Source organism: Zalophus californianus, chromosome 5 (genome assembly GCF_009762305.2).
Source record: "Zalophus californianus isolate mZalCal1 chromosome 5, mZalCal1.pri.v2, whole genome shotgun sequence".
NCBI classification, from domain to species: Eukaryota; Metazoa; Chordata; class Mammalia; order Carnivora; family Otariidae; genus Zalophus; species Zalophus californianus.
Window position 1 is genome coordinate 120,081,449 of NC_045599.1, and position 72,089 is coordinate 120,153,537.

General features: G+C 42.3%; 2 protein-coding genes across 4 annotated transcripts in view; both read left to right on the top strand.

Moving 5' to 3' along the window:
• Positions 1-9,473: 9,473 nt before the first annotated feature.
• Positions 9,474-39,848, top strand: CCL28 (C-C motif chemokine ligand 28). Its single transcript, XM_027606708.2, has 3 exons — positions 9,474-10,769; positions 33,488-33,614; positions 38,727-39,848. The coding sequence occupies exons 1-3, from the start codon at positions 10,706-10,708 to the stop codon at positions 38,992-38,994; spliced, it is 459 nt and encodes a 152-aa protein (XP_027462509.1). The 5' UTR covers positions 9,474-10,705; the 3' UTR covers positions 38,995-39,848.
• A 25,899-nt stretch (positions 39,849-65,747) lies between these two features.
• The window catches only part of HMGCS1 (3-hydroxy-3-methylglutaryl-CoA synthase 1), a 20,002-nt gene continuing 13,660 nt past the window's right edge, over positions 65,748-72,089 (top strand). The window contains exons 1-2 of one of the 3 annotated variants that reach the window (XM_027605617.2): positions 65,748-65,883; positions 71,492-71,552. The gene's annotated coding sequence lies outside the window, so the exon portion shown is untranslated. Of the gene's footprint in view, positions 65,884-66,626; positions 66,803-71,491; positions 71,553-72,089 lie in introns of those variants that run through there. The other 2 variants (XM_027605615.2, XM_027605616.2) reach the window with 2 other exon arrangements.

A 72,089-nucleotide genomic window follows, 5' to 3' on the forward strand; every position in this document is an offset into this window, starting at 1 on the left:
ATTCCAAGATAGGTCATCAAGGGCAATACAGCTTCTCCCTGGCTCACTCACTCATGGGGTGCTCGCCCTTGGAAACCCACCACCATGCTGTGCGGAAGGCAAACTCGTCACACGGAGAGGCCCACGTAAGGAACAACTAAGGTTCCCGACCTACAACCAGAGTCAACTGCTTGTACAGGAGTGAGTGAGCCCCTCCAGATGATTCTAACTTACAGCCTCGAACCATTCAGGGTGATGCTGAGTGGAGCAGGTGTGAGCCGTACCCTGCCTGAAAAGTAGACTCATGAGCAAACCAAGTGCTGCGGTACTTTAAGCTACAAATGTTGGTATATTTGTTGCTTAGTCTCAGGTATTGGAACATTAAACTCTTTTTTATCACTGTCTGTATTTGCCAGATGTATGCAGAGGGTAGCAAGAAACACAGAACCCTGAATATAGACCGCCTGGCTTGCATTGCTAGCGCCATCACTTATAAGCTCTATGACCCTGGGAAACTATTTAAACTTATGCCTCTGTTTCCTTATCTGTAAAAGGGAGGAAGAATTCCAACTTCATAGGATTGTCCTGACCTAATATATGCAAAATGTTTGAAACAGTGCCTACTACAGAATAAGCTCTACTTAAGTATTGGATACTATTGTGGTGCTGATGGTGGTTTTATAGTTGGTCATATTGGTGTGGTAGGCAGAATTCTAAGAAGAGCCTGGGGACTCAGGCTTCCTGGTATCCACACCACTGTACAATACCCTTGACTTGAGTGCAGGTGGGACCTGTGAGTTGCTTCTAACCGATAGAATGTGGCAATGATGAAGGAATTTTGCAGATCTAATTGAAGTCCTTAAAGTTGACTTCAAGTTAATCAAAGATGCGATTATCCTGGGTTGGCCTGATCTAATCAGGTGAGCTCTTTAAAAGAGGATCTGGAGATCAGAGATTCTCCTGCTGACCATGAAGAAGAAGCCACCATGAGTTCAGCTGCAAGGCAATGAATGCCAACTACCCCATGGGCTCGGAAAGGAGCCTGAGCCTCAGATGAGACTGGGGCCCTGGCTGATACTTTGATGGCAGCCTGGTGAGATCCTGGCCAGATGATCCAGTTGGGTCACACTTGACCCCTGACGCATGGAAACTGCGAGCTAATAAAGAAACAGATGTTTTAAGCCACTAAGTTGGTGCTAATTTGTTATTCAGCAATAGAAAACTAATGTACTTAATAAAAATTCAAACAATAAAAAAGTATATAAAATGAAAAGGAGATTTGTCTACCACCTCAGACCTTTACCCTTCACAGGGGCAACTGCTAATAAGAACTTGTGCTTCATCGTTCCAGAAATCTACGTATATACAAGCACGTGCATGCATCTGTGTGTTGTGTGTAGGTATGTAGTGAGACTCTTTTGTCAAAGGGTATCTTCATTTTAAATTGACATATATTGCCAAATTAATGTCCTAAGACTTTGCACCAATTTACACTCCTACTACCTACATATGAGTCAACACTTGCTAACACCATGTAACATGAAACACTTTACTCTTTGCCAGGCTTTGCAGGTGAAAAATGTGTCTCATTTTGTTGTTTTTATGGGTGTTTAAGTAATTTTGAATAATGTCAAGCATTAAGAAAATGTGTATAAGCCTTTTTATTTCTGTGAACTACATGTTCATATCCATAGCCCATTTTCCCATTGGGTCACTGGCCTCTTATTGATATACAAGATCTCTTTATATAATAGCCCTTTGTCTGTTGTCTATTGTCTTACAAATGTCCTCTTTCCCACACGCTAGTGGTTTTTTTTTAACATTTTTGTTTATTTATTCATTTAAGTAATCTCTACACCCAGTGTGGGGCTCAAACTCATGACCCTGGGATCAAGAGTTGCATGCTCTTCTGACTGAGCCAGCCAGGCGCCCCCTCCCACACACAACCTTTTGTCATTTGTCTTTTATTGGGTTTTATTTTTCCATTATGGAATTTCACTTTTTTGTACAAACTTTTCATTCTTTTCTTTTTGGTTTCTGAGTCTTGTTTTATGCTTATAAAGTCCTTCCCTGCCCCAAAACTTGAAAAAAAAATCTGCAATATTTCCTTTGGATACTTTTATATTTTATTTTATTTTACTTTTTAAAGATTTTATTTATTTATTTGACAGAGACACAGCAAGAGAGGGAACACAACCGGGGGAGTGGGAGAGGGAGAAGCAGGCTTCCTGCCAAGCAGGGAGCCCGATGCGGGGCTCGATCCCAGGACCCTGGGATCATGACCTGAGCCGAAGGCAGACGCTTAACGACTGAGCCACCCAGGCGCCCTTGGATACTTTTATATTTTAATTCTTTACATTAGATATTTAATACATCTGAAATTTAAAGCTTCAACTTAATTTTCTTCCACATGGTTAACCAGTAGTTTCAAAACGTTCATTGAATAATCCACAGTTTTCCCTGATGTAAAATGCTAACTTTATTATATATTAAATTCTCACAAGCATTTTATACACACACACACACACACACACACACACACACACACACACACACACACACACACACACACACACACACACACAGTATATTTTAACATCCAGAAAGGCTAGTTACCCACCACTGCTCTCCTTTTTAAGATTTTCCTGGGGGCATTCTTTTTGTTTTTATTAGATTGAGATAGTATTCTGCTCTATGATTCCCAATTTAGTGACTAATCTAGTCAAGTCACCTAACTTCTGTGCCTCAGTATACTATAAAACTGATAACAATGATATTGGAATGAATTGGGATTGTGTACATATCTGGAAAGCATGAATGCTAAAAAAGAAAACAGTTACACGTTCAAGTCTGAAAAGGAAACTAAAATGTTAACCAGGAATAAGAAATTCAGTGCAAGGGAAATTCCCTACTTTGGCTGTAGGTTCAAACTCTGTTCTCACTGATTAGTCCTGCGTTTTTTTCTTCCCTGTTTACTTTGGCATATCTGATGCCCCACCCTATCACACGTTTAACTACAGAGTGTAAATCATGAAACCACAGCCTGGCTTGGCTCTCCTAGAAGCCACCTCGGCTGGAAGATGTTCTATCTTGTTTCTAAAGAAAACAGATTTCTGAAATATCACACATAAACACACACACACACACACACACACTCACTCACTGCCCTTGGTCCTAGTTTCAAGCCTATAAATCTTCTGATGATATATACTTTTATCACTAATCATCCTCCATGCTGTAAGGAAAACTCCTATGTCTAATTTTTTTGTTTTCTATATGGCATAGAAAACAATTCCTTCTGAGAAACGAACATTTAAAATATTATTACGAATTAGGTTATAGATACTCAGAAAAGAACAAAAGTACCAATTGTAGACTTCTGTGGCCACACTGGCAAGATTTTGCCCATATAGTGAAGTCCTGCTTATTTGAATAATCCAATTCCTTATTCATTCAACAAACTAAGCCTCTAGTATTTGTTGAGCACTGAACCAGGTACTGGGCTAGAATGATGAATAAAATACAAGTCCTGCCCTCACTGAGCCCTACTCTGCTGGAGGATAGAGGCACACACATAGGTGTTTACAATACGGTGAGATAACTTGGCAATGTCTATTAAAAAGTGATTTAAATGGGCATACCCGGGGCGCCTGGGTGGCTCAGTCGGTTGAGCAGCTGCCTTCGGCTCAAGTCATGATCTCAGGGTCCTGGGACTGAGCCCCGCGTCAGGCTCCCTGCTTGGCAGGAATCCTGCTTCTCCCTCTCCCTCTGCTGCTCCCCCGCTTGTACTCTCTCGCTCTCTCTCACTCAAATAAATAAATACATCTAAAAAAATAAATGAGCATACCCTTTGAGAAGTTCCATTTCTAAGAATTTCCTTAAAATATGAGATGAATGAACAAAATACATAGGGCCAATTATTATTGCATCTCCATAATAGTAATAAACACCAGAAAGGTACCATAACCAAACTACCTAAATAGCCAGCATTTGGGGAAAATCAAGGAAATAAATTATAGCAAAACCACATGATTGAATACTATTAAACCACTGCAAGAAAAAAAAATTACAGATCTATAAGTATGGCTATAGAGGACTATTCCTGATCTGTTAACTAAAAATAAATCTCACAAAATATGAAGTGTTATATGACTCTATTTTTGTAAGAATAAAATATACTACTTAGAGACCAATGAGAAATATCTAAGAGGACATACATCCAAATGTTAAAGAGTTCATATTTGATGCACTACTTGGTTATGAATGATTTTTATATTTTCATACAATAGATTGTTACATATATAATTATATATTAACATAAATAAAGATATTTTATATCGATATAAGTATTTTACAAAGAACTTTATTTTTTTTAAAGATTTTATTTATTTATTTGACAGAGAGATATAGCGAGAGAGGGAACACAAGCAGGGGGAGTGGGAGAGGGAGAAGCAGGCTTCCTGCCGAGCAGGAAGCCCAACATGGGGCTCGATCCCAGGACCCCAGGATCATGACCCAAGCTGAAGGCAGACGCTTAACAACCGAGCCACCCAGGCCCCAAGAACATTAAGTCAGAACAAAAGTTTATAAAAACATAGGTGTTGAGTACAGTAACAATGATTAAACAGGCATTCTTTCACAAACGTGAGTGAAACTTCTATGTGTCTGGCCTGGAGCTGCACTTGAGGGAGTCAAAGCTAACTGCAACTTTCCTGCTCTCAAGGTGCAGCCTGGAAGACTAGGGGTAAGAAAGCAAACAAGGAGGGCAGGAAGATTCACAGAGTGACATTGGAGCTGTGCCTTAAAGAATGAGGAGTTTTCTAGATGGGATGAAAGAGAATGGGAGAGGATGCTTGTTCCAGGCAAGGGGAACGAGATCAGAGAAGAAACAGGAAAATCAGGGTTGCTGTGGACAGTTGTTCAGTTTGTGCACTGTGGAAGGCAACCTGCTGAGAAAGGACTAGGAGGTGAAAATACAGGGTGTTTGCATGTTTGCTTGCCAAGTCATACACCCTAGTTCCATTTTCCCAGAGGAAGGGGCACACCCTCCCCTTTTTTAATAGAGAAAAGGAGCTTTTTTTTTTTAAGATTTTATTTATTTGAGAGAGGGAGCACAAGTGGGCGGGGGCAGAAGAAGAGAGAGAAGCAGACTCCCCACTGAGTAGGGAGCCTGACATGGGGCTCCATCCCAGGACCCTGAGATCATGACCTGAGCTGAAGGCAGACGCTTAATTGACTGAGCACCCAGGTGCCCTGAGCAACGGAGCTTTTGTTTCTGCAAGTACCTTCTGCTTGTCACGCTGTGGGTCCACCCAGAAAGGGACACCTTTTTCTATTTACACGAGGTGCCCTGACGGGGTCATAGGCCTTGCACAAGAAAGTCTTTAAATCCTGACTTGGGAAAGAGACCAGAGGACAGAAGCGCCCTGCCATGTGATCTCCAGAACCATTTTAAAGCACATAATTTGCTTTATATCATCAGAGCTATCATTGCAGGACACTGGAAAACTGTACAAAGTACTAGAGAAAAACATGTAGGTAAAATTTTCAGCCTCGCCTGAGTATGTATCAAAAGCCTTTCAAATAACTATAGCCTTTAACTATGCAGTCCTGCTTTTCAAAATTTATTCTGAAGAATCAGCATAAAGGTTTGAATTATAGAAGTGATCCGATGAGGAATTATTGATGATAGTGGGGAAAAAATCCACAATCTAAAAGTTCAGTATTAAGAGGTGGGTTCGATAAAATACAATACCCCCGAATCATGAAATACTAAACTATGCAACAGTTAAAAAGACTGGGTGGTTAAGTCGGTTAAGTGTCTGACTCGATCTCAGCTCAGGTCTTGATCTCAGGGTCATGAGTTCAAGCCCTGCCTTGGTCTCCATCCTGGGCATGGAGCCTACTTAAAAAAAAAAAAAAAAAAAAAGCATCTTTTCAAGCTGGTTCATTTCCAGACTGGGTAAAACATCCCTGCTCCGAGTACCCTAAGCACTTGCCTGTATTGGCACTTAGCAGACTATTGTTATGGCTTGCTTAATAATCCGGTCCTCCCTGGGGCACCTGGGTGGCTTAGTCATTGGGCGTCTGCCTTCAGCTCCGGTCATGATCCCAGGGTCCTGGGATCGAACCCCGTGTCGGGCTCCCTGCTCAGCCAGAAGCCTGCTTTTCCCTCTCCCACTCCCCCTGCTTGTGTCCCCTCTCTTGCTCTCTCTTTCTGTCAAATAAATAAAATATTTAAAAAATAAATAAAAAATAAATAATCCGGTCCTCCCTGTGCTAGGGACCATGGCCCCTTTGCCATCTGTCTAACACAACATCTTGCACATAGGAGAGTCCTGGTAAAGGTTTATCCAATGTATGAATGACTAGATCTTCATAGAAAACTGGAAGGATATGCACCAACAGGTTAAGAAAGCTTATTTCTGGATATCTAAGTATTTTTCTTCCTTATACTTTTTTACAAGCTCCAAATTTTCTACAATGGACCTAATATCATTCTGTAGTCAGAAAAGATAGCATGCAATTACTAAACATTGTAACTCAGAGCCTGCCATGAAATACTTGGAGCCCAGTTTTTTGTTTTTAAAGATTTTATTTATTTATTTGACTGAGCCACCCAGGTGCCCCTGGAGCCCAGTTTTTAATATGAGCTCCCTGTTAGGCCCTGCCCTGTTTCATCAAATCCATTATTTGCAAATCAGAACTCAAATAACACATATATTAAAAGGTGATTTTTCTCAACACCAGAAGATTCATGGAAGGGGGTCCATTAAATTGTAAATTCTTCTAAGACATGTTGACATCATTTCCTTTTTTTTTTTTAAGATTTTATTTATTTATTTGACAGAGAGAGAAAATAAGCAGGGGGAGTGGCAGAGGGAGAGGGGGAAGCAGGCTCCCCACTGGGCAGGGAACCCGATGCAGGTCTCCATCCCAGGACCCTGGGATCATGACCTGAGCTGAAGGCAGGCGCTTAACTGGCTGAGCCACCCAGGTGCCCCTGACACCATTTTCAAAATAGTCCATCTATCTACTTATTTTCAAGACAAATCTTCAAGGGAAGTTCACTGGCTTAATTTTATTTTGTGAAAGCTACTGTTTAGAAATCTTCATCCTCCTAATCCACTGGTCATTTTACCTAGAGCATGGATGGTATCAAGTATTTTTATGAAAGTCTGAGGTTTATACTTTCTTTAAGGTGAAATGATTTGCTTTTTCCTGGTAAAATTCAAAAGAGAATTTTTTTTAAGATTTTATTTATTTATTTGAGAGAGAGAGAGAGAGAGAGCATGAGAGGGGAGAGGGTCAGAGGGAGAAGCAGACTCCCCGTTCAGCAGGGAGCCCGATGTGGGACTCGATCCCGGGACTCCAGGATCATGACCTGAGCTGAAGGCAGTCGTTTAACCAAATGAGCCACCCCGGCGCCCTAAAAGATAATTTTTTTAAAGTTTGCATCCTGGCATCCTTAGCCAGGGATGTTTCACAATGGAAAACACAAAACCACAGATAGTTTTAGGTTGTCCTCAAACTGTTTCGTTCTATGGCTCTACCCTCCAACTATCCCCTAGGTACTAAAGGCACACATTTCCCAGGCTTCTCCTCATTTGGTTTTGTAGAAGCTCCAAACCCAGATAAAAATATATGAATAATCAAAGTTGTTCTGATCTCACTCTTTTTTTTAATAGATCTTATTTATTTATTTGAGAGAGAGAGATCGCCCGAGAAAGGGAGACCATGAGCAGGGGGGACGGGCAGAGGGAAGAGGGAGAGGGAGCAGCAGACTCCCCACTGGGGCAGAGGGGAGGGGGAGAGGGAGCAGCAGACTCCCCGCCGAGCAGGGAGTCCAAAGCAGGACTTGATCCCAGGACCCTGGGATCATGGCCTGAACCGAGACAGACGCTAAACTGACTGATCCACCCAGGCGCCCCTGATCTCACTCTTTTGAGGCTCCTTCCTAGTTAATTCTGTTCTGTGTCTGCCTAGTGAACATCCTGTCACACACAGACACACGTACCCCATAACTGTAGCTTGCACCGTGTACTCCCCAGGCAAAAATTCCATCCTTCCATTTGCCCTCACTCCAATCAAACTGATCTGCCCAGCATGCCTCTCATTCTTGTTACATAACAATACAGCATAAGGTTTTCCAGTGGTTTATTGGTTCTTGCTGGTGGGTGTCAGGCTTGCCTTTTAACAGCAGGCTGACATAACAGCCTTGCCCCAAGGCTGTCCTTCTAATAATTGTGGTAATTTCAGGAGTGGTGCCTGTCTGCCATACCACCATCTCATTGCAGTGGCCCCCCCGGGGAAGAAGTGGGAAGGAGAGGGAAAATGCTAACCATCTGAGACAACTCAAGGAGGAGCCCCATTGTTGTCCAAGAGTTTGCATTTCTGTCCCTATGCCTTCTTCCTGGCAGGCCCTTGGTGACATTCTGTATCAGAAGAGCAGGCATGTGGTGAAATGGAAACTGTCCCATCAAATAGAGAAGCAAATAAGAACAAGGGTAAGTACATTGAGCCCAGCCTTCCTGTTGGATTAAAAATCTCTCTGGGTTATCTGATAGTCACCCTTCATTTTATCTGAACAGAGGCTTTTTTCTACTGTGGAGAAGCAGGTCACCTCTGCAGGTTCTCTGTGCTCTATTACCTAGACCTGTGGAAGCGTCCCCTTGTTTGGTGGCAGAGTCTGGAACTGCTGCTTGGCGGGACTGGGTCATTCAGGCCGCCACCTTTGCCTAGACCCATGTACTCCAAAGCTCCCTTTTCCTAGTTTATTATAACTCCAGTCCTTTTTCTTTTTAATTTGCTTCTCTTTCTTTTTAAAAATTTGTATTTATTTTTTAAATTGAAGTATAATTAACCTTCAGTGTTATATTAGTCTCAGGTGTACAGAATGTTTCTCAAGAATTCTGTACATTACTCAGTGCTCATCATGGTAAGTGTGCTCTTAATCCCCATCACCTATTTCACCCATCTCCTTAACCACCACCCCTTTGGTAACCACCAGTTCTCTATATTTTAAGAGTCTGGTTTTTTGTTTGTCTCTTATTTTCTTTGTTTGTTTCATAAATTCTACACCTGAGTGAAATCATATGGTATTTGTCTTTCTCTGACTGATTTATTTCATTTAGCATTATACCCTCTGGATCCATCCATGTTGTTGCAAATGGCAAGATTTCATCCTTTTTTATGGTTGTTCTTGATGGTGAAATTGGAGCTTGTTTAAGTAATCTTGACAGCTGGAGGGACAATTCTGACCTCTAGCTCTTGACCTTACAAAGCAACTGCCCAACGCAAATATAATGTAAGCTACATATGTGACTTAAAATTTTGAGTAGTCATATAAAAAAAGTAAAAAGAAACAAGTGAAGTTAATTTTAATAGTATTTTATTCAACTCAATATATCCAAATACATTTATACCCAATTACATTTCAGCATGTAATCAATATGAAAATTATTTATGAAATATTTTATATTTTTTGTACTAAGTCTTTGAAATCTGGGTGTGTATTTTGTGTTCACAGTGCATCTGAATTTGGACTAGCATATTTCAAATGCCCAGGGGTCACATATGGACAAAGGCTACTGCATGAAACAGGGCAATTATAGAGGAAGTATGGCAGGATTTTGGAGATTGTCCAGCCTGACTCCTTATTTACAGAAAAGTTAAGTACATACTCTGAAGTTATGCAACCAGTTTGTAAAAAAGGCGGGATTAGAAGCCAATTATCCTCACCCTACCCTATAGTCTTATTCTCAAAGCTGATTAGCAGCAAAGCTGGACTAGAACCCGAACCTCCTTAGGCCTGCTCACACCTGCTGTGGACCTCTCTTTTCTACCAGGCAGGCCTAGAGGGAAGAAGCCTTTACACCTGTCTTACTTTCCTCCTAAATAGACTAACAGCTCCACTTGGAAACAATCTGGCTGTAAACCAAGCCCAGAGTGGGGTTGAATTTTTCCATATCTTTCCACCAGATAATGTTTTTTTTATGACTTGTCACCCTTGTCCCCGAAACCAGAAACTCTTAGTTTCACCAAGCTACTTAAAAAACTCTGATTCCGGGCGCCTGGGTGGCTCAGTTGGTTAAACGACTGCCTTCGGCTCGGGTCATGATCCTGGAGTCCCGGGATCGAGTCCCACATCGGGCTCCCTGCTCAGCAGGGAGTCTGCTTCTCCCTCTGACCCTCTTCCGTCTCGTGCTCTCTATCTCTCATTCTCTCTCTCAAATAAATAAATAAAATCTTTAAAAAACAAAACAAAAAACTCTGATTCCTTTAGGCAATGGTTCTCAATAGAGGTGTCCATCAGAATCACCTATGGAGCTTCAAAATGATTCAAATGACTGGTCCCCCGCTCCAAATCCTGATGTATAGGTTTGTGGAAGAAGTCAAGTAGATCACTATTTTTTAATGGTTCCCTAGTGATTCTGATGCACACCCCCAACTCACAATGACCTCACCAACTGCCAAATCCCTGCTGATGTTGCCAGACCCTCAGGTGTCTGACATTGTTGACCTTGCCAGACCAGACAGGTCGGGTCTTAAGAAAGAACCTGGTCTCAAGGAAAGAAACATGAGATAGGTACCCCAGCACCTCCGGGGGCGGGGCTTCCTGCTTCCTTTTCCTCCACACGCTCTGCTCCCAAGGCCACCTCCAGCCTCATTTCCTGATTCTCCAGCCTCAGCTGCAGTGCAGCCCCAGCTGGTGAGGAAGGCAGGAATGTGGCAGACAGGACTCGCTCTCATGGCCTTGGCTGCCTGTGTGGCCCTTCCCTCCTCGGAAGGTGAGTGGGGGCGCTGCCTCCCAAGTTGGAGCTGGAAGGAGTGAGGTGCTGGAGGCAATTTGGGGCAGGAAGTTCGATCTCTTCAGGTAGGAATTTCCAATTATCTACAAGAGAGCGGCATAGGTTTAAGTTCCTGATCTTCTAGAAGGACGGAACCTCATTTGAACATATTAGTAATTTGCCACGTGGAGGATGAGATCCTTCCATACAGCAACTTTAAGCTGTGTTTCCTTTTCTGACAACAGTGTCTTAGAAAACCCCCAGGGAGAGGTTGGAGGAAAGCTCTGTCTCCCCCCTCATCCTAGCCTGCTACACTGGATACAAGTGTGCATGTTCCTACAGGAAAGACAGACTTGACCTTCGGGGTTAGAGGTTTGGTAAGCAACAAAGTCAGCGCTGTGGATGCTGCAAACCAAAACTTCAATCAGACATTGAAAAAGGGATGCAGGAGAGGGGCAGCTGGGTGACTCAGTCGGTTAAGCCTCTGACTCTTGATTTTGGCTCAGGTCATGGTCTTGGGGTCTTGGGGTTGTGTGATTGAGCCCCGCTTGGGTCTCTGTGCTCAGCCGCGCATCTGCTTCTCTCCCTCTCCCTCTGCCCCCTTTCACTGCCTTCTCTCTCTCTCTCTCTCTCTCTCTCTAAAATAAATAAGTGGGTCATGGGGCACCTGGTTGGCTCAATTGGTTAAGCATCTGCGTTCGGCTCAGGTCATGATTCCAGGGTCCTGGGATGGAGCCCCACGTCGGGCTCCCTGCTCAGTGGGGAGCCTGCTTCCCTCTCTCCTCCCTGCTCCTGCTCTCTCGCTATCTCTGTCTCTCTCTCCAATAAATAAATAAAATTTAAAAAATAAAATAAAATAAATAAATGGGCCTTTATAAAAAAAGGGATGCAGGATAGAGGAGATCGAACCATATAAATTATATCAAAGAGAACTTAATTTGTGAATTGCTAGCATATATATGGAGATTATAACTGCATTTGGACCAGAGGCAATGTTTTCTACTGTACTTAGGAAAACCTAAACATAAGGACTTATTACTTGACTGATTTGACTGTTATCCCCTTTATTCTGAATAGATTCTCTAAATCCAGAACAGAGGTGAAATATAAGTTTTGTTTGGTCTGCTTTTGAAAACATTAAGCCAACATTTAAAAACTGACAGATTTCATGTACACATTCTCATACAGACACACAAACTGGATTTTTTAAAGCTTCTCTTGAAAAATCACAGCTGGCCACAAGGGTTCCATGTTCCCTGGCAAAAACTGGCTGGAGCAGAATAGCCTCTGTCCTTCTCTGAAGTTGGCTCTCATCCTATTAACTGCCTGGTTCCTACAGGTATTTGTTTAGGGGCCCCAGTATAGTGCACCAATGTACTGGGTTTTATATGACTGAGCATGGGAAAAAAATCTGGGTGATCTCTTCTTCACTTCTATCAATCTGTCTTATTAAGACAAAGACGCCAGTGTGTCATCTTATATGTTTCTGTAAAATTTTTTCAGAAAAAGTCACCATGTAAGTTTTAGGATTCACTTTCACCGTCTCTCAAAGGTTTACCTGCTAAGGCTTTAGTCCTAGTTTTGGCAGTACAAATTTAATTTTTTTCACAGAAAACTTTTAAATAAAAGTGTATGTTTCTCCCTTCCGCTTCCTGACCTGGTTCCAACTGTCCTCGCAGCAGCCCCCCTCCGGGCGGGGAGGGAGAGAAGAGCGGGGGAGGTGGGGGATGTCCCCGCCGCACCCAGGACCCAGGGCCAAGCTTCGCGGGGGACCCAGTCCTGGCAGAGAGGGCGGGACCGCAAAACACAGAGGGGTTCGAAAAAGGAACGGTCGGTGATGGTAAGAAAGAAAGAGCACCGAGGAGACCCCGGGGTGGCCTTCTGGGCTATTCCCAGGGTTTTTTTTTTTTTCCTAAGGCAGTTTGGGCCACCGGAAAATCACAGTGTCCTCTGCCATTTAAAAATAAGCAATGCCTGAGAGCAGCTGTGGAACCGAGAGGGGCAACCAGCTGCTTTCCAGAAAAGACTTCCGCGGACTACCTCTGTGTCCTGCGCGCCCTGTGGGAGGCTCTAAGGGATTCCGGCCTGGGAGGGGGAGGGGCAGGGAGGCAGGGAGGGAGGCATACTGAGCAGGGCAGGGAAGGAGGAATAGGTAGCTTTGGCAGTCGTCACAGGCTGGGGCTGGGGACCTGGAAGTGGTCTGTGCCCGCTGGAGACTTTGAGAACTACATTTTGTTCTTACAGGCATCAACCGTTCCATTATCTTACTGTTGCCGTAAACGACCATTTTAATGTTAGGGCTCAGTAATTGGCATTCTCAAAGTGTTGTGCATATATCAGGAAGCAGTTGACTTACCTGTAATTAAAAGTCTTGGATTCCACCAAAGGTAGGAGGGCAAGCTCTCTAGCTGCTGACGTGGCTGCTGGCTCCCAGAACTCATTGCTGAGTCCATAAAAATATCTATCATCCGTCCTCAGTGGCCCTGAGCCAGATGATTCAAAGCCGCAATCTGGGGCTTTGTGGGCCTGGAGTTTTTACTCTGTACATGGAGACTAAGGCTCCGCTTGTCTCTGGCAGATGCAAGCTGGCGGATTTTGCTTTAGAACCCAAACGGACTTCTGACAACCTATTTTGTCAGAGTAGGATGGCTCCTCCTTACACAGACTCTTGCTAGGGACTTGCTGCTGGCATCTTTTTTTTTTTTTTTTAAGATTTTATTTATTTATTTGAGAGAGGGAGAGAGAACGAGCAGGGGGGGAGGCAGAGGGAGAGGGAGAAACAGAATCCCCGCTGAGCAGGGAGCCCCGACTGGGGCTCAATCCCAGGACCCCGGGATCATGACCTGAGCCAAAGCCAGGAGTCACCCATTCAACTGACTGAGCCACCTCGGCGCCCCCAGGGGTTTTTTAAATGTCCTGTCTATGTCTGGAAAAGCAGAATGATATAACAGCAGTCTTCTCAAATCTGAGTCGTATATGGGCCCCTTTAAAGGAAAACATTCTTTTTTTACTCTCAATGATGACCTTTATATTATTTTACTATGTTACTTGATATATAAACATGAAACCAATTATGAACACCCAAATAAATTTAAATTTTAAATAAAAACACAGCTACAAAGCCAAGAATATGTCAATGTAATAATATTAATTTAAATTAATAGTTAATGTTTGGCCAAAACTCACATCATCATTCCAAACATGAATATAGCACTGATTCTTAAGATGCAAATTTTGAGTTTTATGTGCATATACTACCGTGTTCAGAATGAGAAGTGCTTTTTCCCCACGACTTTTTTGTTTGAACCACAATGATATAACTGAGTCCTCCCTTAATATGAATGCATTATGAAATTCTAGTCTGTTCTTTTCTGACTGACCTGGGACAATTAAGGTAGGGTCTCACTTGCTAACAACATTAGCATAAACAAGCAAAATTCAAATGTCCTGAAAGTACTCTTTTAAGATGGTCTTCCAGAAGATCCAGAACATGTCTATTTAAAGATTATGAGTGAGATGACATACTAAGATTTAGGAATTGTCTGTAGAGCTCATGAACCCTGAGAACACACCCAGAGGCCCCCTCCTATGAAACCCAGTTTGAGAAACACTGGCAAGACTGAGAAGAGTCACTTTGGACTCCAAAAAGCCAAGTCAAAATTCTAAATACATGAACTTGAGAAATTATTTAATCGCTCTGAGCCCATTTTCTTAATGGTAAAACAGGAATAATAATGCCTCTCTTACCTAGTTATTTTCATGATTAAATGAAGTAACATAAGGAAAGTGTTTGGCATAGAGGACATGCTCAATAATAGTTTCCAGGGCGCCTGGGGTGCTCAGTAGGTTAGGTGTCTGCCTTTGGCTCAGGTCATGATCCCAGGGTCCTGGGATCGAGCCCCGCATCAGGCTCCCCATTCAGCGGGGAGTCCGCTTCTCCCTCTCCCTCTGCTCCTCCCCCTGCTTGTGTGCTCTGTCAAATAAATAAATAAAATATTTAAAAAAATAATGTTTCCTTCCCTTTCCTCTCACCAGGTTCTATCACCAACTTTTTAGATTAAAATTATGAAAAGTCACAAAAATCAAAGAATTTAATTCCTAAAATTATAAAAAGTAACAAATAGTCTAAATTTTTAAAATAGAAAATATAGAATAAAAAATGTGAAAGTCCCCCTTCTCCATTCCTTTCATCCCTCTCCTCTATCCAGAGGTAATAACCCCTCTGGGTTCTCTGTATCCTTCCAGAACTCTCTCTATGCATTTGCAAATATGAACCCACACACATTCACACAGATTTTTGAAAACATAAAAACTATCTACACATTACCTATTTTCATTTAATTTTAAAATTTTATTTTATTGTTATGTTAATCACATTACATCATTAGTTTTTGATGTAGTATTCCATGATTCATTGTTTGCATATAACACCCAGTGCTCCATGCAGTATGTGCCCTCCTTAATACCCATCACCAGGCTAACCCATCCCCCCACCCCCCTCCCTTCTAGAACCCTGTTTGTTTCTCAGAGTCCATCGTCTCTCATGGTTCATCTCCCCCTCCGATTTCCCCCCTTCATTTTTCCCTTCCTACTATCTTTTTTTTTTTAACATATAATGTATTATTTGTTTCAGAGGTACAGGTCTGTGATTCAACAGTTAAAGATTTTTATTTATTCATTTGAGAGGGAGAGAGAGAGAGAGCACAAGCAGGGGGAGCAGCAGAGGGAGAAGGAGAAGCAGACTCCCAGCCGAGCAGGGAGCCCAATGAGGGACTCGATCCCAGGACCCTGGAAACATGACCCGAGCTGAAGGCAGACGCTTAACCACTGAGCCCCCCAGGTGCCCCTCCATTTCATACATCACAGATAAGAGTATAGCTATTTAACACACAGTCATTTTTTAAAAATTTGGATCATTCATCTTATAGGCAACATACAAACTTCTGGGACTAGTTTGGAATATTGAAGTTCCATTTATTCATTATCAGCGAAAGTCTTATTAAGAGACAGAAACCTGACAAAAAAGTTTGAACAGGGTAAGTATATCAAATTAATATATCAAATTATTAACTATAACAAGACATGGGCTACAAGGAGGTAAACAGAACTGTAAGAGTATAGGGATGGGTGGGGCTGACATTGGTAGGGCCGAAGGGGAGTGTTCAAGGGAAGGAATCCTGCCCCCCTTCCCTGCCCAGCTGAGATTCAGACTGTGTTGGAGAGGGCACAGCCGTGGCTCACCGAATGGCCAAGAAATCCCTTGGTCTGCCCTCCGGTGTGCAGGAGGCAAGTTCTTCGCGGGGAGGTGTCCCGCTGGAGACATTCTGCCACCAAACTGCCTGGGCGGGTGCTTGCGAGCTGTCCTGAGCTACCAGAGCAGGGGCCAGAGGAGCTGCAGCCCGGCAGGAGTGGGGCCGGCATGAGCCCCCCGGGCAGGAGCACCTGCAGCCTGGAAGGAGAACCCCTTCTCGCTGCAATGCCATTCCAGTGTCCTCCATGACGGAGCTTAACATCAGGCCAGCTGGTGAAGGAAAGGTTTTTAAAGGGCTCATGTTACGTTCACAGAACTAGCAATTAAGGATGAATGTGAAGCTGAGGGGCAGTAAATGGACAATGGGCACATTTTACAAGCACTTAATATTGACACCTAGATACCTACTATGGGGCAGGCAATGCAGTTTTGTTTCTAATTATTATTATTATTATTTTTAAAGATTTTATTTACTTATTTGACAGAGAGAGTACACAAGCAGGGGGAGCGGCAGGGAGAGGGAGGGGAGAAGCAGGCTCCCTGCTGAGCAAGGAGCCTGATGGGGGCTCGATCCCAGGACCTTGGGATCAGGACCTGAGCCGAAAGCAGACGCTCAACAACTGAGCCACCCAGGCGCCCCTTGTTTCTAATGATTGAGTGTTTACTTGTCACTTTGTTCTAAGCACTTAAGTATATAAAGCCATGCAATCTTCATAACACCCCTCTGAGGTAGGTGATATCACCACCCCCATATTACAGATAAAGAAACAGACAGAATTAAGTAACTCATCCAACATAAGCTAGTAAGTGGTAAAGCCAGGAATTGAATCTGCTTGTTTGTCTCCATATGCTTAACTACTGTGCAGTGATGCCTTTCAGCATGTCCCTCTGGCACAAAATTATCCCCATCCCCTTCAGGACTACCCCCCCCACCACTCCAAGTGTCCATGCTGTGAGAAGTACTAATGACCAGATGTCTTCACATTAAGGTAAAGAAAAAGCCTCATTCACTCTTCATTACCAAACATTATCCCATGGTTCCAAAAAGTATCTGGGAGGATATTAATTGGGCGTAGCAATTTCATGCATCATTGCTTGGTGAGTCCTCCCTGCTTCCTCGATGTTAGCAGTGGACACCTTCATCTGCAGGCCTCCAGTGTGATGTGGCTCCATAAGGTGTGAAGTCCACTAGATCAGGGAACTGTAACCTTAACCAAACACATTCAAAACGTTATCTTTATTTACATACTGGCCTTCTTAAATGGCACTCACAAACCCGAGATGCTGATAGCAGGCAAGTGAATCTTTCTTATTGTTTTTATCTTTACCCTGGGAATCCTTTCTCCAAGAGTAGCACAAACTTTTGCTTTGTTTCTATTTTACTATGTTCTATAAAGTGTTCTTTATACCAGTGTTTTTCAAACTGCACTTCTAATAAGCCCTCAAATGACGCCACTGCTGCAGCTCCGGGAATCACGCTTTGAGTGGCAAGAGGCTATACAGCTAAGTAAGAGAGGAAGCTGGTTCATCACTCTGTAATAACAGGATTATTTCCTTAAAACCCAGAATCTAATTTTTATATCATGAATTTGATGTGCAGTGTTTTAGCATTAATCTTAACAGAACTTGAGCAGGAAATTTTTAAAGCCTTGATACAAAATTGGATCACAGACAGAACCAAATCGGGGACAGACATTCGTGGCAAATGACCCACCCAACTCTCTGACAATACTGGAAATATTACAATAACAAAACCCAAAACCAACAGAATTATTAGCAATAACACTTTAATAACTAATACTTTTACTAGAAATACCAATATCTTTATTATTAAATATAATTATTAAATTATTAATTATATCGGATCATTAAATTATTAATTATATTAAATTATTAAATATAATGGGCAAATGATTTATCATATTGAGTTGACGCCTAAGTACTTGAGTGATGGTGGAGGGATAATGTTTCTGAAAAGCATGTGTAATTTAAGGACATTTGGGACATAAGACCTTGATCAAATATAGGTAATCTTATTTCCTAAAAAAAAAAAAAAGGAAAGTTATTTTAATAGCATTAAAAGCCTTAAAACAAGATACAATGAAATTAAGACAAAAGAGCTTAGTTCAGCTCAAGAGACATTTATTTAGCATTAATACCAGGTACTATGCTATGTGGTGCGGGTACAAATATATACTGAGGGAGCTCACAGTCAAAAGACACAGTCAGAAACTCTTAAATTTTATATATGGTAATGACAGGAAAGCACAGGATGCTGTGGGACCAGAGATTCACATAAGAAAACAGCAAGACTGGGAAAAAGGAGACAATTAATGACATCTTGAACTTGGTCATTAGTTAACAGGGATGAAAAGAGGGGAGACAAATCTGAGAAATGTTAGAGTAAAATATACAGGAGTTTGTGACTGGCTGTGGGGAGTAGAGAAGGAGATTGGAATGACACATGGGTTTCTGGGTAGCAGTAAATGACCATTATGTGAGATGAGAAAAGGAAAGGAACAGATTTTCAGTGGTAAGAAATAATGCCTTCAGTTTGGGATTTATTAAGTTGGGGAGTCTGTGGAATATTCAAGTGTATGTTCAACAGCAGTTGAATATATGTCAGAATTATTGGGGTAGAGGCTAAAGCAGACAAAGATATCTTAAAGTTACTGACACAGGTAGTAATTCAAAGCATGAGAAGATATGAATGGAAAGAAGAGTGGAAGGTCAAGGATAGAACTTTGAGGAATGCTATCGGAGGAGGAGTTCAAGAGCAGAGAACTTAATTTCTCAGTATTAGGAAAATTAGGAGAGATTAGTGTCTTGTCAACCAGGGATACGGAAAATTTCGGAAGGATTGGGTACCAATGTCACATGTGGCAAGGAGGTCCTGAAAGATTAATGTTAGACAAACATCTGCTTTTGGAGGCATCCTGAGGGCGGGTACTTTGACTAATTTTTGTGTATTTAGTGCCTAGAACAATGAAAGACACAAGGTAGGCACTCCACAAATGCTTATGGAATTTTATTGACCTGGTAATCACTTTCATTAGTAAAATAAATTTACTCAAATGATTCAAACTCAAAAACTTTTGTGAGACGGTACTGATATTTTCCCAAGGGAGTTCTTCCTTAACCTAATCCAGGCTAAATTTTCAGTAAAAAAAAAAAATAAAATAAAGGAAACGTAGAAAACTCATCAATCCAATGAAGGAAAGGAGGAAAAAATGATAAAAACACAAAATAAGGCAGGTAAGTAAATTTAACCAAAAGGTTAGTGTCACAGTATTAATATCAGAAAAGTAGAATTTAGGCAGAAACTTGCAATAGGACTAGAGGAGTGTTACAGAAGATTAAAAAGTATTAGTTCAGGGGCGCCTGGGTGGCTCAGTCGTTGAGTGTCTGCCTTCGGCTCAGGGCATGATCCCAGGGTCCTGGGATAGAGTCCCGCATCAGGTTCCCTGCTTGGCGGGAAGTCTGCTTCTCCCTCTCCCACTCCCCCTGCTTGTGTTCCCTCTCTCGCTGTGTCTCCGTCAAATAAATAAAATCTTTAAAAAAATAAAAAATAAAAAAATAAAATTGTGGTAAGGTTGATCCCTGAACATCCCAGGGTTAGGGGCCCCCACCTCACCCTACCCTAATGGAAAATCCCCACATAACTTGACTCCCCCAAAACTTAACTAATAGCCTACCATTGACGGAAAGCCTTACCAGTAACATAAACAGCTGATAAATACATATTTTGTATGCTACATGTATTATATACTATGTTCTTAAAATAAGCTAAAGAAAATGTTAAAATCATGAGGCAAATATATCTAGGTCACTGTATTTATCAAAAAGAAATCCCTTATAGGTGGGCCCACACAGTTTAAACCCATGTTGTTCAAGGGTCAACTGTATTTTATTCATCACAAACTTTTTTGTATAAACTTTTATTTTTAAAAGTATTGCCTAAAAATATTATTTAAACTCAATTACTGAGTTTTTTGGGCACCCATTTAAATTCTGCCCCTGGTGCACCTGGGTGGCTCAGTCCTTCGGCCGTCTGCCTGCCTTCGGCTCCGGTCATGATCCCAGGGTCCTGGGATCGAGCCCCACATCGGGCTCCCTGCTCCGCGGGGAGCCTGCTTCTCCTTCTCCCCCTCCCCCTGCCTGTGTTCCCTCTCTCGCTGTGACTCTCTCTGTCAAACAAACAAACAAAAGAGTATGCCTTCGGTTCAGGTCAGGATCCTGGGGTCCTGGGATCCTGCCAGTGGGCTCCCTGCTCAGTGCGGAGCCGGCTTCTCCCTCTCCCTCTGCCCCTACCTCCTGCTCATGCTCTCTCACGCGCCCTCTATCTCAAATAAATAAAATCTTAAAAAAAAAAAAAAAAATTGCCTGCAAGGCTAGTGCCTCACTCCAATCCCGGGTGTGGACAGAAGGATACTTGTGCGTATCTGAAAATATAACCCCAAGTGATATACTGCAAAATCGTAAGAAAAAAAATCTGACATAATCTCGACAATAGTGTTAAGATTTTTAACATACCCGCATCAGAAACTGATCAATCAAAAAACGACAATTTCCCCGCGGCTCTATGAAGGGCAGGCGGCAGTAGGCCAGGCCGGTGCTGGGCGCTCGGGGTCCGGCCACCTAAACCCGTCCCTAGGCCGCCGGGGCAGAGGCTGGACTCTGGCGAGTTCCCAGGCCACGCCGAGCAGGTGCACGCACTTCTTCCAAGCCTTCCCGGAAGAGACCAGGGCTTGCGGGCGACCATGGCCCCTCCCATGGGCGTATTCCTTATTCTACGTGGGCCGTTTCTTCTTGAAGGTCCTCTCCCTGCGCCGCGCGCACCACCCACGGGCTAACAGAAGTCGCCGGACCGCGCCAGTGGTGCCAAGCCCGTTGCGCACGCGCACAGGCCGGAAGAGCGGCGGGATGTGGCCCCAGTATACGAAGAGGAACACCACCCGCTTCTCGCTGCAGCCGCTCCTTCTTGGGCTCTGGCTCGGGCTCCAGCTTGGGCTACGGTTCCAGCACCAAGTCTCCCGTTCCCAGCCTCTCCTACTCCACGGCCGCCATGACCGCAGGCACGTGGGCGTGACAGCCGTAAAGCGCCCCGACGTCGTGCTTTTGTCTTTCCCCCCATCTTTGGTTTTGGTTTAGTTTCCTCTGATTTTTCTTTTCTAGGTTCTTGAGTAGAACGCTTAGTTCTTTTTCGTGCGTCTGTTTCAAATAAATGCACTTAGGCTGAATTTACATTCCACCCGATATAATAAGTAGTACTTCCACTTTTTGGAGTAAATATTTTGTGATTTTTTTTTTAACCTATGAATCGAATACAGTTTCTAGTTTCAAAACATGATATTTGTAAGTTTATAAATATTTTATATAATATTTAGATCCAAACTTTTAAAAAATATTTTATTTATTTATTAGAGAGAGAGAGGGGGAGAGAGCACAAGCAGGGGGAGCTGCAAGCAGGAGAGGGAGAAGCAGGCTCCCTTAGGAGCAGGGAGCCGGATGTGGGGCTCGATCCCAGGACACCCGGATCATAACCTGAGCCCAAGGCAGCCGCTTCACCGACGGAGCTACCGAGGTGCCCCAAGATCCACTTTTAAACAGATACTTTGCACAGGAACCTCCCCTTCAAATGCTATTAATAATAATAATAATAATAATAAAAAGCCCTAACTGCAGATAATGCTATATAATTTTGTGATGGAGGAAAAAACCTCTTTCCTTCTTCCCTTGTAGGTTCTTGACTGTGGCCCCTGTAACAAAAGACATTAAAAAGGGAAAAGCATACAAATCTATGTAAGTTTTAGTTGACATGGGAGCCTTCATAAGGAAAGGAAGACCCAAAGGAGCAGTTTGAGTCAACGCTTACGAAGTTGGACTGAGTGGTAAATTGTGAAAAAGTAACAAGACAAAGGGACCTGGGCTAGGGCGGTTAATCATGAAAGTGACCGGGAAGATAAGGGTTAGTTTAACCGGGGTTGGTTTGTACAGATTTCTCTTCGCCTCAGCTTGCCCTGCAGTGCAGTAACGCCATCTCACTCCACCCAGAGGAGGGGTGAAGTGTCGCCCTCTGGTGATAAAAAATGTCTTTCTTCCTCCAAGTGCAGGGAGGGCACCTTTTCCTTAGGAGTTTATCTCCTGCTTTTAGGAAGTTAGAATGCGGGGCGCCTGGGTGGTGGCTCAGTCTTGGGCGTCTGCCTTCGCTCCTGTCATGATCCTGGGGTCCTAGGATCGAGCCCCAGATTGGGCTCCCTGCTCAGCGGGAAGCCTGCTTCTCCCTCTCCCACTCCCCCTGCTTGTGTTCCTCATCTTGCTGTGTCTCTGTCAAATAAAATCTTAAAAAAAAAAAAAAAGGAAAGTTAGAATGCCCTTTTTGCATTGCTGTTTTTTTTAAGTTAAGTTTTTAAACTTAAAATCAGTATGCCAGAGTGGCAATTTTTGGGGTGGAGTTTTCTGAATACCTTCAGTGAAAGTAAATTAGAAATTGTAGATGAAATGGACAATTTCTTAGAAAACTAAGATACCAAGATTGACTGGAGAAGATATAGAAAACCCAAAAAAGCATAACTATTAAAGAAATTAAATCAGAGTTGAACATATTTCCGTCAAATAGACACCAGGCCTGGATGGTTTTAGAGGTTTTACCAAGCACTGGAGGAACAGATAGTCCTCATCTTATTACAAACTCTTCAAATAATATAACAGAGAAAGCTACTCAATGCATTGTTGAGATTAATATAACCTTAATACCCAAAACATTCAAGATTCATATCAGAGGATGAGAGTATAGACTAATCTTGTTTATGAAAATAAATGCAAAAATTTAAATAAATAGCAGATCAAACTCAGAATCATATAAAAATTAATACCTTATGACCAAGTATGGTTTATCCCAGGAGGGCAGGGAAGAAAATAGATTAATCCATCATAGTAATTTAAAATTTGTGTGTTGAGTGTACTATGGGCTAAGCACTGTTCTAGGCATCTAGCAAAGTAATGAGTTAAAGGAAAAAAGCCTTGGGATGCCTGGCTATCTCAGTCTGTAGAGCCTATGACTCTTGTTCTTGGAGTTGTGAGTTCAAGACCCACATTGGGTGTAGAGATTACTTAACGTTTTTTTTTTTTAATGAAGAAGAAAAAAAATGAAGGAGAAAAGCCTTTCATTGCTATACAGGAATTGAGAAGGAAGAGATAAAAACATCTGTTTACCTAGAAAACCAACGAATATCAACTCCAAATGATTATACCTAGAAAAAGCTCAGCAAAGTTGCTGGATACAAGATCAACATAAAACAATCCACAGCATTTCTACACATCAAAAATAACTAGAAAGAGTGATTTTTCCAAAGACCACAATAGCATAAAACTTATAAGGTACTTAGGAATATATCTAAGATAAGATATATAACAATATTTTATTATTTTCTTTATAAAGGCCTGGAAGGACATCAAAGAAAACCTGAATAACTAGAGAGATAATTCCACATTTATGGAGGGGAAAACAATATTTTTCAGATGTCTGGTCTCCCAAAATAATAAATAAATTCAGTGTAATTCCAACCAAAATTTCAAATATTTTTGCAGAACTTAGCAAGCAGATTCTAAAATTTTTAGGAATGGTAAAGGGCCAAGAATAGTCAAGACAATTTTGAAGAACAAGTTGGGTAAGGAGACTTAATTGTGTTAGGTATTAGGATTGATTAAAAAGTCATCTTAATTGAGACAGTATGAAGCTGATGCAAAGATAGGTAGATAGAGCAACGAAACAAGAGGAAGCCCAGAAACAGCCCTATGTGTATGTGGGAACATGAAGACTTAAGGGGTGTCTACACATCAGGGAGACTGGGCAGTTCCGCTGTGGAAAGGCAGCGATCTTGCCAACAGAAGATTCCTCTGTCCTGATACAGACAAGAGAACACACTATATTACTGAGTGAGCATTCGCAGATTTACAAGCCTTTTGAAAGTGACTCTGAAGTTAGAACAGAATCGCACACATTTTATACAGGAAACAAGCAAGAATAACTTCTTATCTCCTCAAAAAACAGAGGTTTGCACCTTGTGGCAATCCCCGTACATCCTGTGAGAGACCCTGAGCTAATTCGAGAGGCATGTTTTTACATATCTAGAGGTTCTTTGGCAGTGACCTTAGATATATAGCTATAGATTAACAACTGAAGACTGGGTTTACTATTTAGGGAAATTTGCCTCTGTTGCCAAGGTTAGGGTAAGAACTCAGACTCACTATGTCTCTAAGGAAACACTCTTTAAGAAAGAAGGGAAGGGGAAAATGGTCTCTTTGTCCTTTATAAATGGAGAAAATAATTTTTATTTACCTCTATGGTTCTGAGACACTGGTTATCCTTATGCAAACAATTATTTTTCTGGCTCACAACATACGTAAAATCTGGGTGTAAAAAGCAAAACTCTTTTTTTTCATTAGAAAATATTTACTGAACACTAATTATGTCCTGGACACCAAGGATATGAAAATGGATAAAGCACCATCCTTTCAATCAAGGAGTATAGATTCTAGCAAAGGAAATAGATCCATAAACCAAAAAAATGATGATGAACACTATAAAGAAGTAAACACTCTAAAAGAAGTATAGGGCGCCTGGGGGAAGCCTGTTGAGATTTGATGATGGGATCTGATGTCAGGTCCCAAGTCCTCAACTGGCCACCCTAAGCTACGTTTGTGGGGGAAATTGTCCAGAAGGCTGATTTAGTTAAGGAAAGATTCACACTGGCTGGAACTTTGGCCTCAAGCCAGGTGAGCTGGCCTCTGCGGCTGAGAACTGGCAGGCTCAGTTGCTAAAAAGCAAAGCTTTTAAAACAAAATATTATTTTTATGACCTCCAGCTAGATAAGGATTTGCTAAATATGATATAATGGTGAACTATAAAGAAAAACTTTAAAAATAGTTAAAAGATAAGCTACCAAGTGGGAGAAAATAGTTTCTAATAAAAAAGATCGGAATCCAAGATATTTTAGGAATTCCTTTAAATAAATAAGGGGAGGGAAACAAACTGTAAAAACCAAACAAAAAAAAAAAACTGGTAAATTAGGATTTAGCAATTTAAAGAGGTAATTTAATAGCCAATCATTTCACTCATATGGAAATGGCAAATTTAGGCCACATTGCAATATCATTTCAATCCCACCAGATTGGCAAAATTTTAAAGTGACATTATGAAGTGTTGTGGAGAATGTACAGAAATGCAACTTAAGGGGCGCCTGGGTGGCTCAGTCATTAAACATCTGCCTTCGGCTCAGGTCATGGTCCCAGGGTCCTGGGATCGAGCCCCGCATCGGGCTCCCTGCTCCGCGGGGAGTCTGCTTCTCCCTCTCCCACTCTCCCTGGTTGTCTCCCACTCTCCTGGCTTGTCTCCCACCCCCCCAGCTGTGTTCCCTCTCTCGCTGTGTCTCTCTCTGTCAAATAAACAAATAAAATCTTAAAAAAAAAAAAAAAGAACAGAAATGGAACTTTAATCTACTGCAGGTGGGAGTGTAAATGGGTATAATCACTTTGAGAGCAATGTGCCAGTATCACAGGATAAGGTGCATATTTCCTCTCTGTAGCCTTCCGGTTTTAGTCTATGTGCTGCCAAAGCGAGTATATCCTACAACCTAGTGATCCCATGCAGTCTGTTCTCTAGAGCAGTGGTTTTCCAAGAGTGTTCCAGAACTGGCAGAATCAGCATCACTTGGGGAGTTGTTAGATGTGCACATTTTCAGGCCTCATCCCAGATTTACTGAATCAGAAACCTAAAGTGGGGGAGGGATTGACAGCAATTGGGTTTAAAAAGCCCTCCAAATGATTCTGATGCACGTTTAATTTTGAGAACCACTGCCTTAGAGAACTTCTCATACAGCCCTGGGGGAGACATAGAAGACCAAGCAAAGCTTAGCTTAAGGTGCCAGACCTTCTGGTATCTGGATTCCAATCCCAGCCCCACCATTTCTTGGACCCCCCTTTAAGCTGGAGGAAGTTATATAACTTTTCTTTTTATTAGTGACCCATCTCTGAGATGGGGATAAATATGGTACCTTCGGCATGGAGTTGCTGTGAATGAAGTAATTCACATATGGCAGTGGATGGCCCAGAGTAAGCACTCAACAAATGTAACCTCTTATTATCATTAGGGTATTTATCGCAGCCCTACTTGTTAACACTAAAGTATTGAAAACATATTTCCTAAAAGTAAGACTGAAAGCAAGCATGGAAAAGGATTAAAATTGGTAAAATTTGGGTAGTGGGTATATAGGTGTTGTACCATCCTTTGTACTTTTCTAGGTGTTATTTCGCAAGCAAAGAAGAAGAGCAGAAGTGTTATTAGTATCCCTCCACACTTAGATTTCTACGTAAGATTGTTTCAGTAAATTATGATGTCTTCATTAGACATGTTTCCATACTCTCTCAAATAAATAAATGAAATCTTTAAAAAAAAAAAAGAAATGTTTCCATAGAGGTTAATGAACTTGTGTTTTTGGCAGAAGATATAAGGTGATGTGGTCCCAACACTCTTTTCATATCTTCCTGTCACGACTTGCACTCATAATATCCTATAATCCCCATGAAATGTGCATAAATTCTGTCTTTCCCCACTTTTGTGCCTTTATACCCATTCTTATCCACATTTACAGCCCTATTCAAACTCTCCATCTTTCAAGTTCCCAGCTCAAATATCATCTCCTTGATAAAGATGTACGTGGATCTGTTATCTTTTCTGCCTCTGAATGTTCCAGATGTTTCTCATATAGCCCTTGTCATGTTCTGCCTTATGTCAGAAGTGTTTCCCCCTACTTCGTTTCTCACTTCTTATACAGTAGCAAATCATCTTTTATAATGGGGCAAAAATCAGTACAGTCTACAAAATATTTGAAAGATGATGCAGGGGCGCCTGGGTGGCTCAGTCAGTTAAGCATCCGATTCTTCATTTTGGCTCGGGTCATGATCTCAGGATCGTGAGATCGAGCCCTGCATCTTGCTCCACGCTGAGCATGGAACCTGCTTAAGACTCTCTCTCTCCCTCTGCTCCCACCCACCCGGCTCATGCTCTCTCTCTCTCTCTCTCTAAAAAAAAAAAAAGGATGATTCAAACATCGACTTCAATTCACTGAATATACACATCAGATGCTACCCACGGAAACTGTATGGTCCAAGCTTCACTGATTGGTGAATTGGTGAATAGAAATTATGATGTTCTGAGTCCTGGCCTTCTTCCCTAGTCAGTCATTACAGGGTTTTTCCCAGGATCTGCAATACAAAATTCTTGATAATTCTCAAATTGCGGGTCATAGAGAAGGGTCTTTCCCTCTAGGAGTCTGGGAAAGGTGGTCTGATAGTGATGAAGGATAGCTGGAAGGCAGGCAGGCAGGCAGGTAGGGACAAGGGGCCCATGCCCTAAGAGGAAACAACCCTGTAAAGGATTTTACATCACACACATGTGTAAATTTTACATTTACACACATCTGGAAGGAGCCTTCCACCCTTTCCCATGTGATAGATGACAAAAACCTGATTGGATGGCAGGTGCATTGAGGGTTAATCAGATGAAAACAGCCCACCAACAAGCCCATAAGAACCCCTAGGCTTAGAAACTCTGGTGGCAACCCTCTCGGGTCTCTTCCCTCTTGGGGAGCTTTGTACTATCGTTCGAGAAACTTTACTATCGCTCAATAAACTGCTTTGCTGCCCACAGCTCTTTGTCTGGTCTACCTCTTCATTCTTTGAAGCGGCGTGACCAAGAACCGTGGGCAATGAAGGAGAAGGAAATCCTGTAACAATAGGTTCGAGAGGCTGACCTCTCACATAATCGGTGCCCCCACCTGCAGGTTTTTGTGCCTCTGCTGGGCAGCTGCTGTTGACCCACTGCCTACCCACCGGTGGGTCCCTTTTCCCCAGAGGAATGACCTTAGGACAGCAGGGAAGTGCATCTACTGTTCTCATAAATCACCTCTCCAAAGAGATTCCCAGATGGAGCTGTTAGGCTGACACACTCTGGAGTGTCCTTTCCAAAGCAAAGACGCGTGTCTGGGGCAGTTAGGAAAGGGGGTGGGTGTGGAGCAGAAAAAGCCTCACAATAAACCCAAGATCATTGCTTGTTCACACCTCTGGGCCCTGCAGTTTTATTAAGCCCACTCTGCAAGACTTCTTTTTTATTTGCAATAATTTTCTTCCCAGATTTCCCTCAGAGAACCTCTACTCCATCAGACAGTCTGTGTCTGTGTGAACTGCAGCTTGGGAACAAAAGCAGGTTCTTTCCCGTGGGATTTCTTGCTTTATGCAGTGGTAGACCAGGGTGGTGTTATTGGGAAGCCTTAGCTTTCTAATCTCATATTAGCTTGCTTTCCCAACCAAGTAACTGTATCAGTTGAATTAAAACTATGTAAATGCGGAAGAAACGTCACCTGATCCCTTTTTTCAACCTTATTGTCATCTCTAAATCTTTCCTATCTGGAAATTCTGGATCATCATTGAAATAGAGGGAGTTGCTGACCACTCTGAAATGGAAATATTCTGACAGGAGGCTGAATGAAAAAAACCTGTAGGAGGCGCTGTTCCCCAGAAGAATGTTAACATTGCCCCAGTCTGAACTGCCCTGATTAACAGTTTTGGTAGCCTCACTTTTTGAGCACTCTTCAAAGGATTCCATCTCTCTTGGTTTTTTATATTTCCAACTGCCTCAGGAGGGCACCAGTCACTTCTGCCAACATGTAATAAATCTGGCCTGCCTCTTGCCTTTCGATAGTTAATCCAGTTTAGGTTAAAGGATCTCCAGGTGTGTCCGTCCTACCTTAACATAGGAGAAATATAATCCAGTTTACTAAGTGCATATAGGTCCTGGGTGCTTTTCTGGCTTAAAACTATTCCTGAATTGATGTCACCACTCAGATAACTCAAATTCCTAATCACACAGGTTTGCCTATGATTCTTAATTCCTACAATGCTTCTGAAAGTCCATTTCATATTTTATAGCTACTCGGGTCAAAACTAATAGCAGGGTTCTGAGTATTAGCTCTCTGAAGCTGGTAACTCGTCATCTTTCTACTCCCAGGGGCTAGCATAGTGATTCACTATATAAGAACTTATAAGTATATATATATATATATATATATATATATATATATATATAGAGAGAGAGAGAGAGAGAGAGAGAGAGAGAGAGAGATCACTCTATAAGAATTCACCTGTAATTCTTACATAGTAAGATGATGAATGAATGGATGGCTACATGAATAAACCCAAAACTTTGGGATATCAAACTTGACTTGGAGAATAGGAAGCACAGCGTAGCTAAATAAGCAATTAGTTTTAAGAAATAAATTCATTAATAAGTGTAAGGACAACCAATGTTCTGTTCTCCTACAGCACTTCAAAAATGGAAATATAATTCACATACCATAAAATTCACCATTTTAAAGTGTACGATTCAGTGGTTTTTAGTATATTCACAGATTTGTACAACCATCACTACTATCCAGTTCCAACATGTTTCATTAACCCCAGAAGAGACCATGCACCTGCTAGCAGTCACTCCCCATTCCCGCTGCCCCCAACCCCTGGCTACAACTAATCTGCTTTCTTGTCTCTGTGGATTTGCCTATCCTGGAAATTTCCTGTAAATGGAATTGTATACTATGCGGCCTTTTGAATCTGGCTTCTTTCGCTTGTAACCTTGTTGTGACTTTGACCATCAGTCTGTTAACATTTGTTTTGCTGTGTTGTGACTATTTGTTGACCTCCCTGCCTCCCACTGGACTATTAAATATCACAAGGACAGAAACTATGCCTTGTTTATATCAACATTTCTAATGCAGAGTTCAGGACCTGGCACAGAGTGGACACTTAGTAAAGGTTTGCTTTTCCTATTCTGGTGAATCTGGTTGTTCGGGGCTTGGGTATTCCTCTCTGCACATATGCATAACATTGCATAACAATGCATATATTATATGTATAACAAAATGAAAAGCCCCTTACTTGGTCTAGATTGAGAGGAAGGAGGTAGATCTTCGTGGCATGACATAGCTTGCCCTGGGAAAGGTAAACATTTTCCTCATTTGGGCTGCTGCAGACTTGCTTGACAGCTAAATTAAAACAAGTGAGGCTGAGCAGGACCATTAATACTCTAACACTTATGTGGATATATTTCAACTATATTAATTCAAATTAGTGGCTTAAAAGTGGGGGCATGTGGGATGCCAACCTTGTCTTCCCTACTTACAGTTAATTTTTCTAATTTTCTGTTTCTATAGTAGGACTTGGTTCAGATTTCCATAGCAGTGGAGGCTTAAAAAAATAGAAATATTGCATGCTTGTTGAAAACTGGCCCCCTCTCTAGAAGTAGTTTTTGCTTATAATTTTTCCTTTGTGTATGTGTCACATTCTTTTTATAAAAATGGGATCATTTACAGTTCTTGGACTGAAACTTGCTTTTCTCACTTAACAATAAATTATGGGCATTCGTTTATCTTAGTGTATATATCCCTCATCCTTTACTCCATTTGGATGTACTATTTAGTTATTTAACTCTTGGTAGACATTTAGATGGGCTCTAATGTTTTGCTATAGTGAACAGCTGTGCACCTGTCTTTAAGTCTTGTGGGAGCCTTTTGGAAGGACAGAATTCCAGAAGTACAATTGTAGTAGGCCAAAAGGATTGAATCCTAAGCATTTAGTTTCAAATGTGCCTCCTCTACTATAGCCTCTTGAGGACAGGGACATACTATTTTATTTATTCTTGTACCTCCTACTTACTGGTATTGTGCCTGGAACATTTTAACTGCTCAATAAATGTTGTTGAATAATTGAATGAATAAGTGAATAAATGAGTAATAATGGAAAGTTTTGATGCTCAAAGAGTGGGACACATAAACATTTTTTGGGGTCACATAAACATTCTTTTTTCTTTTTAAGATTTTATTTATTTGACAGAGAGAGACACAGCGAGAGAGGGAACACAAGCAGGGGGAGTGGGAGAGGGAGAAGCAGGCTTTCCTCTGAGCAGAGAGCCTGATGCGGGGCTCGATCCCAGGACCCTGGGACCATGACCTGAGCCAAAGGCAGACGCTTAACAATGGAGCCACCCAGGCGCCCCTCACATAAACATTCTTAATTTCATAATCAGCTTCCTTCTCTACTCCATTGTTGTGAGTGACCTGATGTTTCCATGTGGACAAGGCATGGATATAGAGATCTTCCCGTATCCTAATGGCAGATACCTCTGTTGCTTAGAGCGGACACTGTAGAGGGATCTAAACATTTCTTTTAGCACCTAATTCAGTGGCTACCTTCTGTTATGAGGCTGACATCTTCACCCACTATTGGCTGTAATTTCCGAAAAATACTTTTAAAATTTACTACCCACTTGGTGGAATGGGAAGCGTAGAATACTGTGTGCATAAGGCCCGTAGGGATCTGCAGATACACATTTTAGCAGGGGATTGGATTTCCTTCCGTGTTTGTGTTGCCCTCCTTACATCAGGGGAACATAAGCTCCTCCTAGCTTGACCTCCTTCTCCAGTCACTCTCCACCTTAATGCATCTTGCTTATCATTGCAAGATGGATTTTCCTAAAATCCTTCTCCTTTCCCAAATCTCTAATGGTCCCCATTTCATAAAAACTAACCCTCCTTAGACTCACATTCAGGGCCTCAATAGTGTGATCTCAGTCTATCTTTTGAACCAAATCTCCCATCGCTCACCTTCCTAACTACCCAGTTCAGATGAAGTGGTTGATTTCTCTCCAGACCCTCAATACATCTTGGTCTTTTCTGTCTCAGGATTCTTGACCATGCACTTCCTTTAGTATTGACAAGTTGTGTTCCTTTTTCTCCACCTGTCCAAATCTTTAAAGATTCATCCAAGTCCTTCCCTGGTAGGAAACGCAAACCTGCTCCAGGGGCCCATGTGGTCCTTCTCTTCTAAACTCTGTGGGACACTCTGTCCATCTCACTTCTTTCATCTCTTCACTGGTTTTGTGTCTTTGCCTGTACTTAATGTTTCATCTTCCCCAAATACAGTGTAAGTTCTGGAAGGGAGAGACGTGTCCTGTCCCAGGTCTGCATTCACAAAGCCCTTAGTAAGTTTCTGACCCTTGCTTGGGTGGATTGGCATTCTGTTTCTCTGGAATCTAAGAAGAGAGCCAGACATGATGTCATGAGCACTGGGTGTTATATGCAACTGATGAATCACTGAACTCTACCTCTGAAACTAATAATACACTATATGGTATTTAAATGAATTTAAATAAAATAAAATAAAAAGAGAGCCAGGCCATTATTTGTTTGTTGTTTTGTTTTTAAATGCCAGTACAGTTAACAGACAATGTTATATTAGTTTCAGGTGTACAATATAGTGATTCAACACTTCCATGCATCACCCGGTGCTCATCGCAAGTGCCCTCCTTCATCCCCATCACCTATTTTACCCGGCCCCCCACCCACCTCCCCTCTGGTAACCATCAGTTTGTTCTCTATAGTCAAGAGTCAGTTTCTTGGCTTGCCTCTCTCTTTCTTCCTTCCTTCCTTCCTTCCTTTTTTTTACCTTTGCTTATTTGTTTTGTTTCTTAAATTCCACATATGAGTAAAATCACGTGGTATTTCTCTTTCTCTGACCGACTTATTTCACTTAACGTTATACTCCCTGGCTCTATCCAATGTTGTTGCAAATGGCAATATTTCATTCTTTTTGATGGCTGAATAATATTCCAACACACACACACACACACACACATTCTTTCTCTGTCTCTCTCCATCTTCTTTATCCATTCATCTATTGATGGATACTTGGGCTGCTTCCATAATTTGGATATTGTAAATAATGCTGCTATAAACACAGTGTTACATATATCCCTTTGAATTAGTGTTTTTGTATTTTTGGGGTAAATACCCAGTAGTGTGATTACTGGATTATAAGGTAGTTCTATTTTTTACTTTTTGAGGAACCTCCATACTGTTTTCCAGGGTGGCTTGCACCAGTTTGCATCCCCACCAACAGTGCACGAGGATTCCTTTTTCTCCACATCCTCAGCGACACTTGTTGTTTCTTGTGGTGTTGATTTTAGCCATTCTGATAGGTGTGAGGTGATATCTCATTGTGGTTTTGATTTGCATTTCCCTGATGATCAGTGCTGTTGAGCATCTCTTCATGTGTCTATTGGCCATCTGTGTGTCTTCTTTGGAGAAATGTCTGTTCATGTCTTCTGCCCATTTTTTAATTGGATTATTGGTTTTTTTTTTTTAAGATTTTATTTACTTATTTGAGAGAGAGAGAGAGTGAGAGAGAGCCCAAGAGGGGGTAGGGTCAGAGGGAGAAGCAGACTCCCTGCTGAGCAGGGAGCCCGACGTGGGACTCGATTCCGGGACTCCGGGATCATGACCTGAGCCAAAGGCAGTCGCTTAACGGAGCCACCCAGGCATCCTGTAAGACGTAACATTTTCTTTCTTTCTTCTTTCAGCCATACTTCCCATTGCCTCCAGCTGTTGCACTGAGGTTTCTCATCATGTCTCCCGAAGGCTTCTGGAGAGAGTGAATCTGTGCCGCATCCAGAGAGCTGACGGGGACTGTGACTTGGCTGCTGTCATGTGAGCACTCTTCCGCAGGGAGGGTCTAAACCTGTCCGGGGATCCTTTCCCAGCCCGTGCGCAGTAGGTTGGGCAGGCTTTGCCTGCTATGCAGCATACAAAGAATCATTCAAACAAGGGAAGGGAGAGTAAATATTCCACCTTCGTTCCGACCCCAGGCTCCCCGGGGTGAGCACACAGTCTCAGGACGGGCATGTCCAGAGCCCCACGCTGGCCTCTGCTGCCCCCACTGCGGTGTGGGATTCAGGATAAACACCTTCAGCCACTGGACAGTGTGTATGAGTTTTCCAAGCAACACTAGGGACCTTCTGAGTGAGAAAACAAAACAAAAATGAAAACAGAAGGTGTCTCTGTTCTATTTTCTGGCTTTACCTGTAGCTTTTTCTAGGCAAGTTTATGGGTTGCTGTCATTTTTTACTCTGAATGCATCAAGAGTGTATACAAGGTTCAAAGAGAAATAGAGAGATGTCTGTACCTGTCACATACAATCAAGCACAAATGCCCATATTTCCTCTTGATTCTGGGCTGTTGGCTCATGGTGAACCCTTTTCAAGCTTACCTCTGGCTCAGTTATTAAACACTTTAGATTTCTGGAATGGCTGGGTGGCTCAGTCGTTGAGCGTCTGCCTTCAGCTCAGGTCATGATCCCGGGGTCCTGGGATCGAGCCCCGCGTCAGGCTCCCCGCTCAATGGGGAGTCTGCTTCTCCCTCTGCCCCTTCCCCAGCTTATGCTTCCTCTCAAATAAATAAATAAAATCTTAAAAAAAATAAAAACTTTAGATTTCTGTGTTCTTCATATCCCCATAGAAACTTTAAAGTCTGAAATGCATTGGAATGTAGCAAATCTGGATTCTGACAACAATACTGTGAGAAAAGCATAAATTATCTCCATGTCACACAAGATAAAGCTGTGCCTGAGGAGTATATAGTTAACCTGGTGACATACAGCTAGAGAATTGCAGAGATGGGCTATGAACCAGGTCTTGTTGTTCAGAACACCATATACTTCAAAGATCTCTCAAAAGTGATGGTGGGACCCATCATAAAATGCTCTCCCCAAACTTCATTTTATCTGGCACCTTCAAATCATAAGGACAGTGTATTAGGCATCTCTCTGGTATGCTGGTTTTAACACCACTTATGGCTACAGGGGATGCTAGTGAACCATTTCATCCCCTTCTTGGGGCTACAAATAAGCTTATTGCTTATGCCTGAGTTCCTGAGTCACTGAGAAGCCTCTTTATTTATTCAATGAATTCAACAAGTAGTTATTGATTAACGTTTCTGTACCAAGCACCATTCTATCCTCAGCTTGTGCTGGGAATGCTGCAGCAACCAAATGGACTCTGCCCTCCTAGAATCTCCCGTGATTCTATTCAGCTGAGTCCTGCAGACCATTCTCTGAGATTTAAGATCGATTTTCCCCCCTTTCAGAGGGATCCATCTATTACCCAACTTTGAGAAACACTGCTCCAAGACAAGATTCTTAGAAGTTCAGAGGAAGAGTTTGTAAGATGTCCACTGATAGATTTCCTTCAGGTCAGGGGGCTGTGAACTCCCTGAAATTAGTGGGTCTGAATGTATGAGCATTGTTTTCTGGGGAGAAGGTTCACAGATTTTATAAGATCCACAAAAAGATCGTAGATATGATACAGTTTAAAAATCACAATTGGGAGGGGAGCACATGGGTGGCTCAGTCAGTTAAATGTCTAACTCTGGATTTTGGCTCAGGTTATGATTTCAGGGTCATGAGATCAAGCCCCACATCGACATGGAGCTTAGAGAGTCTCTCTCTGCTCCCCCAATCCCCACTCACGCTCTCTTTCTTAAAAAAAAAAAATCACACTTGGGGTTAGATGTGCAGAGAAAGATAATTCTGACTCAAACTTTTAATGAGCATGAGTGTCTATATGGCAGGAGGGTAAGGATTGAGGACTCTCTGCTTCTCCTCAGTTCCTATTACCACACTGGATCCATTGGCTTAGGTGGTTTACACTGGGAACCAGTGGTTCCTATAGCAATCCTGGGAGCACTTACTAATGAGGTACTTTCTGAGGGTTGCTTCAAGTTCCCAATTTCTTTGAGAAACTCTCTTAGCACATGGCCGAGATTCTAACAGTCTTTTATTTGATCTTAATAAATTAGTGTTGGTAATAGTTGGAGAGTAAAAATCCGTAGGCAGTTCATGGATAGATAGTACTCTGGAGAATTGGAAACATCTCGATGTTTGTGTCACGTCTACCTACCTATCTTTCTGGCTACTCTCAGAAACACCAAATGCTCAACTGTCACTTCCGGCACACGTCACCTCAGACCATAGAAGCCTTCGAACTTGTAAGGGATCCCATGGGACTCCCAGGAAGGCATGGGGAAAGAAGGAGAGGAAGTTTCTCTCTGTATGTAAGAGTAAGAACAGATCCTGGGAATTAGCGGGGGATGCCATTGGTAACAGGATTTTCAGAAAAAAAGGTATAGGAAAAGAAATAAGTTCTCATTTTGATAAGGGAAAATATAAAAAAAAATGACTTTTCATTTTAAAAAGCACTTAATTTTAATTAAAGGGAAACCATGAAGTCAATCACTTAGATCTAAAAATAATTTATTCAAGTACAGATTTTTAGATACAGAAAACTTTGCAAGTGTTGGAAATATAACTCCCCAAAAGCACGTATTATTAATCACAACTAACAGATATAAAGGAGCTTATAGTGAACTCACTAGATTTCTTTCCTTTTCCTTTTCTGCCTAGAATAGGTCCTTTGTTTACACCCTATAGATGATCATTGAAATTTTTGTTCTCTGAGAGGGGAGTTTGCTTGTTTAAACCCTTTTACAGCGACTTCATTAAAGAGCTTCTGGTTATTTCTTAACATAAACACAGTGCAGATTTGTTTATCTTGGGCAGAGGGCTGAGGTTTTTGAAGCACACAGATTATCTGTTGGGAAGAAAACTTGGAGTTATTAAATAAAGTTATCTGAGCATTTTTTGAAAAGTGATTGTTGAGGGGCTGCTCTGCTTAGGGGAAGGGGTAAAGCAATCAGGTTCAGGGGACAATTACAGGTTTGATCTCTGTGGTAGGGCCACCTCTCTAGGTCCCTGGGACCATCTCTAGCTACTCTCTTTTGGGCAAAAGCATCAGGGGATCAGCCTTATGGTTTTCTCAGAGCCCAAACTCTCCACCAAGAAATACACAACAGGCTGGGTCAGCGCCCAGCAGAATACTGTGGAGTCAGGGGTAGAGGAGGGAGTGTGGGCTAGGCCCCCTCCTCGTCCAACATTACCTCATCTCTTTTTATCCTGATGATGAGTACACCGGAGGTACAAGTGCAGGTTTAAGCAGGCTTTAAACTTTAAGATTTGAAAACATCCTAGCGTCTTGGATTTGGGAGCTGTGTTCTGGTAGCTGCTCTTCCCCCCTTGTATTACCTTGAGAGCTTGAGGCCCCACGGGGCAGGCCTTTGCAAAGGGTCCTGCACGGTAGCTGTTTCCCATCTTCCCATGGCTCTCCACACCCCTGGCCCTCTGTCCGCACCGCCCCCATCCAGGGCTCACCTTCAGCTCCAGTGCCAGTGCCCCTCATTCCTCACCGACTGAGGGAGTCAAGCGCTAGTTCCCTCCTGTGAACCCTGTGGGCTTAACTGGATGTCAGTGGAGTCTTTCTCCGCTGGATGTCTGCTCAGATTCGTGCTGGCACCACAGGGAAAGGAAAGCGTTTTAGTCGTTTGGGAAGGATAGGAGCTTCAACTCTTTTTTTTTCTTCCCCCACTGAGCACTACCTCCGGGATCTCTCCTCTAACAGCCGAAGGCAAAGCAACTGGCCGCAGGAGAGGGAGATTTCCTTTGGAGGACCTCTCAGTGGAAGACACTTAGTGAATGTATTGTCCTCCTATCAAGAAGCCTCACTGCTTTCAAATTAATATTCCCATATGCTGGCTTTATTTTGCTTAAGCTCATTGAGACCTTTCCCAGCTTTTCCCCTCATTTCAAGAGTCCCCATATTAGCAGATGATTCCTCTTGGGTCATCTGGAGAAGTGACAACCTACCCTCTATCCTTCGGGGTCCCCCCCCCCAGTAACAGGGGCAAGGGCTCATTTTATTCAGACACAGAATATTGTCTATGTAGGGCCAGCAGGATCTGTGACATTTAATAAAAGCTGGATGGCACCTGGGGGCAAATTAAAAGTCACAATATCTTGTGTAACAAGAAATTCTTCCAGTTACTAGAAATTGTGAATGCTGCTTTATGGTTCCTTCACCCCAAGGTGAAAATTTAAAACATGAAAACACTTGAGAAGGGGTATGAATCTATAGTATATTAAAATCTTATCAAACACTGAGAACATTTTAGTTGATTCTTTCATTAAAAACAAAACCAGACTGTTTTTATTTTGAACAATTTTCACTTCGTATCTATAACTACTGAATTCCTACTGTGAACAAGGCCTTTTTTCAAGACAATTCCAGACTATTCCTCCTTCAAAGAGAGGAGAACATCACACCCCAGGACAAGGGTAAGGTTTGAAACAAAAAGTCATACAAAAACAGCATAAGCTAAGTCCTAGAAGAGAGGTAATACTGAGAGACCCAAAGGGAAAGCAGGGCATTTAGCCGAGAGAATCTAGAAAAACTGCACGGAGATGTTTGAGGTGGGCCGTGAGGTGTGAGTTGGTTTTGTTGGGTGAAGCTCTGGGTCAGGAAGACCATTGTTTTCCCTTGGTTTCTCTCGTTCCCCTCATTGCTGCCCTCCTCCTCCTTTTTTTTTTTTTTTTTCATTTTATTTATTTATTTGACAGAAAAAGAGAGAGCACAAGTAGGCAGAGCGAGAGGGAGAAGCAAGGAGCCCGATGCGGGACTCGATCCCAGGACCCTGGGACCATGACCTGAGCCGAAGGCAGATGCTAAACCGACTGAGCCAACCAGGCGCCCCTCTTCTTCCTCCTTTTAACGCTGCCACTGAGGAGCCATGGGCCACAGGGTAGTGAGGATTCAGCCTCGGGATCCGCGGCTTTAGGATCCAGTCTCGTGTCTCAAAGTGGGAACTGCCCCTGAGTCACTAAGTTTTTACTTCGACTTTCCATCAGTGACTTTGTTTATCTTCCCTCCTTGGCAGCCTTCACGTCAGGCGCAGAAGAATCTGTGTCAGCCCGCACAGTCATGTTATTAAGCAGTGGATGAAAGAACAAGCAGCCAAGAAAAACGCTAAGGGCAACTCCTGCCACAAGAAGAAACATGCCGGTCAGAGGAAAAGTAAAGGGGCACATCAGGGGAAACCAGAAATCCACAGCCATAAAAGTTCTTATAAAGTGTTTGCAAACGAACCTACACAGACAGTTCCTCAACTGGACTTGGCCACGGTTGCTTATAAATTTATCTCGTGAATGTTCCTTATTGGGAGTCAACAGGGCAAAACAAACTATATGTCTTAAAGGAAAAATTATACAGGATACAAATGTAGCCAATAATATACTCATCTGAAAATGAAATGAAAAGATAGTTCTTCTCTTCATATCCTATTTTAAGAGCAGCATACAGATCTAATTTCTCCCAACTTTTTTTTATGAAGGTTTGCAAACCTACAGAGAAGTTGAAAGATTGGCACAATGAACACTCGTATACCTTTCACGTAGATTAATAATTGTTAATATTTTGCCACATTTGTTTTCTCTCTCTTTTCTCTCTTTGCGTGCATGTGTGTATAAAACATTTTACATATAAATACATATTTTTTTGCTAAACCGTTTGACAATAAGTTGCAAATGTCATGATACTTCTAACTTTTTTTTAGTGTTACAACTTGACATCCCCAAGAATAAAGACCTTTTGTATATAATCACACTATCAGCTTTATACCTAAATATATTTACCTAATATATTAGGTATATATATTAGGAATATATATATATTTAATTTTTAAATTAAATTTAATTTTAATTTAACTTTCCCCCAACTATTTCCAGAGTATAATTTTTGTACAGTTTTTTAATCAATCAAGGTTCACATATTGCAATTAATTCTTATATTTCTTTAAAAACTTTTACTCTAAGAAAGTCCCCCCTGCTTTTTTTCTTTTTGCTTTCTTTCCATGGCTCAAAATTTTTAAAAGAGAGTCTAGGGCAGAATCTGTTCCACATTCTGGGTTTGCCTGTTTCCTCATGACCACGTTCAGGTTTAACAGTTTCAATAAGAATGCTTTCTATGTGAATTTGTGTATTTCTTATTGCATTATCTAGAGTTTGTAAACATTGGAGTTCATTTTCTACATAGAAAAGTTTTAGCTGTATATCATTTTAATATCACATCTAGGTTTGAGTAACTACTGTTGTTGGATTGATAAACTCTGATGCTAAAAAAAAAAAAAAGTCTGCTTTGCTCAGAGAGCCATCTGGCTCCCACAGTGAGTTCTTAGTGCACTAGGGAAGGATCCAGAGTTGGGTGCCATGTGGGATTATCTTACACTCTCCTAACAAGGAGCCTACATCTCTTAACTCCTGGTCCATCTTTCCCACACCTTGTTGGTGGATCCTGTTGCATGGCTTGTCTTTGGGCCTCCTTGTGTGTCCACAGAAGCTTCCAGATGCAGAGTAAGATGTAGTTTTCACAAACGGCTGTCAGATGGCAGAAACACGGTGTCTATCTTGCCAGGTGTCAGGTGTCCTGTGCCTCCCTGATGACCAGTTCCAAGCAGCGGTGTTGCCAGGCTGACTTGGAGGTGGTCATGGGTCGCATGGAAGTGCTGAGCCCCATGTAGGTTAAAATGTCATCAAATGGCCTTTGTCCAATTCCCCTCATCGACACTAATTAGCATGTGATTTGTTTATTCACACCAACAATCCTGTGAGCTCTGTACTGATATTTCTACTTTATGGATGAGGAAATCTGAAGCTCATAGAGGTAAAATGACTTGCCCATGCTCCCACCGGAAGTGGCAGAGACAAGCTTTGTATCCAGATCCCCAGACCCTCCCCAGTCCAGCAGCCCCAGCAGTGGGCCCTAAAAGGTGTGCAGGTGGAGGTAGGGCAGAGGGAGAGGAATTCAGATCAAAATCTGTGCACCTGGTGCTTCACAAAGGGCTAGGGGGAGCAGGCGGACGGTTCTACCGGGAAGTCTAGTACTGAAACCTGCAGCTACTGGCATCGAGGGTGCTGAGAGTGACAACAAGCACCTTTGCAGAGTAAAACAGGCCCCAACCTGACTTTGCGCAATTTCACACTCCTAGGCAGTGTAACCTTTGTTTTGCAAAATCTCCCTCACCACGTTTTTCTTTTTGATGGAAAGACAGATTTTGTCAAAAAATAGGTCATTCTTCCACTTAAACCCATCATGCTTTTTAATACGATAATTCAGGCGAACCTAAGGAAAATGGTTCCTAAATGTCTTACCCTGTTCAGGCTGCTAGAAGAACATGCCAGAGGCTGGGGAGCTAGTAAACAACAAGCATTTTTTTCTCATGTTTCTGAGGCATCGGCAGATTGGGTGTCTGGTGGAAAGGCCTCTTGTGGGGTTGCAGACTGCTGACTTCTCCCTGGGTCCTTACAAGGTGGAAAGGACTCAGGGGGGCTCTCTGGAACTTGAATTATTTTAAATTTTGTCTCCTTTTCCAGGGCAGATCCATAATTCTACACAATTTGGGGGCAGCCGTAATGACAGTAGGTTTCTATGCTATATTTTTAAAATGAGATTTTACTGCAATGTAAGTGAAACTTTGTATGAGGACCTTGTGCCTGGGCAAGCAGCTTCTTAAAGAAATTCTATTTTTATAGGCTATCACACTTACTAAAACATTATTGTGTCATCAATACTGTTACTTTTCCTCTACAAATAGATCATCTGGGTTAACCCCCTCGGTTTTTTTAAGGTTATATTTTTATAAAGTAACAAGTGAGTAGTAAAAAAAAAATCAGAAGTACAGCAGAATTTATCATTTAAAAACCTTCCCTCACTGTATCCTCCCTATTCCCAGACCGACTTCTTGGATACAAGCTTTTTAAATCTCTTTAAAAGTTTTAGTTCTGGTGTTACAAGGGAAGAAAAGTTTTCCTTGATCCTCTTAGAGTCCCTAAATGGGTCTGAAAATTAAGCTGACAAAGGCATTAACAGAAGAAAAACATATACATTTATTTAATAAATTTCATCTCGTATCTGAGGGTTTTATGACCTGTTTCAAGGAGAAAGATGGGGAGAAGGTCAGAGTGACCTTCTTGCTTGTCCCGTTTTCTTGAAGTCCTTCCGCTTAAAATATTCAATATGTCAACATGCCATATTTGGGGGTAACCCATCAGTGGTTACTTCCATCATTTTAAATGAAATGCTGAAAGTATTTTTTATTTGTTTCTCAATTTTAGGCAATGTCTACTGTCTCCTTACTACTCCCAACTTCCCTTACCTTCTCCCCCCCCTTCTTGAGTTTTATTACTATTCTTTTTCTTTATCTTTGTAACTTTGAATAATATACCCACCGTATACCATCCATTAACCTATGGATTCTAGAATTTAAGTTTCCTCTGTATGTAAGATGTAGATAATACTCCAGATCGTTTTCCTTCTGTCTTTTTTTATCTTCCATCTGTGTCACATCTGCAGTACTTTTACGTTTACGTGGCTGAGGGTGATGACGATAATTCTGTAAAGGAGTAGGGGAGGGGGAGTGGGAGAGGGAGGAGGAGAATGTTCCTTCACACTTTCTTTAAGGTGGGGCTTTTCAACCCTGACGCTACTGACATCTTGGGCTGGATATTTATTTTGGGGACTCTCTTATCCATTATAGGTGGATTAGCCATTCTCCAGATGTTACCAAATGTCCCCTATGAGAGGAGAGCAAAATCACTACCTACCCCAGTTGAAAATTGCTGGTCTAGAATCTAAGGTAGATTCAAAAATTGAAAACCAACGTAGTTGGAAAAATTCTAAAGTTGACCCCCTCCACACATGCACCACACCAATGTCCTGCCCTGGTATACACATGCCTTCTCCCAAACACTAATCTAGGTGTTGCAGTGAAGGTAATTTTCAGATGTAATTAAGGTCACAAATCTGTTGACCTTAAGATAGGGAGATTATCGGCATGGTGTGACTTAATCACAGGAGTTCTCTAAGTCTGGGTCTAGAAGTCAGAGACAGGGTAGTCAAGAGAAATTCAAAACATGAGGATTCAACATGCCACTGCTAACTTTGAAGATGGAGGGGGGCAAGTGAAGGGGTTCAGGACAGCTCCTCCCAGCCCCACCCCCAAAGTGCCACTTTGACATGTGGATTATTTTGACCTGAAGGCACTTGAGACCCTACGTGCCCAAGAGAAATTTTTGCCCCTCCCTTAACTATATAGAAGAATCTAAATTGGGGGTCTCTCCCAGAATAAATGTTATTAACAGAGATAAATTTTATCTGTGTGATCCATCTGTATGGTAGGGCAAATATCTTAATTCCCAAACCTCGCTCTTCTTATTACCCTGTGAAATGTATACCTTTCTTCTGAAATCCCAGACACTTAACCCCTTCTCCTTAGTTCAGAATGACATATATACCTCATTTTGCCTGACTGTCTTTGGAATTTCCATGTCTATGTGGATTCCCCTTATGTACACTTATTGAATTTGATCTTCTCCTGCTAATCTGTCTCATGTTGATGTGATTCTTAGCCCAAACAGAAGGACCTTTGAGGGGACAGGAATTCTTGCTCCCCAATACAAGTCAGGTGAGAGCAGCCTCCAACTGATAGTTACCAAGAAAGCAAGGACTTCAGTCCTACAGCCACAAGGAACTGAATTTAGCCAGGAACAAAAATGAGCTTGAAGCAGATTGTTTCATGGAGACTCCAGAGGGCATGCAGCCCAGCTAATATCTTGATTTCAGCATTGTGAGACCCTAAGCAGAGAACCTAGTTATGCCATGTCTGGACTTCTGACTTATAGACTGTAAGCTAATAAGTAGGTGTTATTTTAGGTAGGTAGTATGTGGTACTTTGTTATGCAGCATTAGAAAATTAACACAATCAATAAACAGCATTTGAACCACGCTATGTAAGTTTTGTTCTGTGCTGGACCAAGTAGGGTGTTAGAGTGTAATACCCTTCTCTAATAATGAACTGTGTATATAATTCATATTCAGGCAACCGGAGTCTGATGAACTATAACTACTTTCTATATTATTCATCTGGTATGGATATTTTACTTCTTTCCCAGGTATGGCCAGGCTTCCAGATTATTTATATCTGCTCATCTTGTTTTTGTCAGTCATTCACTGGAGATATCAGGGTTCCTCCTCCTAATTGCAGAGAATTCTGCATTTGTGTATTAGAAGCTGTTCAAAATTCTAAGTTTTTAAAATAATAGGACTCTTATCATTTCTTTTGCTGGAGAGAGCTATGCCCTTCAATAATGTAAAATGTCTGCACTGCATCTGTCTCTAAATACCCCAAATTTGGCAATGGCCTTTCTATCAGCATAGCCCCCAGCTTTCTCTTTCTGAGATAAAAGCCTGCCTCTGTGTTCTGGTCACCCTGAGGCAGTGGGTAAGTTTTTTATTTACCCCTTTTGATGGGAAGACTACTGTAGCTTTCAATCCAATTTAAGTTGAAAAGGATCTTCCATTTTGTAGAAACATGGACTCTATGTAGCACCATCAAACATCCACTAAATATTCCAGTCCAAATTGGGTTGGCTAGAAGACAATTTAGAATGCTTCCACTCATCATATCAGGAAGCTTGACTAGCACATGTGGGAAGGTGGGTAAAGATGACCTAAGACTGGTATTAGTACACCTCCTTGTGAGATCTGGATTTTTATATATCACACAACAAATAGTACTGTGGCATATGTTTCACACTTTATATAATCAACTTGATGCTCTTTTGACAACCATAGCACTTTTTTTTTAAAGATTTTATTTTAAGTAATCTCTACACCCAACATGGGGCTCAAACTTACAATCCTGAGATCAAGAGTTGTGTGCTCTACAGACTAAGACAACCAGGTGCCCCGATTATAGCATTTTTAAAATCACATTTTCCCTCTGGTAAACTTAAGGGAACTCCAAGTTCACCACAACCTAACCTAAATGCTGTGATTATACTCTTTCTCACAAATCATTGGCAGATAATTCAATTAATTGGTATATTGTAGCTTTTCCATCTTGTTGCCACTCTACCTCTGCATAAACCACTGAGCGAGTAAATATCTCCTTCCTTTATCCAGGATTTAGCACTTAGTAGGCACTCAGTAAATATTTACTGATAAAATTTATATAGGCAGGTGACCTCTCATTCAGCCAATTACAATGAAAACAAGACACCACAGAACAGTCATGCCCTCCTATAACCAGCCTCCACTGAAGAGTGAGAAGGGTACTAAGGATTAAATTCCACCAAGACCTGGCCTGAGAGAGTACATTAAATAAACCCAGTGGGACTGGGCTCCAGTGTTCTCAAGTTTTTTTTTCTTTCTTTCTTTTTTTCTGTCTTTCTTTTCTTTTTCTTTCTTTCTTTCTTTCTTCTTCTTTTTTTTTTCTTTCTTCTTCTTTCTTTCTTTCTTTCTTTCTTTCTTTTCTTTCTTTCTCTTTCTTTCTTTCTTCTTTCTTTCTTTCTTTCTTTTCTTTCTTCTTTTCTTCTTTCTTTCTTTCTTTCTTCTTTCTTTTCTTCTTCTTCTTTCTTTCTTTCTTCTTTTCTTTCTTTCTTTTCTTTCTTTCTTTCTTTCTTTCTTTCTTTCTTTCTTTCTCTTCTTTCTTTCTTTCTTTTCTTTCTTTCTTTCTTTCTTTCTTTGTCTGTCTTTCTTGGATTTATTTATTTGAGAGAGAGCACATGTGAGCAAGCAGGAGAGGGAAAGGGAGAGAATCTCAAGCAGACTCCCAGCTGAGTGCAGACCCCGATGCAGGGCTCAATCCCATGATCCTGAGATCACTACTTCAGCCAAAACCAGGAGTTGGATGCTTAACTGACTGAGCCACCCAGGTGCCCCTCAAGCTTTTCTTAATCTCAGAATTTTTATGTTCTTTAACTCTTCCCTATAGCTCTGACATCAGCCTATCCATAAAATGGACTTTATCTCCATTTTTTTTCATCTTTCTCCCAGGGCATAACGATCTATATCAGTGAGTTAAAGAACATTCTTTGTAGAGGAGGAAGGGCAGAAGAAATAGTTTCTGATGGACTGATTTGGCTAAACCCAGATCACAGTGCAGACAAATTGTATAATCTGCAAGAAAATATAGGTTTGGGAAGAAAATGGGATCATGGAAGCCTTGGGAATTATAAAGGGTGAAGGAAACAGATGAGTCCCTGTTTGATTCTCTACTTTCAGAGTTACCCTGGACCTACCAGAATAAGTGTTGTTTTGTTGTTTTGTTTTTGTTTTATTTTTTTCAAGTGCTAACATTTTATTGGAATTCAATCTCAGGAGAGCAGGAGTAAGGGGAAGGGAGTGAGAGAAGCAAGAGGGAAACAAATACTAAGGGAGGGCATCATGAGTTGGCTGCTGCTGTCTTGGGAGACACCCTCAGAGAGCTGTAAGAGGTGACTGGCCTCCAACCAGTCCAGAGGAGGCAGGGAGAAGAATTTGTCTTCTGGCTTCCATCTCTCACTGGTCAAAGTTCACCTGTGCAGAGTGCCAATTTTCCTGTATTTCTAGGCTGTGCCACCTGGCCCTAGTTGAGGAAACTTAGAAGCCTCAGATCAGGGCGCTGCCATAGTTGGGATTCTGGTGAGAGCTCTCTTTTCCTGGCTTGCAGATGGCCACCTTCTCAGTGTGTCTTCCTGCAGCAGAGAGAGAGAGAGCCAGAAGGGGTTTAATTAAAAAGATGAAAATACCAAGTATTGACAAGGATGTGGAGCAACTAGAAATCTTCTGTGTGCTGAAGGGGGTATAAATTAATAAAATCACTTTGGAAAACTGTCTAGAAGTATCTACTAAAGTTATATACCTATGCTATGTCCCCAAATCCTACACTTAAGTAATATCTAGTTTAGTGAATATATTCACCAAAATACATGTAAAAGAATGTTCGCAGGGCGTCCGGGTGGCTCAGTCGGTTAAGCGTCTGCCTTCAGCTCAGGTCATGATTCTGGAGTCCCGGGATGGAGTCCCGCATCGGGGTCCCTGCTCGGCGGGGAGTCGGCTTCTCCCTTTGTCCCCCCTCCCCCCCTCGTGCATGCTCTCTGTCTCTTTTGCAAAAATAAATAAATAAAATCTTTAAAAAAAAAAAAGGAAAGAAAAAAATGTTCACAGCAGCCAGAAAATGGGAAAATACCTATGTGCCCATCAACAGTAGGATGGATAGATTTAGAATGTTACATTCATAAAATGAAATACTATTCACAATGAGAAAGAACAATCTGTAATTCATGCAACAATATGGATGTATCTCCCAAGTATATTGATGAAGGAACAGGATTCAATGCAAAGGAATCAGTATCACAAACAGTGGCAAGCAGCAAGCTGGCTGGCTTAGCTTTTTGCTTAATTTTAATTCACTTCATTGTCAGTTTTGGTTAGTGATTTGACGATCTGTATGGGAGACATCAGAAATGCCCATTTCTAGACTTCATGGGTTAGCAGACAGGCAATCAACATTTCATAAATAAAACATGTGATGGCATAAATATACAAAATATTTTGTATTTATATATAACACACCTTATCACACACATACACACACACAGACATTTTGCTTTTGTGGAAAATTGCTGTCCTTTCTTTCTCCCCTCCTACCCCACCCAAGGCATCACTGTCCTTTCTTTCTCTCCCCGCCACCCATGGCTCTAATTAACAAAAGATCACATATGATCTTACTTGTATGTGGAATCTAAAAATCCCTGGACTTGTAGATTCAGAGAACAGACCGATGGTTGCCAGAGGCAGGGGGTGAGAGATGAGTGAAATAGGTGAAGGGAGCCAAAAGGTATGAAATTCCAGTTATAAAATAAATAAGTCATGGTGATATAATGTATAGCATGGTGACTATAGTTAATACTGTATTGTATACTTGAAAGTTGCAAAGAATGTAGATTTTTTAAAAAAGATTTTATTTATTTATTTGACAGAGAGAGAGACAGCCAGAGAGGGAACACAAGCAGGGGGAGCGGGAGAGGGAGAAGCAGGCTTCCCGCTGAGCAGAGAGCCTGATGTGGGGCTCGATCCCAGGACCCTGGGATCATGACCTGAGCCGAAGGCAGATGCTTAACGATTGAGCCACCCAGGTGCCCCAAGAATGTAGATCTTAAAGGTTCTCGTCACAGGAAAATAATTGTAACACTTGTGGTGGATATTAACTAAATGTATTGTGATCATTTTGCAGTATATACATCTATCAAATTATTATGTTGTACACCTGAAACTGATGCAGTGTTATATGTCGATTATATCTCAGTAAAAAAAAAACAAAACAAAACTCAACATTTATTAGCAAATACAGTCTATAAATAAGAATTCTCTGGAGAATGCAGTGCTGGTATGGTTTCAATGATCTCAGCCCCTTTTTTTCTAGGCAGAAACAGGAAGTCACCTTACAAAGGTGACTCGCTGGTCTTACTTGTTCTGTGAAGGGTTTCCTAAGTGGCTTCCATTTGCTGCATGGATATAAGATCAGTGAGTGAAGGCAAAGGTCACACAGTAAGATCTCCCTCCCTCCCTTTATGGCTTAGCAGCAGTTTCTTCCACTGATCAATGCAACATTCTGGGGAAGAAGCATATAATGGGCCCAAGGAGGTCAGAGCATCTGGGAAAAGGGATCAACACTCTCACCTAAACTGCCGAAATGGGGGTTAGGAAAAACTGTCAGAGTAACCTGCCAAAACCCACTGGCAGGCAAGGCACCAACTACTACTAAAAAAAAAAAAACCAACTCAGCTGAAAGGCAGCATTCTTCTCCACTGATGGCTCAGGCTTGATAACGGAGGCTTGGTGCCTGGGCACGGAGGCGGATTCTTTCTACCTCAGGGTGTGGGTGAGAGTCAAAGCTCTCAAGACCCTGCCACTCAAGTTTTAGTGTCTGAGCCTGGTTGTGACCTGGGAGAGCCATACCTGTGGAACCAAAGCATAGAGCATTTCCATAAGCTGCTCTGTGCGTCTGGGCCAGTATTCCTCCGGACTCCATGGTACTGGGACAGATTCATGAGGACAAAAGCCATGTTTAGGGTGTCCTCAGCTACACTCCTGGTGCTTAGCCCAGTGTCTGGCACATAGATGGTGCTCTGTGGATATTTGACCCATAAAGTTGCTAATAAAGGATACTGGAAATGGAATACAGTAACAACACCTTATGGTAGCAAGCACGTCAACTGTGCTGGGAAACTCCAATCTCTCTCTCTATCTGGCGTTTGGAAAACAGGAGTGCTCTGTTTTGCACTGAATTCTCAGACTATTCAGGTGGAAGACAGAGAAAGTTCTCGAGAAGGAAATACTCTGGCGGTGGTGAATAAAGGTAAATTAATTTGCAATCAGCTGAAAATAAAAGAAATCTAACTGTATTTACATTGCAAGACAGTGGAGCAAGTAGTAATGGTTACATTACATATTTCAGGTATTTGACTCCTGGGGATCACAGGCAACCTTCTGATTCCCTGACAGGACATGTCTGAATAAGGCTTATTTCAACTGGGTTTGCCCTTAACACAACCACACTAATGTTTTATGTTAGAAATAGCTCCTCACTCCAAAATGGGCTCAAGGTACGTTTTAGGGATAAAAGGAGAAACTCAGCATTTCTTGTTCCCCACACCAAATCCCCAAATCAGGCCAGTCTTCCCATATTTCAGGCTGAGAAACCAGAGGCCGTGAAGACACAGCAAATATACTTTCTGGAACTAATATACTCACAATAACCATTATGTAAGTAATTCCAATAAAATGTGTTGTAATAGTCTTGCATGAGTTTTTATGGAGTTAAAAATTGCTATTTAAAACATATACACGCAACTTAGAAGCTGTATGTGACACTGTCTCCTATAAACTAAACATTCCTGAAATACTATGAAATACTTAAAAACGATGTCAGTATTCAATTTATTACCGTAAGTTGAATTACATTTTAAAGTGAGTATTATTTTTCTAGGAGCTAATGTTGATCTTTGATCTTGTTTTGTTTGGGCCACATTATGTGGTGGAGAAAGCGTTGGATTGTTTTGATCAGACCTTGCTTGTAGTCCTTATACAGAATGTTGGATTGTTTATCTGTAAACGGAGATAGGAAAATCTAGCTCAAAAGATGGTGCAGCCAGAGAAGGAGATGCAACCCCTTGAAGAATAAATAGTCTGTCTCTAAGAAGAATGGTGTTGTGCTGTGACGGAATCCGACCCTCTCACACTGGCTGAGGGGCTTGGGGTGGGGGGGAACGGCTGAAGCCCACACACATGGCAGCCTCTGGGAGCTGGAAAAGGCAAGGTAATGGATCCCCTCCCAGAGTCTCCAGAAGAAACGCAGCCCCGGACATACCTTGATTTTAGCCCAGTGACACTCATTTCAGACCTCTGACCTCCAGAACTTTAAGGTAATCAATTTGTGTTGTCTTAAGTCATTAAAAAAAAAAAAAAAAGATTGTTGTGAGGATTTACTATAAAACACAGTGCTTGATATGTAAGAGGTGTCCAGTAACTATGGGTTGTGTTGTGAGGAAAACTGTATTCTGGTTTGTTTAAAGTAAGAAAGACCTCTGAGGTGAAGGTATTCTCCCCAGCTCAACTCTCGCCTTCCGATTGCTAACCCCTGAGCCCCTGCGAGACAGTTACAACCTGGCCTCAGTTCTGCTGTGGAGGGTTGGCAGGGGCCTGCCTTGTGCTTCAGAAAGAACAGCCAAGGGGAGAGAGGTGTCCTCACAAGACCCGAGTGGTGACACCGGGGGCTGTTACCAATAGAACAGAGGAGGTCTGTGCCCTTCAGAGCAGCAACTTCATGTGGGTCATCGGTAGCTGAGGCTGCAAAGGGCAGCAGGAATACAGCAAAAAGTACACAAATTGCCTGTCCCTCATCACAGTTGGGATAATACCCTTGGGCCCTGGTGGGGGCGGTGGTCACATGGAAGAAAAGTAAAACCTGACCATAAGGTTGGTGGAATTACACAATCTCTCCATTGAGCATCGAAATAACTCATCCCTATCTTTTAGGACAAGCTTTATTTGTTCCATTGGGCTGGAAAGAAGTTTGAGGAAATGTCACTGTCTACCCTCCCCTTGTCTTTTCTTTATCAAGAACATCCAAGAAGACCTGGATGGGAAGAGTTAGAGAGACAGTGAGCACAATAGCAAAGGATAAAGTTACAAAGGATAAAGCAACAGCTCTTTGAGATAAGGGAGGCTGTGATATTTTTGCTTGTATTTGTTTTCCCTCTGCTTCCACTTTTCACCGAGCCTGCTTCCCGAAAGCCACAGCTAAAGATCAATGCCAATAAGTGTTACCTGCTCTCCTGTGTTATTTGGAGTGGTGTCAGGTCACTGAACTTGACATCTACTATGATCATCCGTGCTATACTGAATTATTGGCCCCAATTCTTTGTCCTTCCCTGTACCCACATGTGACTTTGCAGTTCCTGCCACAAAAGCAGAGTGTATTACCCTTCCCCTTGATTTTGGACTTGACCCCATGACTTACTTTGGCAAGGTAGCAGATGTGACACAATTAGGAGCTTAAAAAACGCTTGCGTGGTGAGGCTGGCCTCTTGCACTCTGTTATTGGAGAAGAATCTTCCACTCTGGGTAGCTTCTCCCTACAGTCTGGGTCCCAGAATGAAAACACACAGCGAAAAGGTCTGAGTTGGCCAGACCCACAGCTTGAATGGAGCTTCTCTGTTGACCCCTGCCTAAACCGCTGGGGATGGAGCATACAGTATAGTGACTATAGTTTACCCTGCTGTGTGGTTTGAAAGTTGCGGAGAGATTAGATCCTGAAGGTTCTCCTCAGAAGGGAAAAAAAAAAATTCTTTTCTTTTCTTTTCTTTTTTTTTTCTTTCCTTTCCCTTTCTTTTTCTTTCTTTCTTTTCTTCTTTCTTTTTTCTTTCTTTTTCTTTCTTCTTTCTTTCTTTCTTTCTTTCTTTCTTTCTTTTCTTTTCTTTCTTTCTTTCTTTTTTCTTTTCTTTCTTTCTTTCTTTTTTTCTTTCTTTCTTTTTCTTTCTTCTTTCTTTCTTTTTCTTCTTTTTTTTCTTCTTTCTTTTTTTCTTTCTTTCTTTCTTTCTTTCTTTTTTTCTTTCTTTTTTTCTTTCTTTCTTTCTTTCTTTCTTTCTTTCTTCTTTCTTTCTTTTCTTTTTTCTTTCTTCTTTCTTTCTTTTTTTTTTCTTTCTTTCTTTCTTTTCTTTCTTTCTTTTCTTTTTCTTCTTTCTTTCTTTCTTCTTTCTTCTTTTTTCTTTCTTTCTTTCTTTTCTTTCTTTCTTCCTTCCTTCCTTTCTTTTCTTTCTTTCTTTCTTTCTTTCTTCTTCTTTCTTTTTCTTTCTTTCTTTCTTTCTTTCTTTCTTTCTTTCTTTCTTTCTTTCTTTCTTTCTTTCTTTCTTTCTTTCTTTCTTTCTTCTTTCTTTCTATACAAGATGATGGTATTAACTGAACTTATTGTGGTCATCATTTCATAGTATATGTCAGTCAAGTCATTATGATGTACACTTTAAACTTATACAGTGCTCTATGTCAGTTATATCTCAATTAAACTGAAAGATAAAATATTTAAAAGCAAAAACAAAACAGGAAAAGTCTGAGAAACCGTCAGAGCCTAAGGCAACATAATAATGTAATGTGGTATCATGGATAGGATGCTGAAGAGAAAAAGAAAAGCTGAGGAAATCTAAATTAGTTCATGATAATGTATCAATATTGATTTATTAGTTGTAACAAATGTACCATATGTAGGACATTAACAATAGGGGAATCTGGGTGCGGGGTACAGGAGAACTCTGTACAATATTTGCATTTTGCTGTAAACTTAAAACTCATCTAAATTAAAAGTATATTTTTAACAATTAGAAAAGTAAGATTTTCTTAACCAAATTCTCACTTTTCCCTCCAAAGACTTTTCAAATTTTTTTTTGCTTTGATTTCACTCATTGATATCGCTTCCTTCTCTTTCCTTAAGGCTTGGAAATTCCAGTTCACTCACCTCTCTTTGAGATAGTGTGTTCAATTTCTCTCCTTGCCCTTCATTTGCTCCCATGTCACCTGTTGTCATCCTAGCACATCTGACCAGTTTTCCTGTTCCCTGATTTGTGGGCGTCGATAGCATGCCACCCTGGCCAGGGCAAGACAGGGCAGGTCAGGGCAACCAACCCACCATCACCTCAGCCACTCAAACTTTGTCACCTTAAAGAGCGTATCTTGTTTCCTTTGAGCAAAGATTATTTCTTTGAGGAACTCTGAAAACAACCCAGCATTCTCCTTCTAGGCACCAAAAAAATCTTAGAAGTTAAGAACATCATAGCAGGAGCTCTGAAAATCATCAGGCCCACACCTCTCATTTTAAAGATGAGGGCCAGAAAAAATAAAGTTAACAGGGTTAAGCTCAAAATCAGGTTTCCTAATTCAGACATTGTATGTGCAGTTCCTTACACGAACTTGTTAGAGAAATAACAACCCAGATCAACTACATTCATATCAGAAATAGTTATTAAGTAGCTACTTTGGGCAAAGCATTGTGCTAGATGTTGGAGGCAATAGAAACATGAGCCAGAACTGTGTCTGCTCCCAGGGAGCTTCCACTCTAGGGATGGGTAGAAAATAACACCCATATGTGGAATAAATACAATAGAAGCAAGAATAATGTATGTGCCATAAGTAGTATAAGGTTGTGAGGAGGGAGGCATGACATCCAACTGAGGCTATCAAGAAAAGATGCATGGAGGGGCTTTCAGCTGTGGTGGACTTGGAAGGATGGCTGATCTTGGTAGGGGGAGTTGAGGGCAGAGGTGGGGAGTGGGCGAGACATAGGGAACAGAAGAGCACAAGCCACGTCAGAAATGTGGAAAAGGATAGTCTGCATTTGAGGAAAAACAAACCATTGGGTTTGGTAAGAAGATTCTTCAATAGACTAGAATAGTTTGATGGAGGGCTTTCAGTGACTGTGGCTTTGGTATTTAATTCTGTAAGGAATATGGGCTGCCCAGGGGCGCCTGGGTGGCTCAGTCGTTAAGCGTCTGCCTTCGGCTCCGATCGTGGTCCCAGGGTCCTAGGATCGAGCCCCGCGTCGGGCTCCCTGCTCCGCGGGAAGCCTGCTTCTCCCTCTCCCTCTCCCCCTGCTTGTGTTCCCTCTCTCGCTGTGTCTCTCTCTGTCAGGTAAATAAATAAAATCTTAAAAAAAAAAAAGGAATAAGGATGCCCAATTTGTGCCACGGGGAATGAAGATGTGGGACTTTCCCTGGCGTGGTGTCTGTCACTACAGAGGAGTAAGGTTAGAGCCACACTTTACTTCCAGCGTGGGAACCCAGAGGGCATGGGGCTTAAGTGGACCAATACAAGCCTAGCCAGTTATATGATGAGAAGTGAGTTATGCAGCAAGATGAGGGCGAGGCTGGGAGGGTCAGGAAACTACAAATAAGAGGCTCATTGGTCTGGAATATTCTCTCATGCTGAGCATCAAGAGGGTACTTAAGGAAATTAAATTGGTATAATAGACACAAAATTCCAAAATGAGCGCTAGAATAAGTTGGAGATTTTCAAAGGAAAGGCTCAAACACTAGTTTCACAATTCTAAAAATACTCACCCCATAATAAGGCTGTCATGGTCAATTTTATGTGTCAGTAGGGCCAGACTACAGTCCCCAGTCACTCAATCAAACAGAAATCTAGGTGTTGCTGAGAAGGTCTTTTGTAGGTGTAATTAAAATCCAAAGTCGGGCACCTGGATGGCACGGTCGGTCGGTTAAGCATCTGACTCTTGGTTTTGGCTCAGGCTGTGATCTCCGGGTCGTGAGATCGAGTTCCATGTGGGGCTCAGAGTCTGCTTGAGATTCTTTCTCCCTCTCCCTCTGCCCTTCCTGCTCATGCTCTCTCTCTCTGAAATAAAAAAAATAAGTCTTTGAAAAAAAAAAAAAAACCAATCCCAAAATCAGTTGACTTTAAGTGAGATTATCTAGGTAATCTGTGTGGGCCTGATTCAGTCAACTAAAGTTGAAAAGCTTTAAGAGCAGAGCTGAGGTTTCTCCGAAGAAAAAGAAGTTTTGCTTGTGGGGTGCAGCTTTGGCTGCGGCCAGAGATTTCCAGCCTGCCCTTCTGGACGGCCTGCCCTGTGAATTTGCCTCCACAGTCATGTAAGTCAACGCTTGCAATAAATTTCTTAATATGTATCCCCTATTGGTTGTTTCTCTGGTTGAACCCTGACTGAGAGAACAAGTTGAAAGAGGAGTACTCAAAAGACCATTTAGTGAGGAGAATTCCTTTGGACAGAGGTGTGCTTTGACCATCTTACCTCAACTGAGGTGCGGCTGTGGTGGGACCCCCAAGATTTTGAGATGTGTTGGCAGCTTGGACCCATAGCAACGGTCGAGGCTGAGAGCTGGTGAGCTTTCTCCTTTAGCAGAGCGGCCCCCAAAACCAGGACGGAGACTTCCAAGTACAGATATGAATGAAGCAACATTGACGTTTGCTTCCTAGTGAAAACTGACTAATATGATCACATGTGGCCTTTCTCAAAAGCCATACATCCATAAAAATAGAAAGCTTCGAAAAAGAGACAAAAGGAACAAAATTTCGTGGGCAAGCAAATAAAGGAGTGGTAAAAATCCTAGCAGAACCTGTGGCGGGCCAGGGCAGGCCTTTTTCAGAAGGGCCAGGCTGACAGTGCACCGTTCCTACCTGGTGAAGAACCGCCGGGAGCACCCTCTTTCTGCAGGTACGCGGATCTTAACAGGAAGGGGGCAGTATATCCCTAGTGTCTTCTTTCAAAGTCTCTAGTTAGGTAAGTCACTCCTTCCTGTCAGGGGAGGGGACAGTAAGTGGGTACGGAGAGGCCAGGAGAATTATATAGTCATACCCTCCACATGCCATCCCCCCAACCTCAACAAGGGCTACACCATCTTTGTGTAATCTTTCTGAGTTTCACAAGGACCAATTTTAAAAAGACACAGACACAGTTGGATTAAAACACCTATCAGTTAAAATCCCACACTCATAAATCTCCCGATAACAACACAGAGAATGAAATAACTTCAGAGGTTTTTTTAAAACCTAAATTCAGCAAAGTACAATTAATTCAGCAAAGTACAACCATAGAAAGTCAGCCGTTGTATCCGACACCAGTTCTGGCTGGGTTTAAACAGAAAAGGGATTTACTGCAACGATAGGGTGCGTCTTGGAGACCTTCAGGGAAGGCTAAAAAAGCAGGATTGGAAAATGGACAGAAACGAAAGGAGCCTCGCCCGTCAGGAGGAGCCTGATGTGCCCGCTGCATGGGTGCAAGGGTCGTGGCTTGCATCACTGCTCTTGAGCACACTTCTGGCCTTTGGCCCCCAGAAAATGGGTGGTGCAGCCACTGTCAGAAAGAATTCTCTCCTTGCATTGCTTCTTTGCAACACTAACTTCAGATTCAAAGACCCAGGTGGATGTATCTGAGAGGCTAAATCCAGGTCACATGCTTTCTCCTCATTAGGTGATCTGGGAAAGCAAATATCTGCTGTTTTCATCTGATTGTGGGAGGAAAAGAATTCATGGGGATTTCCTTAAATATGGGAAAGAGGTCCACATGAGAAGAAAGTAAGAGAAAAAGCGACAAATGTGTACTACAACAATCTTTGGCAGTAGGGCAAATAACCAAATAGTTTTATGTATTAAAATAGGTCATACTTAACAGTTTCATATTCTATAGTGCTTTTATTATCACCGGAGAGATCAAACACAAAATTCAACTTATCAAGAATTAAAGCCCAGGGGCACCTGGGTGGCTCAGTTGATTAAGCACCTGATTCTTGATTTCTGCTCAGGTCATGATCTCAGGGTCATGCACACACTCTCTCTAAAATAAATAAATCTTTATATATATATAAAAATTAAAGTCCACAAAACCAAAAGTTAATACCACAATAAATCTTGGTCCCAAGTAGGAGAATCAAGTAAGAAAATAGTTAAAACAAGAAATATTGAAGTTCTCATGCTCATTATATCATATTTTTTCTACTTTTTAAACTAGAAGCATTCAGTATGTGGGTACAGTAATTTAACATCCCTTTCTGTGTTCAGAAACTGAGCCTCAAGCCAATATTTAAAGATTTTATTTGTTTATTTGACAGAGAGACACAGCGAGAGAGCGAACACAAACAGGGGGAGTGGGAGAGGAAGCAGGCTTCCCACTGAGCAGGGAGCCCGATGCAGGGCTCGATGTGGGGCTTGATGCAGGACTCAATGCGTGGCTCAATCCCAGGACCCTGGGATCATGACCTGAGCCGAAGGCAGACACTTAACAACTGAGCCACCCAGGCTCCCCTCAAGCCAATATTTAAAAATGGCAACCAAACTTTTTTATTTCTTCCTGCCTTTTTCTTAAATATTCAGCTTTCAGTAACAATGTTGATAACCATTCTGGGCATACTGACCCTTAATTATTCTTTATTTTAACATTTGCTACAATTTAGGACTCTCATTTTGAGAGTAACGGTATTCTGGAACATAAACAGTTACTATTTTATTTTATTTTTTTAAGAGTTATTTATTGGAGAGAGAGGGGGCGCATGTGCCCGCACAAGCAAGTCGGGGAAAGGGCAGAGGGAGAGAGAGAATCTTTCATGCAGACTCCCCAGTGAGCAAGGAGCACAGCCTGACTCAGGGCTTGATCTCAGATCGTGACCTGAGCGGAAACCAAGAATTGGACGCTTAACTGACTGAGCCACCCAGGCGCCCCAAACAGTTATTATTTTAAAACAACTTTTGCATAGTAGCATTTCCTTTGCTCAGTTGGAAGCCCTGAAAGTTAGAGCTCTCTGTACTTTCCCCACATAAACACATCAATCCTGGACAGGACATGCCTGCATGCATCAAAGATATTTTCAAAAATATATTTTTAAACATGTTTGTGAATTGGCATTCCATATTCTTTTTTTTTTTTTTTAAAGATTTTATTTATTTATTTGACAGAGACAGCGAGAGCAGGAACACAAGCAGGAGGAGTGGGAGAGGGAGAAGCAGGCTTCCCACCGAGCAGGGAGCCTGATGTGGGACTCGATCCCAGGACTCTGGGATCATGACCTGAGCCGAAGGCAGCCGCTTAACGACTGAGCCACCCAGGCGCCCGGCATTCCATATTCTTGATTACATATTTTATTTGCCTGCACTTTTCCAGGCAACCATTGTTGAAACTGGCATTCTGAGTATGTCATAATAAGCATCGAAAACTTGGTTGACATTGAGTGTACTGCTTAAAGTTGTGGTTCCCCTGCTTGCTACTATTCTCTTTGCCTAAAATAAATTACGATTATCCCCCCTCTCCATCTCCAAGTCTGGCTAACACCTCTTAGTTCTTTAAACTCAGCTCAGTCACCCTTGTCTTTTGTTTGTTCTTCAAACACAAGAAGTTTATGTTTGTCTCAGAACCTTCGTACTTGCTGTTCTTGCAACACCCAGCGCTTCATATGGCTGGCTCCTTCTGATCATTTCCCAGCTCCACCGTCACAAAAAAAATGACTGTTTTCCTCATCACCTCATGTATCACCATCTTCCTCCCAGCCAATAATATTCTCCTGCTTTATTTGCTTAATAGTATTCTATCTGGAAACATTTCAGCTTATTAATTAATTTATATATTTGCTTACATATTTCTCTGGCTCCTTCCCAACTTTAATATTGTGATTTATAATTAGAAATGTATTTTTGGTCTGTGTCCCATTTCTGGCACAGAGCTAAAACCCTTGGAATATCCTAAGTGGTAAGAGTGATAAAGTTGTTATTCATAACAAAACCTTTCAACCACACCTGAGTTTATGTTGATGAGGTAAATTTTGGAAAGCACCTAAGGATGCTGGCTGGCTGTCAGGGGAACCAACATTGTGTTTAGAGGACTGGAACTTTCATTCCTCTCCACCGCCCTGGTCCCCCCCGTCCCCGACCCCCAGGGAGGGGAGAGGGGCTGGAGATTGAATTCAATCAACCATGCCTAAGAAATGAAGCCTCCATAAAACCCCAAAAGGACAGAATTTGGAGAGCTTCTCGGTTAGTGAACAAGAACCCACCCAATGCTGGGAGGATGACACACTCCAAACTCCGTGGCGACAGAAGCTCTTGTACTTGAGACACTTCTGGATCTTGCCCTGTGTATCTCTTCATTTGGCTATTGGTTTGTATCCTTAAAATCCTTTGTAACAAGCCAATGATCTAGTAAGTAAACTGGTTTCCTGAGTTCTGTGAGTTGCTCTAACAAATTAATGGAACCTAAGGAAGGTGCTGTGGGAATCTCTGATGTATAGGTGGTGGGTCAGAAGCACAGGTAATAACCAGGACTTGTGATTGGGATCTGAAGTGGTTTGAGAGGGGGGGTAGTCTCGTGAGACGGAGCCTTGAAACTGCAAGATCAGATACTATTTCCAGGTAGACAGTGTCAGAATTGAGTTAAATTGCAGGACAGCTAGCTGGTGTCAAAGAATTACTTAATGTGTGGGAAACCCACATGTCTGGTGTCAGAAGTGAAGTAGTGTTCAAGGACTGAGAGTAGAAGAAACACATAGGAGTATGTTTTGCTTTAGACCACCCCACTAGAAAGAAAGCTCTATGGGAACTAGGACTTTGCTTGTCTTGTTTCCACCTGTTAACCTTGTGGGATGGGAATCTTGAGCAAGAAAGGGTGCCTTTCTGAGAAAAATGCCAACACCAAGGAAAACACTCTTCAAAGCTGGAGAGCACTGTAATAGTAAAAGACATCAACTGACCTCTTGGATCCAATAATCCTTGAAATAAAACCAACCTCCTGATTTTTCATTATGCAAACAAATTGATTAAGCTAGTTTATGTTGGTTTCTGTTCTTTGCAACCAAAAGAGTATTGACTAATACACCAGTAAATGGCATCTCCAAATTAAATCAACCAGCAACCAATTAGGGCTTAAAGGGAGTGTCTTGCCATAAAATCCCACATCTGGTAGGAAGAGTTCTGTGATTACGCAGCCTCCATGCAGCTCCCAGACACCCATATCCACACATAGGAAGGTGACTGTGGTACAGCTTCCAGCTGGGGGCTCCTCCACATGGCAGACACAGTTCCTGCCTCTCTTTCAGTCCTTTGATCCACATTCCTTATAAATAGAATCCAGAAATTCTTTTTTATTTTATTTTTAAAATTGTTTTAGAGAGAGAGAGAACTTGAGCAGTGGGGGGAGGGGCAGAGAAAGAGGGAGAGAGAGATTATCCCAAGCAGGCTCCACGCCTGATGCGGGGCTCAATCTCGTGACCCTGAGATCATGACCTGAGCTGAAATCAAGAGTTGGACACTCAACCGACTGAGCCATCCAGGTGCCCCAGAATCCAGAAATTCTTTTTCGGAAGGCTGAAGCTAATAATGATAATGGCATTCTCCCATCATGATTGATTTAGGAACAGGCATGTGATGCAGTTCTGCCCAATGAAATATGAGAGGAAGTCTAAGGTGGCTTCTGGAAAAGTTGTCTTTGCTCTTCCAAAGGGATTTAGGGAAGGATGCCCTTTTTCCTTCTTCCAGCCTTTGAATATTGTTAGGCAGGGACATGCTTAGACCTGTTGTAACCATCTTGTGATGGGACTAAATAAGCCTGAGATAAAAGCCAACCAAAGCCACGGGGTTAGTGGAGCGAAACCATGGCAAGATGGGTACACAGCAGCCACAGAGCTCTTGCTTCTTGTGTATTATGAACACCTTTACATGGATCTGTGGGAACCTCTGAGGCTCTCTTTCAGACTCCCTTATTGTTGTAGTGTCAGGATAGGGGTGGTCCTGTCTTCTTCCCAGGCACTTCCTCATGCGACCTCATGCAACGGGTCCAACATGTTTTCTTTCAAAAATCTACGGACCAATAGCAGACCCTAATCTTTATATTTAATGTGCTCCTCCCCTCCCCCGGTATATATGTAAAATTCTTCCAAGACTTGTTCCTCCTTCCCCCAAAGTGTTCCTAAGGCAGCAGTGGAACAGGACTTTAGGCTCTACAGCTCAGCAATCAGGCAGTGGGAGAGGGGAATGCCAGTCTCCTCTTCCTGTGAACCCGAAATTTTGATTTAACCTGGTAGTAATGGAGAGAGAACCACCCTTCCTCCAGAGGGCAAGAAGATATTGTCCACTTCCTAGAATCCCAAACTCCTCCCGGGACTGATGTCTCTTGACCTCCCTCTCTTCCTATCCTCACCACCCCATGGTGGTGAAGGCAGGTGGTGGTTAATGGTAGAAAGGTTTTTCTTTCACCAATTCAAAAGCCCTTTGTAGGAATGAAACTGGCTTCAGTATGGCTCTTTACAGTGTGAAGTATTTAGTGTCTCTTCACTTCTCAGCTTTGGGCCTCCGTGTTCATGCCTGCTGTGTGCTCCAAATCTAGGATTACTCACTTGTAACCACATTGCATTACTCAGGCTATTTGTGGGCTGGGCACTGTCTTTTTTTTTTTTTTTTTTTTTTTTTAAGATTTTATTTATTTATTTGACACAGAGAGAGAGAGAGAGAGAGCGCGAGAGAAGGGACACAAGTAGGGGGAGTGGGAGAGGGAGAAGCAGGCCTCCCGCTGAGCAGGGAGCCTGATGTGGGACTCGATCCCAGGACCCTGGGATCACGACCTGAGCTGAAGGCAGACGCTTAACGACTGAGCCACCCAGGTGCCCTGGGCACTGTCTTAATACATTCCTTCCATACACTGCTGTGAGGGAGAGTGAAGGCAGAGTGTTCTTTCAGGATGTGGAGTCTTCTGTGAGGTGTCCTCTAAGGTCCTGGAAGCAGGGTCATCTGCTAAAGAATAAGCTTTAAAAAGTTGACGCACACTGAAGCAGAGATAAAAAATAAAAGTCACTTTAAAGAAACCGAATGTTCGGTGCCTGGGTGGCTCGGTTGGTTAAGCGACTGCCTTCAGCTCAGGTCATGATCGTGGAGTCCCACATCGGGCTCCCTGCTTGGCAGGGAGTCTGCTTCTCCCTCTGACCTTCCCCCCTCTCATGTGCTCTCTCTCTCATTTTCTCTCTCTCAAATAAATAAATAAAATCTTAAAAAAAAATAAACCAGGGCGCCTGGGTGGCTCAGTTGGTTAAGCGACTGCCTTCGGCTCAGGTCATGATCCTGGAGTCCCGGGATCGAGTCCCACATCGGGCTCCCTGCTTGGCGGGGAGTCTGCTTCTCCCTCTGACCCTCTTCCCTCTCGTGCTCTCTATCTCTCATTCTCTCTCCCTCAAATAAATAAATAAAATCTTTAAAAAAAAAATAAATAAATAAACCAAATGTTGCTCAGGCAGTTAGGACTAGACTTTAATCTGATTGACTGTACTGACTTGTTTAGAGAACAGACAGGGGAAGTAGAGATGGTCAGCCATGGACTCATAAAAAAGGAGATAGATACAAATGCAAACGGTGTCCAATTAAGGATGGGTCACAGAAAAAAGAGATTAGGAGTGGATTTTAAGTATTTTTGAGTCAATGGCAAAGCCAGTCTTAAGGTGGCATGGGTGAAGTTCATTGGTAGTTTCATGGCCTTGGCATATCTCCTGTTGGGAAGACCATCCTATTGAAAAATGGATACATAATGTTATCTTAACCTGATGAGAAGAAGAGCTTGAAAGAACTGTGTTTCTAATTTTCTTCCCAATTCCATGTTTACCAATCAATGTTCTGAGGATGACATGACTTCCCATGTGGTTAACCTAGAGGGTGAGTCATGTAGACTTCAAAGGCTGTGGTCCCTTTTGTAGTATAAATAGTAAAGGGGCATTCTGATTTTATGCATCATAAACTTGGTGAGTGTAGTGCAACCCTCAGAGATGGACTTGTTCTTAGCAAGCTGATGAAAGAAGTCTGCGGAGCCCATGAGCCAGGCACCAAACTGTTGTATGGTAAGAGTCCCCAGGCTAGTAAGTGCTGTCCTCTGAGGCCTCTCGGGAGAAGTTACTTACCTTCCTTTACTCAACATCTACCACCCACCCCAGTCTACCTTTTTTGAACACAACCGTGTTTTTGTATATAGAATAGTAGAAGGAATATGGGTTTTGACATCACAAGACCTGGATATGAATTCATCTTTTCTACTTCGTAACTGAATAACTTGAAACAAGTCAACTAACCTCTCTGCACCTCAGTTTCCCCAGTGGTAAACTGGAGGGATAGTGTATACAAGACACATACTACCATCCCTGAAAAACAGCTGATACTCGGGAAACTCTTATTACAAATGTTGACAAGTGAGAAGGAGATTAACCTCAGGATCACACTCCATTGAACTCACTCCTTTCCCTCCAAGCGGTAAGGAAAAAATATCAGATGCTGTTCTATTAACATTCCTTTTACCTCCTACTCCACTCTTTCCTACTCTTTACCTAGTGAGAAAAAGGCTGGAAACCCAGCCTTTTGCTGTATTTACTTTTCTCTTTTCCATTCTTTAGACTATGAACTCTTTGAGGAAAGAGTCTTTCATTGTGTCTTCTCATTGTCTAGCACAAATGGGAGCCACGAATGGGAGTCCGTATAAAATTTTACATTTCTTAGCAGCTACACTAAAACAGATGAAATTAGTTTTAGTATTATATTTTATTTAACCCCATATAATCAAAATATTATCATTATAACATATATCAATATAAAAATAATGAAGGTGATATTTCCTGTTTTTGTACTAAGTCTTTATTTTTTTTCAAAGATTTTATTTATTTATTAGAAAGAGACACAACAAGAGAGGGAACACAAGCAGGGGGAGTGGGAGAGGGAGAAGCAGGCTTCCCGCAGAGCAGGGAGCCCGATGCAGGGCTCAATCCCAGGACCCTGGGATCATGACTTGAGCCGAAGGCAGACGCTTAACGACTGAGCCACCCAGGCGCCCCTGTACTAAGTCTTTAAAATGTGGTATGTGTTTTACACTTATATCTCATCTCACTTTGCACTAGCCAGCTTTCAAGTACTCAAGAGCCACATGTAACTAATGCTTGTCATTGGACAGCAGGGGTCTAGCACAATCCCTGCCACAGAGTTAAGTAAAACATAAATGTTCAATGGATGAACTTATAATACAAAATGTTATCATTACGTCTTCCTGCCTCTTAAGAAACTTGTTCCTTTCAAAGTAGGGCAGAACAATAAACTATATTTTGCCTTTGATGTATAGCATCTATAGTGCATGACCAACATGACTTAGCATTAAATTTAGAAACTATAATAAAACAAAGATCTTAATATGCACATTCTAGTATGACATTGACTCCACTGTGCTTGTGTAAAATTGTGGCTCAAAAAACTTGCAGCCCCTTCAAAAATAAATATATGTATATTTTGTCCTCATTTGCATGGGCCATAGCTAATATTTCCGTAGCCTGGTATTATCTGCTATTATATTCCACAGAATCTCAGAGGCTTGTTCTTAAAAATTCAATTGAGATGCTCTACATCTAATTATTAACCCATTTCATTGTTCATTGCTTAGCTTCCCAGTACCATGTTCACTTTGCTTAACTGAAGATTAATTTGATCAAAAAGACAATCTGTGCCTTGTGGGACTTTATTTTTGTTCAAGATGATCATCCCCACAGCTATCTGGCTATCATTTCCTACTATGAACTCCTGGAGTTGGTACCATTTGCTATCCCTTTCTAAGGACAAAGCTGTATCTACTTTCTTGTGTTTGTCCTCAATGCCTTTCAGTACATTCTAATATGCCAAGAATGTTTAATTCCCCCCTCACAATTGCTGATGATCACAACCAGGCAATTTTCCTCTCTCTTTATCACCAGTTACTTTATGAGAGTCTGAAATGGGCAATAATACTACGGAGTGATAACCATTGAGTGGTCTGTTCCCATGAGTAGCTAATGCCACCACCTCACAGCGGTTCCACTGCCAGTATATTTTGCCACTTTGCTGCTGAGAATGTCCTTACTAGGTTAGTATCTATGGTGGATAATAAATTTCCTATTACGGTAGTTGTGTGATGCACAGAATCATCAATGGCCTCTTATCAACAGCATTCCTGGGTCTCAATAAAACAGAGGGAGAGAGATATAAACAACTCTGAATCTCTCACGGTTCCCCCATCAAAGCTAAATTTTACAGTTTCTCGATCTGAGGAGGAGATGAGGTAGAGTCTAATTTAAAGCCATAATTGTCCTCCTTTGGATTCTCACGGTGTTCCAGTGATTTCCTCCAACTTGCTCCTCTCTATTTTCTGGGGGAGCTAGGCAGTTTATATCCTATGGATTTGCTGTACCAACAATTATGGGGCCCCTTCCTTCTTTCAACAATTTGGCACCTACCACATAATCTAGCTCAGAAGATACACTGGGGCCAGATGGAGCCCCTTCCTTCAGAGTGCATGAGCTAGTAAAACTCCTAGAATCAGGATCAATTTCCCTGCTCAGGCAAGGCCCCTTACTGTCCTCACTGGTGTGTCTAACCCCAAACTATCTTGTTTCCAGCTTACTTAGGAAGAATTGTCCCAATAGCAGTCTCTTAAAAAGTCAAGGTAGTTTTGAATAGAGGTATTAGGCATTTACAAATCGGGTGTTTAGAATACTTACACATTTACAAATTCTGAGTGACATCCTGCTCAAACTTGTCATGCAGGCGCGTTTGGCTGCTCTGGAAATTAGAAGACGTTAAGATTGAATTCAAATAAAGTATTGCAGAAATCTCACAGGTGAAGCCCAGCTCTGTTGCTAGGCAACCTGACAGACTCGTAAAGTGGGGACCAACTTGCCTCCCACACTTGACCATCTCTCCCCAGTGGTGGGACGCGGAGACCTCATTGGCTCCCGTCTCCTCTCACTAAACTCCAATTGGTCGGAGAACCTCTCACTCCGTTCCCGTTGGCTCTCGCTGTCTCTCGCCGCTCTGTAATTGGCAGGCCGGCTCTCGGGCCACCCCACGTCACTCTCTCACCCCACTTCCTCGGCCCTCCAACTTTGTCCCCGCCCCTTCCCCCGCCCTTCCAGCCACGAGGGAAAACCCTAGCAAGAGCCCGCCTCTAGTTTTCTTCGGATTGGTAGAAGCCGGACCAGGGGGCGGGCGCTGCCGGACTACTCTGCGGGCCGCGATTGGCTGCTGGAACCCCTGTGCAGCCTCCCACCGACTCCCGGCCGTGCCGGAGTCGGGTGGGTCGGCAGCTATAAAGCTGGTGGCGGAGGGGAGGCGCCGCGTATTGGCCTTTCGTGGCTCACTCTTTTCCACGGCCACCGCCCGGTCACATTTGGGTGAGTGCCCCGCGAGGAGGAGAGCTGGGCTGCTGCGGCGCCGGGCGGGGTGAAGCCTGGGCGGAGGCGGTGTCCTTGACTAGGCCCGAAGGAGCTGCAGCTCCGTCCGGGTGGGGCGGACGCGTGGACCCGGCCCGGGAAGAGGGGGGCGCCGCGAACAGGGCCGTGCGGGGCCTCCCCTGCCAGGGGCCTGCGGCCGACTGCGGCGGGTTTGACGAGGGGCTGCGGAGTGGCGGGGGGGAGAAGGCGAAAGGGCGTTGAGGGCTAGGGTTCTAGTGACATAGTCAGCCAGGGGCTGGAGGTGCCAGGGACGTGGCTGTGATCTCCTTGAGGGGTTTGGGGCTGGGGAGGCGCATCAGGAGGGGACGAGGAAGGAGCTGCGCTGCCTGGGCGTTCCCAGAGCTTTGGGTTAGGGGTGGACGCCGAGGGATGGGGAAGATCACGCCTAATTAGATGGAGGCTTGTAGGTTGGCAGGGGGTGTGTCCTCTTGCAGCCACATCTAGAGAGTTGCTGGGAGAAAGGGAGGGGGCAAGCATAACTTTTCTTCCCCAGCTCAGGTTCAAGAAAGCATCAAAACCGTGATTTAACCTGACTGAATACTTGGGCTGTTGACTGCTTCATATCTCACAGATTCCTGCCTCCCACCTTCCCGCCTCCATATTTTTTATGCCCATATTAAGGAAGAAATGGGTTTCCTTGGTGTTCTGAAATCCCGTACCCCTCCCTCCTGCTAAGAGCTTCAGGGTCAGCCTGACCTGATATGATGTAATGGGCAGGCACCCAGAGGGCCTTCACACACAGTGGGGTTTTGGGTTAAGCCAAGTATAAGGTGTCTTTGAAAAACGTGTGTCTTTCTTTGACCAGTGGTAGAGAAAAGGATTACTCTGACCTACCCTGGAGGAGGGATTTGGACAACAGGTAATGAGGTTGTCTCTGCTTGTCATGTTTGCCCTGTGGCCTTGGCCTTAGACCATCCCAGGCTTCTTTGCCCACCTCTGCCGCAGCTCCTTTCAGCGGCTGATGTTCTTGTCAGCCTGCTGCAGTAGGATGATGTGCTCTGGCTGCTGCTGAGTACCATTTGCTCCATCACACTGATGAATTGTGAAAAACAATGCCAAGATAAAGGACGAAATTAAGACAAATGGAAGTGTTCGTATAGTTAACAGGTTTTTCCTTCTGAGATGGAGTTTGGACTTCCATTTGTGCAGATTCTGTTAAGAGTCAGATTGAAAGTCCTTAGCATGGATCTGTCCAAATGGTTCTTTGTATCTTGAGACCTCTAAGCAATTTGTTTTCTTTCTTTGAGCAAAACTTTGTTTTTTAAGATTTCATTTATTTTTGTAAGGGTAAGGAGGGCAGGGATAGCGTGTTTTATGAGAGAGAAGAAAGACTTTATTTTCTGGTGTTTAACCTTTGTAGGTCTCTTTCTCCTAAATTAGTAGGTTTGCCCTTTATTCAGTTCTAGTGTAATCAGTAACCCCAGTTCGTAGGAAGATGTTTCCAATGGGGAGAAATTATGGGATATTTTGTTTGGGACCATAGAAGGCCATGTCATCTGCTGGCTATTTCTGAGCCTTGCTTTTGATTTTGTTTTCTTCTTACATATTCCTCCAGAGTGCTTTTACATCTTTCTCTTAACTGCAGGATGGACTTTAAGATATTTTTTTTAAGATTTTATTTATTTCAGAGAGAGAGAGAGAGCACAAGTGTGGTGAGGGGCAGAGGGAGAAACAGGCTCTCTGTTGAGCAGGGAGCCCGACGCGGGGCTCGATCCAGGGCCTCTGGGGTCATGACCTGAGCCAGAGGCAGACGCTCGACCGACTGAGCCACCCAGGTGCCCCAGACTTTAAGATTTGTTGATTGAGATTATAGATAGCTATTTCCTCAGTGCCCTAGAATTATTTAAAACCATAAAGCAGTGGAACTGCATGAGGGGAGATATAGTTGAGGTTCTGGTTTGAGGAATTTGATGGGCTATGTATCGAAATCTATAATTCCATGTGCAAAAGAGCAGAGGCTTATAATTTTATGTTGGGTTACTAACAAACCAAATATCATAGAAGGGTGTAATTTTTATTTTTAAGATTTATTTATTTATTTTAGGGGGGTTGCAGAAGGAGAGGGAGCGAGAATCTCAAGCAGACTCTCCTGCCGAGCATGGAGCCCTCAGTGGGGCTTGATCTCACAACCCTGAGATCATGACCTGAGCAGAAACCAAGAGTCAGACACTTAACCAACTGAGCCTGTGTGATATTTTATGTCTCTCAAGATGGTGGTACAGATTGAGAAGGTTGAAAAACATGTTACCCAATCGAATGGGAGTATAGTAGGACTCAACTCAAATCTATTCTTTCTGAGACATCTTGATATGTGCTGATGCTCACTTGCTGTCTGTCAACTGAGTGTAGTTAGAGCAGTAGAGGAGAAGCTAATTTTTCAAAGCCTTCATCTTTGCAAGTCTTGTGATTGGGGATGTGTGCCTATGGAAATGATGGTAAGAACAGCAAATGTTGTCTTATTCCATTTGGATCTCTTACATTTTTCAGTAGAAAGCCAATTTGCTTAAACACTTTCTGAGCACTGTTTGGTGCAGCAGCTCATTTAAAAAGTGATAGCAAAAAGAACTTACTAATGAGGGCTGCTACAAGTACTCGAATCTAAAAGATTTGTCTTCTATGATAACTCCAAATTTGGCCCCTCAAAAAAATGGCAGTTGAATGCCCGGTACTCCCAAGATCTCAAAGGGATTTCAAAAAAATCAAAATACAGCCCCTCTCCCATCAGGAGTCTAGGAATCAAGTGTGGCTAGGAAGACTGCCCATAACTAGTTTTCTTTGAGAGTAAACGATGAGGACTTTGTGTGAATGACTTATACCTGCTGTAGAAGTGCGGGGCCCTGATTAGAAACTTGAGGAAACCTTCTTGGAAGAGGTAGCTTAGAACAGGACCTTGAAGTAGGAGTAGAATTTATAAGCAGCCCGGGAACTCTGGGGAGAGCCAGGAATGTCTGTTTTTTACTGAGAGAACTAGACCGGAGTGTACGGGCATGCGCAAAGCCTTACCAGTAGTTGTACTTGCTTGTTCCTAAGGAGGAAAGGTTGCCAGCTTTTTCTCATTAAAAAGGATGTCCTGGATTTCTCTCCTGTTATAGTGAAAAATATCAGCAGGTAACTGCTTCTGGGTCGCCATGTACCTAAAGATGTGCTTGATGCACTTCTCTGACTACTTGTTTGAATCAAGGCTGAGGAGAGATCCAGAAGAAGGAATTCAGAACTCTGAGTCAACCCCAGGAGAAAGCATCATTGCATGAACCGGGCTGGTGGGGCCTAGCAGTCTCCGCATTCTTCAGTGTTTATCTTTGCCAAAGCAGGAATCCCTATCCTGTGGCTCCAGAGGCTCCAAACATGCTTTGTGGTCACCTGCCCAGTCGCTTGCGATTCATTACCTGCTTCCTGCCCTGGCCCCCTGCCCTCCATCCAGTGCTCTGAAAAGACCTTCTGTTAGAAAGAAGCTGATGCCCTGGGGGAGACGGTGGCAGCGCTGTTTCAGTCAGGATAGAGAACCCTCCTAGCAGTTGCAGAAGAGGAGGGAAAGCCTCCCCGCTTTCTAATGGCCTATTTCCGAGAGTGGCATTTACCGCCTCCATTTCCATCCCTGGTCTCCAGGCCTCTCTTTCTCCCGAGAGCTTAACTATGCAGCAGTCTTCTGTGAATCTTCTTTTCTTCACTTTCTTTCTTCTTTGCTCTAAGGTCCTCCCCTCTCTCTCTCCTCCTCTTGCCCCCCCTTCCCTCTCTCTTGCCCCTCCTCCCCTTCTCCCCCTCCCCTCCTCTTCTCTTGGCCCGGCTCTCCCCAGTTGAAATAATCAAAATTGAAAGAGGGAATACTGGCAGTTCTGGAGAAATTTCCTTGATGAAAATAGCGTCAAATGCATATACCTACATGGTTTCAAGAAGAAATATTACTAAGTTATTTAGTCTCACCATGGAGGGGGAATCATGTTTTCCCCTCACCAGTGAGAGCCAGTCCCGGTGGTCTGCTTAATTTGCAAGTTACAAAAGCGTAATTCGAGATAATAAAGAACAAAATAAAGGTTATTTTCTCAAAGTATATGTATAATTCTGTAATCAAAGAGGTTTCTTGGAATGTAGAAGTTTTTATCTTTTCCTACAAAACTCAGGGTTTATTTATTTGGGGGGCAGGGTCAACTTAATGAAGTAAGGAACTGAATCTGTAAAGAGCTCTTAAATGATCTAATCATGTAAAAGAAAGCTTACTAAATTATTTACTAAAAGTAATTCAGAGTACTGAATATAGTCTCTGGTTAATCAGGCAAGGGCAGAAGCTAAATTTGCCAGCAGTTAAGTAGAGAGCAAAGGTAATTGTGTTTTCATAAAGCATAGAAACTGTTGTCTCAAGTAACAATCCTTCAGAACAGATGGACTGAAGAAAATGCTCCAGTGTCACTTTCCTTTTTTATTTCCACATAATTTAAATGATGCGAAAGCTTAATGCTCTTTTTTTTTTTTAAGATTTTATTTATTTGACAGAGAGACAGCGAGAGAGGGAACACAAGCAGGGGGAGTGGGAGAGGGAGAAGCAGGCTTCCCGCGGGGCAGGGAGCCCAGCACGGGGCTTGATCCCAGGACCCTGGGATCATGACCTGAGCTGAAGGCAGAGCTTAACGACTGAGCCACCCAAGCACCCCGCTTAATGCTCTTTTATCTTGCTATCACATGCTTATCTTTTTAATACAAGCACTGTAGGGAAAACCACTTTTAAAAGGATGGGGAGGGTGGAGGTAGACATGTTGAAAAGTAGGAGCATAAGATTTAAATAAATGAGGGTAATTGGGTCTTGCTACAGAGATGCGTGTTTTGTTGAAAAATACTAAGAACTAGGATAATGATGTATTGGTACTTTATATTACAAAGTGTAATTCACATATTTTATCTTCTCAACCATTTGGGAGGGCAGTTTAACTCCATTTTATAGATGAGAAAACTGGAGCTCAGAGAGGCACACATTGCTAAAGCCACAAACTCCTAAGGGTAGAGCAAGCTCTTGTTTCGTTTTGTTTTGTTTTTTTTTTTTGTTAAAGATTTTATTTATTTGAGAGAAAGAGAGCATGAGTGGGGCAGAGGGAGAAGCAGACTCCCCACCGAGGACCCCGGGGATCATTGACTGAGCCACCCAGGTGCCCCTAGAGCAAACCCTTGAATGTGGGAGTCTCATTACTCCAGAGCTTGCTAGTCCAGTACAACTTATTTATATTCCTTTCCTTCAGTTCTTAATAATTCAAATTTAGTAAAGACAACTAATAACTCCCCTAGCATCACAGTTGGTTTCAAGCCTGAATCAGTGATATGAACCTCGTATGTCAGTTCATTCATTACCAGGACTGAACCTCCCACTCTAAGCACTCATGAAATTAGGGGGAAAAAGTTTTAAAGCTTTAAGTACCATTTTTCTAAGCAAAATCAAATTCTGTTCTATGCATTGTAATGGGAAAAAGAAATGTTTATTTTAACTTATTTTGAATTGGAGTCATTATTTGAATTTGTGCGGTGATTTATGACTTTAAAAGAAGTTCTTATTTGAAATTCCTAGTGCCTGAAGGAGGAAACAGAGTGACAGACCTGGAGACTGCAGTTCTTTATTCCTCACACAGGTATGGCATCCTGTCATGCTGCTAAAGAAAGCCTTCCTCTCTAATGGAAGGGGGAAATTTAATTTTTATCCCTGGGCAAATACCCACTTGTGTGCCCCACACATTCTTAAAACCCATTACAGAGTTATGTTTCTTTAAATATTAGTTAATGCCATCGTGCTTTGGGAGACTGTCCAATTTTTGTGATGATTAGACTAATGTTTGAAATCTAGAAACTAATTTTTTAAACTTTTTAAAGAAAATTTTAAAAGAAAGTTTACACATTTTATTATAAATACAGAGTCCCCATTATCCTTAGATTTTTTTTTTTTTATTGTGGATACAATGCTCTGAAAAATAGTGAAGTACCTTTTTATCAGCAAAAAGTTATGCAGGTAGTTTTTTAAACTGTCAGATTTTTAAACTATATTCTATTTAGAATTTTTTTTGTGATATTTAGTGAATTGACTGGAATACCCCATTGTGTATGGAGTTAACGCCATAATGTGAACATCTCAGATCTTCAGCTGGCCTTTTTCTTATTGTATCTGGCCTACT

Excerpts from the sequence above, each read along its gene's own strand:
- CCL28 (XM_027606708.2), top strand. The coding sequence starts at position 10,706 with ATGTGGCAGACAGGACTCGCTCTCATGGCCTTGGCTGCCTGTGTGGCC. Across the intron at positions 10,770-33,487 it reads GGCCCTTCCCTCCTCGGAAG|CCATACTTCCCATTGCCTCC; the intron begins GTGAGTGGGGGC and ends TTCTTCTTTCAG. Across the intron at positions 33,615-38,726 it reads TGTGACTTGGCTGCTGTCAT|CCTTCACGTCAGGCGCAGAA; the intron begins GTGAGCACTCTT and ends CCTCCTTGGCAG.